At 41.8% G+C, this 72,089-nt stretch overlaps 4 non-coding genes across 4 annotated transcripts; all 4 read right to left on the bottom strand.

The window, feature by feature from the left end:
• Positions 1 to 40,623: 40,623 nt before the first annotated feature.
• On the bottom strand, positions 40,624 to 40,814 carry LOC140286275 (U2 spliceosomal RNA). Its single transcript, XR_011911124.1, has one exon. It is a non-coding gene; the product is annotated as a U2 spliceosomal RNA (small nuclear RNA).
• Positions 40,815 to 41,073: 259 nt separating this feature from the next.
• On the bottom strand, positions 41,074 to 41,187 carry LOC140286279 (U5 spliceosomal RNA). The gene has a single exon (XR_011911127.1). It is a non-coding gene; the product is annotated as a U5 spliceosomal RNA (small nuclear RNA).
• Positions 41,188 to 41,577: 390 nt separating this feature from the next.
• On the bottom strand, positions 41,578 to 41,768 carry LOC140286277 (U2 spliceosomal RNA). The gene has a single exon (XR_011911125.1). It is a non-coding gene; the product is annotated as a U2 spliceosomal RNA (small nuclear RNA).
• Positions 41,769 to 42,076: 308 nt separating this feature from the next.
• On the bottom strand, positions 42,077 to 42,190 carry LOC140286278 (U5 spliceosomal RNA). Its single transcript, XR_011911126.1, has one exon. It is a non-coding gene; the product is annotated as a U5 spliceosomal RNA (small nuclear RNA).
• Between the last annotated feature and the right edge of the window lie 29,899 nt (positions 42,191 to 72,089).

Genomic DNA, 72,089 nt, shown 5'->3' with positions numbered 1-72,089 from the left:
CACAGAGATTGGGTTTAGGCCACATGCACACAGAATGACCTCAACAAATATAAGAAATATTAAACATTTACACATGGATTTTTGAATACATGTAGAGGAAAGATACTTTGAAATGTGCTCATTGCGGAGTTATGCTCAGTTGAGTAATGAAGGTTGAACTATTCTGGGAAAGAGGTTCTATTCCCAGCATCATGATGGACACTCCTGATATAGAAGGTTTCGCTAACGCATTGGAATTGTTTTACTATTTTCATATGCATGTGCAATGAAGAATTGCTTGTTGCTAATAAATGCAAAGAAGAACAGCTTACACATAGATGCTCACATATAGGCTGCTGAATGCAATGAAGACCTGCTTATCCAGTAAAGTTCAATGTCAATGTGTAATATTCAATTAGGATTTGCAAAACAGTGAAGTTAAACAATGAATGGGTCCATAGTCGGTATGAGAAGACTACAGGAACATTTACCTGGGTGTACGTTCAAACAGAGATGAAAAAATTGCGATAAATAATTGTTTGTTTGTTAGTATGTATATGAATGTTATGTATATAAACTGTGTTGGGTTATAGTTACTCAGTGGTGTCTCAGTGAAACAACCGACGGGGGAAGCCTTGCGGTGACAACAAAAGCAGTGTTTTACTGATCAGTCAAGTTTTCCAGTGTACTCCATACAAACTGGTTGGCTACTGAAGGGATAGAAAATGGGGAATACTTGTTTTAAAGCAAACAAGGAATTAGATGGGAAAAATACATGTTTTAACGGGACCCAGACAATATTAAATACTTAGACAGATGGGAGAAGAAGTGTAGTTTTGTAGGAAATCACAAAATTATTACATAAAATTAGTGAAATCAATTGAAGAATGCCTTTCTGAAGAGCTGTTTACCACAGATGAGCAGCTTTGCGACCAAGCACATTGTAGATCGCTTTACTGCCAAAATGATCTAATTTAATGGATTTTTTTAGACATGCATAACAGCATTTTAAGAACAAAGAGAGAAACAAAAAGGGACAACGCTTCATGGTGGAAGGTGATGTATAAATAACTGTGTATATGATGAAGGAGAGACCATTTGAGCAGCACAGCCATTTCGCAGCACAGGGACAGCAGTCCAAGTTAAAGGATCTCCCACGTGGTATCACCTGTCACACTGTCTCAAGGCATCAAAAGAAGAAAAAATCACCAAACTCAAGGACAAAGAGACGAAGACTCCGGTGAACGAAGAGAGAGGACTGACAAACCAGAAATACAAAAGGATGCTCGATATCAAGATCCAGAAGAAGAGGCTAACAATGCCACGAACACTTACGATGCTGGGAATGATGCCAGCAATGAACAGAGAAGAAGATTCAGTGTCATCAATCTGCAACACGTGCCTCTAATGAGGGGGTGAATATAGAATCCTCAACAATTACAACGTCTCTGGGAACTGTGACAACAACAAGGTTTAAACCATTTTGATATATATTGTAACCTATTGGCTAAGGAATAGTGCTGAAAATGAGGTAAATCTAATCCACCACTGTCCTTGGTCTTCTATAGGGTTTTTAAACTAATACGTGGTGGTTTGTTTTTCCACAGAAATTTGGAGATGCATGAATCTAGTGACTTAAACCAAGTAGCAGATGGTTTTATGGGGATCATTGAGAACAAATAGTTAACTTTTGGTAGTATCATCATTTTAATGGTTGTAACTCTCCCCATAAGTGATATAGGTGAGGACTTCCAACGAGAGAGATCGTCCTCTACTCTCTTTAATAATTGCACATAATTTAGCTTTGTTAGCTCTGAGAGCCTGGAGGAAATGTTTATGCCTAAATATCTAATATTTCCTGACTGTAAAGTGATCACAGGTATATTCTGGACCCTGCAGTTAATGGGCAGAACTTTGGTCTTAGACCAGTTGATAGAGTAGTCAGAAAGTGCTGAGAATTTATTTATGAGTGTGATCGTGTGAGTGAGAGACGTCTGTGAGTTCTGAAGGAAAAGGCTCCCGGAGGGCCTCTGCCCTATGCTTATGGGGGCTCTTTCCGGGGGATTCCTCTGCAGTCTTCTGGGTGAATGCATGGTTGCCCCTGCGGTGGGCTTCCTGGGTTCTGTGCTCTGTGGGGGCTGCTGGTGGCCTGGGTCTTGTGGCCCTCTCTGCCTGCTTCTGATTGTTTGGGGGGGCTGTGGATTGTGGCCCTGTACGCTTATACACTCATAACTAAGCACGGTTATCATGTAGGTCCTGTGCCATGGGTGTTGCATGTTCTCGCACACACACACACACATTCATTAGTCCAGTAGCATGGTCGCTAAGCAGTTGATGTATTATCATGTCGTCTCAGGTCATCTATATCCACAGCTGTGTTGTATGCGATTGCCGCTTCTTGTGCTTGTTTTTGTTTGTTTGTGTGTTTGTTTTTTCTCTGCTTGTCTGCTTTCAGGTGCTCCTGGTGGCGCTAAGGCTGGAATCCCCTCAGAGGCCATGGATTGTTGTCTGTTTTGTTTTTTACAGGTGTAGCAGCTGGTTGTCTGGTTTTTGTTTCTATTTTTGTTCTCTTTCCTCTTCTTCTTTCCTTGTCCCCCGGTCCGGTTCAGTTCTATTACATGTCATATATTGTAAACAGAAATAAATAAATGGGCATCAAGGGGAGCTTTACATTTATAAAACTTCCCTTGGCAAAGCAAATCTGTTTGGCATCAAAGGTATTCAGACTACAATTCTGCTGCCATAATGCTGAACAGGACAAGGGGAAAAAAAAAAAAAGTAAAGAAGACAGTTCTGCCGAAAGCCAGGGACTAGACCTGTTCTAAGTTCTATACTTTTTAAAAGGGGCGTGTTTATCAACTATAGAATTAGAAGATTTACAAAAATGGTCAAGTGCTAGATCTTCATCTGGGATTTTAACAGTGTCATGAACTATTCAACAGATCAGTTAAAAAAAAGCCTGCTCATGGAGATGTTTCAGGATCTGGATACCAACCGTGGACCTAATGTTTTCATTTTTGCAATTCTGATACAAGCTATTGAGCAGTGATAACTAACACCAAGTTCAGATACTGCGGATTTTCTACCTTTGATTTGTTAAGATTGAGCCAATCAGGGACAACCTTGAAGGATCTCTTAAGTTTGGTTTAGTAGGATCAGTAATTACCTGAGAAAGGTTGATATTGGTACACACCTTTTTTAAATGATCAGAGGCAGAGTTCAACTTGTTTAAATTAAAATTGCCACACAGAGATTGGGTTTAGGCCACATGCACACAGAATGACCTCAACAAATATAAGAAATATTAAACATTTACACATGGATTTTTGAATACATGTAGAGGAAAGATACTTTGAAATGTGCTCATTGCGGAGTTATGCTCAGTTGAGTAATGAAGGTTGAACTATTCTGGGAAAGAGGTTCTATTCCCAGCATCATGATGGACACTCCTGATATAGAAGGTTTCGCTAACGCATTGGAATTGTTTTACTATTTTCATATGCATGTGCAATGAAGAATTGCTTGTTGCTAATAAATGCAAAGAAGAACAGCTTACACATAGATGCTCACATATAGGCTGCTGAATGCAATGAAGACCTGCTTATCCAGTAAAGTTCAATGTCAATGTGTAATATTCAATTAGGATTTGCAAAACAGTGAAGTTAAACAATGAATGGGTCCATAGTCGGTATGAGAAGACTACAGGAACATTTACCTGGGTGTACGTTCAAACAGAGATGAAAAAATTGCGATAAATAATTGTTTGTTTGTTAGTATGTATATGAATGTTATGTGTATAAACTGTGTTGGGTTATAGTTACTCAGTGGTGTCTCAGTGAAACAACCGACGGGGGAAGCCTTGCGGTGACAACAAAAGCAGTGTTTTACTGATCAGTCAAGTTTTCCAGTGTACTCCATACAAACTGGTTGGCTACTGAAGGGATAGAAAATGGGGAATACTTGTTTTAAAGCAAACAAGGAATTAGATGGGAAAAATACATGTTTTAACGGGACCCAGACAATATTAAATACTCAGACAGATGGGAGAAGAAGTGTAGTTTTGTAGGAAATCACAAAATTAGTACATAAAATTAGTGAAATCAATTGAAGAATGCCTTTCTGAAGAGCTGTTTACCACAGATGAGCAGCTTTGCGACCAAGCACATTGTAGATCGCTTTACTGCCAAAATTATCTAATTTAATGGATTTTTTTAGACATGCATAACAGCATTTTAAGAACAAAGAGAGAAACAAAAAGGGACAACGCTTCATGGTGGAAGGTGATGTATAAATAACTGTGTATATGATGAAGGAGAGACCATTTGAGCAGCACAGCCATTTCGCAGCACAGGGACAGCAGTCCAAGTTAAAGGATCTCCCACGTGGTATCACCTGTCACACTGTCTCAAGGCATCAAAAGAAGAAAAAATCACCAAACTCAAGGACAAAGAGACGAAGACTCCGGTGAACAAAGAGAGAGGACTGACAAACCAGAAATACAAAAGGATGCTCGATATCAAGATCCAGAAGAAGAGGCTAACAATGCCACGAACACTTACGATGCTGGGAATGATGCCAGCAATGAACAGAGAAGAAGATTCAGTGTCATCAATCTGCAACACGTGCCTCTAATGAGGGGGTGAATATAGAATCCTCAACAATTACAACGTCTCTGGGAACTGTGACAACAACAAGGTTTAAACCATTTTGATATATATTGTAACCTATTGGCTAAGGAATAGTGCTGAAAATGAGGTAAATCTAATCCACTACTGTCCTTGGTCTTCTATAGGGTTTTTAAACTAATACGTGGTGGTTTGTTTTTCCACAGAAATTTGGAGATGCATGAATCTAGTGACTTAAACCAAGTAGCAGATGGTTTTATGGGGATCATTGAGAACAAATAGTTAACTTTTGGTAGTATCATCATTTTAATGGTTGTAACTCTCCCCATAAGTGATATAGGTGAGGACTTCCAACGAGAGAGATCGTCCTCTACTCTCTTTAATAATTGCACATAATTTAGCTTTGTTAGCTCTGAGAGCCTGGAGGAAATGTTTATGCCTAAATATCTAATATTTCCTGACTGTAAAGTGATCACAGGTATATTCTGGACCCTGCAGTTAATGGGCAGAACTTTGGTCTTAGACCAGTTGATAGAGTAGTCAGAAAGTGCTGAGAATTTATTTATGAGTGTGATCGTGTGAGTGAGAGACGTCTGTGAGTTCTGAAGGAAAAGGCTCCCGGAGGGCCTCTGCCCTATGCTTATGGGGGCTCTTTCCGGGGGATTCCTCTGCAGTCTTCTGGGTGAATGCATGGTTGCCCCTGCGGTGGGCTTCCTGGGTTCTGTGCTCTGTGGGGGCTGCTGGTGGCCTGGGTCTTGTGGCCCTCTCTGCCTGCTTCTGATTGCTTGGGGGGGCTGTGGATTGTGGCCCTGTACGCTTATACACTCATAACTAAGCACGGTTATCATGTAGGTCCTGCGCCATGGGTGTTGCATGTTCTCGCACACACACACACACATTCATTAGTCCAGTAGCATGGTCGCTAAGCAGTTGATGTATTATCATGTCGTCTCAGGTCATCTATATCCACAGCTGTGTTGTATGCGATTGCCGCTTCTTGTGCTTGTTTTTGTTTGTTTGTGTGTTTGTTTTTTCTCTGCTTGTCTGCTTTCAGGTGCTCCTGGTGGCGCTAAGGCTGGAATCCCCACAGAGGCCATGGATTGTTGTCTGTTTTGTTTTTTACAGGTGTAGCAGCTGGTTGTCTGGTTTTTGTTTCTATTTTTGTTCTCTTTCCTCTTCTTTCCTCTTCTTCTTTTCTTGTCCCCCGGTCAGGTTCAGTTCTATTACATGTCATATATTGTAAACAGAAATAAATAAATGGGCATCAAGGGGAGCTTTACATTTATAAAACTTCCCTTGGCAAAGCAAATCTGTTTGGCATCAAAGGTATTCAGACTACAATTCTGCTGCCATAATGCTGAACAGGACAAGGGAAAAAAAAAAAAAAGTAAAGAAGACAGTTCTGCCGAAAGCCAGGGACTAGACCTGTTCTAAGTTCTATACTTTTTAAAAGGGGCGTGTTTATCAACTATAGAATTAGAAGATTTACAAAAATGGTCAAGTGCTAGATCTTCATCTGGGATTTTAACAGTGTCATGAACTATTCAACAGATCAGTTAAAAAAAAGCCTGCTCATGGAGATGTTTCAGGATCTGGATACCAACCGTGGACCTAATGTTTTCATTTTTGCAATTCTGATACAAGCTATTGAGCAGTGATAACTAACACCAAGTTCAGATAATGCGGATTTTCTACCTTTGATTTGTTAAGATTGAGCCAATCAGGGACAACCTTGAAGGATCTCTTAAGTTTGGTTTAGTAGGATCAGTAATTACCTGAGAAAGGTTGATATTGCTACACACCTTTTTTAAATGATCAGAGGCAGAGTTCAACTTGTTTAAATTAAAATTGCCACACAGAGATTGGGTTTAGGCCACATGCACACAGAATGACCTCAACAAATATAAGAAATATTAAACATTTACACATGGATTTTTGAATACATGTAGAGGAATGATACTTTGAAATGTGCTTATTGCGGAGTTATGCTCAGTTGAGTAATGAAGGTTGAACTATTCTGGGAAAGAGGTTCTATTCCCAGCGTCATAATGGACACTCCTGATATAGAAGGTTTCGCTAACGCATTGGAATTGTTTTACTATTTTCATATGCATGTGCAATGAAGAATTGCTTGTTGCTGATAAATGCAAAGAAGAACAGCTTACACATAGATGCTCACATATAGGCTGCTGAATGCAATGAAGACCCGCTTATCCAGTAAAGTTCAATGTCAATGTGTAATATTCAATTAGGATTTGCAAAACAGTGAAGTTAAACAATGAATGGGTCCATAGTCGGTATGAGAAGACTACAGGAATATTTACCTGGGTGTACGTTCAAACAGAGATGAAAAAATTGCGATAAATAATTGTTTGTTTGTTAGTATGCATATGAATGTTATGTGTATAAACTGTGTTGGGTTATAGTTACTCAGTGGTGTCTCAGTGAAACAACCGACGGGGGAAGCCTTGCGGTGACAACAAAAGCAGTGTTTTTCTGATCAGTCAAGTTTTCCAGTGTACTCCATACAAACTGGTTGGCTACTGAAGGGATAGAAAATGGGGAATACTTGTTTTAAAGCAAACAAGGAATTAGATGGGAAAAATACATGTTTTAACGGGACCCAGACAATATTAAATACTCAGACAGATGGGAGAAGAAGTGTAGTTTTGTAGGAAATCACAAAATTATTACATAAAATTAGTGAAATCAATTGAAGAATGCCTTTCTGAAGAGCTGTTTACCACAGATGAGCAGCTTTGCGACCAAGCACATTGTAGATCGCTTTACTGCCAAAATGATCTAATTTAATGGATTGGTTTAGACATGCATAACAGCATTTTAAGAACAAAGAGAGAAACAAAAAGGGACAACGCTTCATGGTGGAAGGTGATGTATAAATAACTGTGTATATGATGAAGGAGAGACCATTTGAGCAGCACAGCCATTTCGCAGCACAGGGACAGCAGTCCAAGTTAAAGGATCTCCCACGTGGTATCACCTGTCACACTGTCTCAAGGCATCAAAAGAAGAAAAAATCACCAAACTCAAGGACAAAGAGACGAAGACTCCGGTGAACGAAGAGAGAGGACTGACAAACCAGAAATACAAAAGGATGCTCGATATCAAGATCCAGAAGAAGAGGCTAACAATGCCACGAACACTTACGATGCTGGGAATGATGCCAGCAATGAACAGAGAAGAAGATTCAGTGTCATCAATCTGCAACACGTGCCTCTAATGAGGGGGTGAATATAGAATCCTCAACAATTACAACGTCTCTGGGAACTGTGACAACAACAAGGTTTAAACCGTTTTGATATATATTGTAACCTATTGGCTAAGGAATAGTGCTGAAAATGAGGTAAATCTAATCCACCACTGTCCTTGGTCTTCTATAGGGTTTTTAAACTAATACGTGGTGGTTTGTTTTTCCACAGAAATTTGGAGATGCATGAATCTAGTGACTTAAACCAAGTAGCAGATGGTTTTATGGGGATCATTGAGAACAAATAGTTAACTTTTGGTAGTATCATCATTTTAATGGTTGTAACTCTCCCCATAAGTGATATAGGTGAGGACTTCCAACGAGAGAGATCGTCCTCTACTCTCTTTAATAATTGCACATAATTTAGCTTTGTTAGCTCTGAGAGCCTGGAGGAAATGTTTATGCCTAAATATCTAATATTTCCTGACTGTAAAGTGATCACAGGTATATTCTGGACCCTGCAGTTAATGGGCAGAACTTTGGTCTTAGACCAGTTGATAGAGTAGTCAGAAAGTGCTGAGAATTTATTTATGAGTGTGATCGTGTGAGTGAGAGACGTCTGTGAGTTCTGAAGGAAAAGGCTCCCGGAGGGCCTCTGCCCTATGCTTATGGGGGCTCTTTCCGGGGGATTCCTCTGCAGTCTTCTGGGTGAATGCATGGTTGCCCCTGCGGTGGGCTTCCTGGGTTCTGTGCTCTGTGGGGGCTGCTGGTGGCCTGGGTCTTGTGGCCCTCTCTGCCTGCTTCTGATTGTTTGGGGGGGCTGTGGATTGTGGCCCTGTACGCTTATACACTCATAACTAAGCACGGTTATCATGTAGGTCCTGTGCCATGGGTGTTGCATGTTCTCGCACACACACACACACATTCATTAGTCCAGTAGCATGGTCGCTAAGCAGTTGATGTATTATCATGTCGTCTCAGGTCATCTATATCCACAGCTGTGTTGTATGCGATTGCCGCTTCTTGTGCTTGTTTTTGTTTGTTTGTGTGTTTGTTTTTTCTCTGCTTGTCTGCTTTCAGGTGCTCCTGGTGGCGCTAAGGCTGGAATCCCCTCAGAGGCCATGGATTGTTGTCTGTTTTGTTTTTTACAGGTGTAGCAGCTGGTTGTCTGGTTTTTGTTTCTATTTTTGTTCTCTTTCCTTTTCTTTCCTCTTCTTCTTTCCTTGTCCCCCGGTCCGGTTCAGTTCTATTACATGTCATATATTGTAAACAGAAATAAATAAATGGGCATCAAGGGGAGCTTTACATTTATAAAACTTCCCTTGGCAAAGCTAATCTGTTTGGCATCAAAGGTATTCAGACTACAATTCTGCTGCCATAATGCTGAACAGGACAAGGGGAAAAAAAAAAAAAGTAAAGAAGACAGTTCTGCCGAAAGCCAGGGACTAGACCTGTTCTAAGTTCTATACTTTTTAAAAGGGGCGTGTTTATCAACTATAGAATTAGAAGATTTACAAAAAGGGTCAAGTGCTAGATCTTCATCTGGGATTTTAACAGTGTCATGAACTATTCAACAGATCAGTTAAAAAAAAGCCTGCTCATGGAGATGTTTCAGGATCTGGATACCAACCGTGGACCTAATGTTTTCATTTTTGCAATTCTGATACAAGCTATTGAGCAGTGATAACTAACACCAAGTTCAGATACTGCGGATTTTCTACCTTTGATTTGTTAAGATTGAGCCAATCAGGGACAACCTTGAAGGATCTCTTAAGTTTGGTTTAGTAGGATCAGTAATTACCTGAGAAAGGTTGATATTGGTACACACCTTTTTTAAATGATCAGAGGCAGAGTTCAACTTGTTTAAATTAAAATTGCCACACAGAGATTGGGTTTAGGCCACATGCACACAGAATGACCTCAACAAATATAAGAAATATTAAACATTTACACATGGATTTTTGAATACATGTAGAGGAATGATACTTTGAAATGTGCTTATTGCGGAGTTATGCTCAGTTGAGTAATGAAGGTTGAACTATTCTGGGAAAGAGGTTCTATTCCCAGCGTCATAATGGACACTCCTGATATAGAAGGTTTCGCTAACGCATTGGAATTGTTTTACTATTTTCATATGCATGTGCAATGAAGAATTGCTTGTTGCTGATAAATGCAAAGAAGAACAGCTTACACATAGATGCTCACATATAGGCTGCTGAATGCAATGAAGACCCGCTTATCCAGTAAAGTTCAATGTCAATGTGTAATATTCAATTAGGATTTGCAAAACAGTGAAGTTAAACAATGAATGGGTCCATAGTCGGTATGAGAAGACTACAGGAATATTTACCTGGGTGTACGTTCAAACAGAGATGAAAAAATTGCGATAAATAATTGTTTGTTTGTTAGTATGTATATGAATGTTATGTGTATAAACTGTGTTGGGTTATAGTTACTCAGTGGTGTCTCAGTGAAACAACCGACGGGGGAAGCCTTGCGGTGACAACAAAAGCAGTGTTTTTCTGATCAGTCAAGTTTTCCAGTGTACTCCATACAAACTGGTTGGCTACTGAAGGGATAGAAAATGGGGAATACTTGTTTTAAAGCAAACAAGGAATTAGATGGGAAAAATACATGTTTTAACGGGACCCAGACAATATTAAATACTCAGACAGATGGGAGAAGAAGTGTAGTTTTGTAGGAAATCACAAAATTATTACATAAAATTAGTGAAATCAATTGAAGAATGCCTTTCTGAAGAGCTGTTTACCACAGATGAGCAGCTTTGCGACCAAGCACATTGTAGATCGCTTTACTGCCAAAATGATCTAATTTAATGGATTGGTTTAGACATGCATAACAGCATTTTAAGAACAAAGAGAGAAACAAAAAGGGACAACGCTTCATGGTGGAAGGTGATGTATAAATAACTGTGTATATGATGAAGGAGAGACCATTTGAGCAGCACAGCCATTTCGCAGCACAGGGACAGCAGTCCAAGTTAAAGGATCTCCCACGTGGTATCACCTGTCACACTGTCTCAAGGCATCAAAAGAAGAAAAAATCACCAAACTCAAGGACAAAGAGACGAAGACTCCGGTGAACGAAGAGAGAGGACTGACAAACCAGAAATACAAAAGGATGCTCGATATCAAGATCCAGAAGAAGAGGCTAACAATGCCACGAACACTTACGATGCTGGGAATGATGCCAGCAATGAACAGAGAAGAAGATTCAGTGTCATCAATCTGCAACACGTGCCTCTAATGAGGGGGTGAATATAGAATCCTCAACAATTACAACGTCTCTGGGAACTGTGACAACAACAAGGTTTAAACCGTTTTGATATATATTGTAACCTATTGGCTAAGGAATAGTGCTGAAAATGAGGTAAATCTAATCCACCACTGTCCTTGGTCTTCTATAGGGTTTTTAAACTAATACGTGGTGGTTTGTTTTTCCACAGAAATTTGGAGATGCATGAATCTAGTGACTTAAACCAAGTAGCAGATGGTTTTATGGGGATCATTGAGAACAAATAGTTAACTTTTGGTAGTATCATCATTTTAATGGTTGTAACTCTCCCCATAAGTGATATAGGTGAGGACTTCCAACGAGAGAGATCGTCCTCTACTCTCTTTAATAATTGCACATAATTTAGCTTTGTTAGCTCTGAGAGCCTGGAGGAAATGTTTATGCCTAAATATCTAATATTTCCTGACTGTAAAGTGATCACAGGTATATTCTGGACCCTGCAGTTAATGGGCAGAACTTTGGTCTTAGACCAGTTGATAGAGTAGTCAGAAAGTGCTGAGAATTTATTTATGAGTGTGATCGTGTGAGTGAGAGACGTCTGTGAGTTCTGAAGGAAAAGGCTCCCGGAGGGCCTCTGCCCTATGCTTATGGGGGCTCTTTCCGGGGGATTCCTCTGCAGTCTTCTGGGTGAATGCATGGTTGCCCCTGCGGTGGGCTTCCTGGGTTCTGTGCTCTGTGGGGGCTGCTGGTGGCCTGGGTCTTGTGGCCCTCTCTGCCTGCTTCTGATTGTTTGGGGGGGCAGTGGATTGTGGCCCTGTACGCTTATACACTCATAACTAAGCACGGTTATCATGTAGGTCCTGTGCCATGGGTGTTGCATGTTCTCGCACACACACACACACATTCATTAGTCCAGTAGCATGGTCGCTAAGCAGTTGATGTATTATCATGTCGTCTCAGGTCATCTATATCCACAGCTGTGTTGTATGCGATTGCCGCTTCTTGTGCTTGTTTTTGTTTGTTTGTGTGTTTGTTTTTTCTCTGCTTGTCTGCTTTCAGGTGCTCCTGGTGGCGCTAAGGCTGGAATCCCCTCAGAGGCCATGGATTGTTGTCTGTTTTGTTTTTTACAGGTGTAGCAGCTGGTTGTCTGGTTTTTGTTTCTATTTTTGTTCTCTTTCCTTTTCTTTCCTCTTCTTCTTTCCTTGTCCCCCGGTCCGGTTCAGTTCTATTACATGTCATATTTTGTAAACAGAAATAAATAAATGGGCATCAAGGGGAGCTTTACATTTATAAAACTTCCCTTGGCAAAGCTAATCTGTTTGGCATCAAAGGTATTCAGACTACAATTCTGCTGCCATAATGCTGAACAGGACAAGGGGAAAAAAAAAAAAAGTAAAGAAGACAGTTCTGCCGAAAGCCAGGGACTAGACCTGTTCTAAGTTCTATACTTTTTAAAAGGGGCGTGTTTATCAACTATAGAATTAGAAGATTTACAAAAAGGGTCAAGTGCTAGATCTTCATCTGGGATTTTAACAGTGTCATGAACTATTCAACAGATCAGTTAAAAAAAAGCCTGCTCATGGAGATGTTTCAGGATCTGGATACCAACCGTGGACCTAATGTTTTCATTTTTGCAATTCTGATACAAGCTATTGAGCAGTGATAACTAACACCAAGTTCAGATACTGCGGATTTTCTACCTTTGATTTGTTAAGATTGAGCCAATCAGGGACAACCTTGAAGGATCTCTTAAGTTTGGTTTAGTAGGATCAGTAATTACCTGAGAAAGGTTGATATTGGTACACACCTTTTTTAAATGATCAGAGGCAGAGTTCAACTTGTTTAAATTAAAATTGCCACACAGAGATTGGGTTTAGGCCACATGCACACAGAATGACCTCAACAAATATAAGAAATATTAAACATTTACACATGGATTTTTGAATACATGTAGAGGAATGATACTTTGAAATGTGCTTATTGCGGAGTTATGCTCAGTTGAGTAATGAAGGTTGAACTATTCTGGGAAAGAGGTTCTATTCCCAGCGTCATAATGGACACTCCTGATATAGAAGGTTTCGCTAACGCATTGGAATTGTTTTACTATTTTCATATGCATGTGCAATGAAGAATTGCTTGTTGCTGATAAATGCAAAGAAGAACAGCTTACACATAGATGCTCACATATAGGCTGCTGAATGCAATGAAGACCCGCTTATCCAGTAAAGTTCAATGTCAATGTGTAATATTCAATTAGGATTTGCAAAACAGTGAAGTTAAACAATGAATGGGTCCATAGTCGGTATGAGAAGACTACAGGAATATTTACCTGGGTGTACGTTCAAACAGAGATGAAAAAATTGCGATAAATAATTGTTTGTTTGTTAGTATGTATATGAATGTTATGTGTATAAACTGTGTTGGGTTATAGTTACTCAGTGGTGTCTCAGTGAAACAACCGACGGGGGAAGCCTTGCGGTGACAACAAAAGCAGTGTTTTTCTGATCAGTCAAGTTTTCCAGTGTACTCCATACAAACTGGTTGGCTACTGAAGGGATAGAAAATGGGGAATACTTGTTTTAAAGCAAACAAGGAATTAGATGGGAAAAATACATGTTTTAACGGGACCCAGACAATATTAAATACTCAGACAGATGGGAGAAGAAGTGTAGTTTTGTAGGAAATCACAAAATTATTACATAAAATTAGTGAAATCAATTGAAGAATGCCTTTCTGAAGAGCTGTTTACCACAGATGAGCAGCTTTGCGACCAAGCACATTGTAGATCGCTTTACTGCCAAAATGATCTAATTTAATGGATTGGTTTAGACATGCATAACAGCATTTTAAGAACAAAGAGAGAAACAAAAAGGGACAACGCTTCATGGTGGAAGGTGATGTATAAATAACTGTGTATATGATGAAGGAGAGACCATTTGAGCAGCACAGCCATTTCGCAGCACAGGGACAGCAGTCCAAGTTAAAGGATCTCCCACGTGGTATCACCTGTCACACTGTCTCAAGGCATCAAAAGAAGAAAAAATCACCAAACTCAAGGACAAAGAGACGAAGACTCCGGTGAACGAAGAGAGAGGACTGACAAACCAGAAATACAAAAGGATGCTCGATATCAAGATCCAGAAGAAGAGGCTAACAATGCCACGAACACTTACGATGCTGGGAATGATGCCAGCAATGAACAGAGAAGAAGATTCAGTGTCATCAATCTGCAACACGTGCCTCTAATGAGGGGGTGAATATAGAATCCTCAACAATTACAACGTCTCTGGGAACTGTGACAACAACAAGGTTTAAACCATTTTGATATATATTGTAACCTATTGGCTAAGGAATAGTGCTGAAAATTAGGTAAATCTAATCCACCACTGTCCTTGGTCTTCTATAGGGTTTTTAAACTAATACGTGGTGGTTTGTTTTTCCACAGAAATTTGGAGATGCATGAATCTAGTGACTTAAACCAAGTAGCAGATGGTTTTATGGGGATCATTGAGAACAAATAGTTAACTTTTGGTAGTATCATCATTTTAATGGTTGTAACTCTCCCCATAAGTGATATAGGTGAGGACTTCCAACGAGAGAGATCGTCCTCTACTCTCTTTAATAATTGCACATAATTTAGCTTTGTTAGCTCTGAGAGCCTGGAGGAAATGTTTATGCCTAAATATCTAATATTTCCTGACTGTAAAGTGATCACAGGTATATTCTGGACCCTGCAGTTAATGGGCAGAACTTTGGTCTTAGACCAGTTGATAGAGTAGTCAGAAAGTGCTGAGAATTTATTTATGAGTGTGATCGTGTGAGTGAGAGACGTCTGTGAGTTCTGAAGGAAAAGGCTCCCGGAGGGCCTCTGCCCTATGCTTATGGGGGCTCTTTCCGGGGGATTCCTCTGCAGTCTTCTGGGTGAATGCATGGTTGCCCCTGCGGTGGGCTTCCTGGGTTCTGTGCTCTGTGGGGGCTGCTGGTGGCCTGGGTCTTGTGGCCCTCTCTGCCTGCTTCTGATTGTTTGGGGGGGCTGTGGATTGTGGCCCTGTACGCTTATACACTCATAACTAAGCACGGTTATCATGTAGGTCCTGTGCCATGGGTGTTGCATGTTCTCGCACACACACACACACATTCATTAGTCCAGTAGCATGGTCGCTAAGCAGTTGATGTATTATCATGTCGTCTCAGGTCATCTATATCCACAGCTGTGTTGTATGCGATTGCCGCTTCTTGTGCTTGTTTTTGTTTGTTTGTGTGTTTGTTTTTTCTCTGCTTGTCTGCTTTCAGGTGCTCCTGGTGGCGCTAAGGCTGGAATCCCCTCAGAGGCCATGGATTGTTGTCTGTTTTGTTTTTTACAGGTGTAGCAGCTGGTTGTCTGGTTTTTGTTTCTATTTTTGTTCTCTTTCCTTTTCTTTCCTCTTCTTCTTTCCTTGTCCCCCGGTCCGGTTCAGTTCTATTACATGTCATATATTGTAAACAGAAATAAATAAATGGGCATCAAGGGGAGCTTTACATTTATAAAACTTCCCTTGGCAAAGCTAATCTGTTTGGCATCAAAGGTATTCAGACTACAATTCTGCTGCCATAATGCTGAACAGGACAAGGGGAAAAAAAAAAAAAGTAAAGAAGACAGTTCTGCCGAAAGCCAGGGACTAGACCTGTTCTAAGTTCTATACTTTTTAAAAGGGGCGTGTTTATCAACTATAGAATTAGAAGATTTACAAAAAGGGTCAAGTGCTAGATCTTCATCTGGGATTTTAACAGTGTCATGAACTATTCAACAGATCAGTTAAAAAAAAGCCTGCTCATGGAGATGTTTCAGGATCTGGATACCAACCGTGGACCTAATGTTTTCATTTTTGCAATTCTGATACAAGCTATTGAGCAGTGATAACTAACACCAAGTTCAGATACTGCGGATTTTCTACCTTTGATTTGTTAAGATTGAGCCAATCAGGGACAACCTTGAAGGATCTCTTAAGTTTGGTTTAGTAGGATCAGTAATTACCTGAGAAAGGTTGATATTGGTACACACCTTTTTTAAATGATCAGAGGCAGAGTTCAACTTGTTTAAATTAAAATTGCCACACAGAGATTGGGTTTAGGCCACATGCACACAGAATGACCTCAACAAATATAAGAAATATTAAACATTTACACATGGATTTTTGAATACATGTAGAGGAATGATACTTTGAAATGTGCTCATTGCGGAGTTATGCTCAGTTGAGTAATGAAGGTTGAACTATTCTGGGAAAGAGGTTCTATTCCCAGCATCATGATGGACACTCCTGATATAGAAGGTTTCGCTAACGCATTGGAATTGTTTTACTATTTTCATATGCATGTGCAATGAAGAATTGCTTGTTGCTGATAAATGCAAAGAAGAACAGCTTACACATAGATGCTCACATATAGGCTGCTGAATGCAATGAAGACCTGCTTATCCAGTAAAGTTCAATGTCAATGTGTAATATTCAATTAGGATTTGCAAAACAGTGAAGTTAAACAATGAATGGGTCCATAGTCGGTATGAGAAGACTACAGGAATATTTACCTGGGTGTACGTTCAAACAGAGATGAAAAAATAGCTATAAATAATTGTTTGTTTGTTAGTATGTATATGAATGTTATGTGTATAAACTGTGTTGGGTTATAGTTACTCAGTGGTGTCTCAGTGAAACAACCAATGGGGGAAGCCTTGCGGTGACAACAAAAGCAGTGTTTTACTGATCAGTCAAGTTTTCCAGTGTACTCCATACAAACTGGTTGGCTACTGAAGGGATAGAAAATGGGGAATACTTGTTTTAAAGCAAACAAGGAATTAGATGGGAAAAATACATGTTTTAACGGGACCCAGACAATATTAAATACTCAGACAGATGGGAGAAGAAGTGTAGTTTTGTAGGAAATCACAAAATTATTACATAAAATTAGTGAAATCAATTGAAGAATGCCTTTCTGAAGAGCTGTTTACCACAGATGAGCAGCTTTGCGACCAAGCACATTGTAGATCGCTTTACTGCCAAAATGATCTAATTTAATGGATTGGTTTAGACATGCATAACAGCATTTTAAGAACAAAGAGAGAAACAAAAAGGGACAACGCTTCATGGTGGAAGGTGATGTATAAATAACTGTGTATATGATGAAGGAGAGACCATTTGAGCAGCACAGCCATTTCGCAGCACAGGGACAGCAGTCCAAGTTAAAGGATCTCCCACGTGGTATCACCTGTCACACTGTCTCAAGGCATCAAAAGAAGAAAAAAATCACCAAACTCAAGGACAAAGAGACGAAGACTCCGGTGAACGAAGAGAGAGGACTGACAAACCAGAAATACAAAAGGATGCTCGATATCAAGATCCAGAAGAAGAGGCTAACAATGCCACGAACACTTACGATGCTGGGAATGATGCCAGCAATGAACAGAGAAGAAGATTCAGTGTCATCAATCTGCAACACGTGCCTCTAATGAGGGGGTGAATATAGAATCCTCAACAATTACAACGTCTCTGGGAACTGTGACAACAACAAGGTTTAAACCATTTTGATATATATTGTAACCTATTGGCTAACGAATAGTGCTGAAAATGAGGTAAATCTAATCCACCACTGTCCTTGGTCTTCTATAGAGTTTTTAAACTAATACGTGTTGGTTTGTTTTTCCACAGAAATTTGGAGATGCATGAATCTAGTGACTTAAACCAAGTAGCAGATGGTTTTATGGGGATCATTGAGAACAAATAGTTAACTTTTGGTAGTATCATCATTTTAATGGTTGTAACTCTCCCCATAAGTGATATAGGTGAGGACTTCCAACGAGAGAGATCGTCCTCTACTCTCTTTAATAATTGCACATAATTTAGCTTTGTTAGCTCTGAGAGCCTGGAGGAAATGTTTATGCCTAAATATCTAATATTTCCTGACTGTAAAGTGATCACAGGTATATTCTGGACCCTGCAGTTAATGGGCAGAACTTTGGTCTTAGACCAGTTGATAGAGTAGTCAGAAAGTGCTGAGAATTTATTTATGAGTGTGATCGTGTGAGTGAGAGACGTCTGTGAGTTCTGAAGGAAAAGGCTCCCGGAGGGCCTCTGCCCTATGCTTATGGGGGCTCTTTCCGGGGGATTCCTCTGCAGTCTTCTGGGTGAATGCATGGTTGCCCCTGCGGTGGGCTTCCTGGGTTCTGTGCTCTGTGGGGGCTGCTGGTGGCCTGGGTCTTGTGGCCCTCTCTGTCTGCTTCTGATTGCTTGGGGGGGCAGTGGATTGTGGCCCTGTACGCTTATACACTCATAACTAAGCACGGTTATCATGTAGGTCCTGTGCCATGGGTGTTGCATGTTCTCGCACACACACACACACATTCATTAGTCCAGTAGCATGGTCGCTAAGCAGTTGATGTATTATCATGTCGTCTCAGGTCATCTATATCCACAGCTGTGTTGTATGCGATTGCCGCTTCTTGTGCTTGTTTTTGTTTGTTTGTGTGTTTGTTTTTTCTCTGCTTGTCTGCTTTCAGGTGCTCCTGGTGGCGCTAAGCCTGGAATCCCCTCAGAGGCCATGGATTGTTGTCTGTTTTGTTTTTTACAGGTGTAGCAGCTGGTTGTCTGGTTTTTGTTTCTATTTTTGTTCTCTTTCCTCTTCTTTCCTCTTCTTCTTTCCTTGTCCCCCGGTCCGGTTCAGTTCTATTACATGTCATATATTGTAAACAGAAATAAATAAATGGGCATCAAGGGGAGCTTTACATTTATAAAACTTCCCTTGGTAAAGCAAATCTGTTTGGCATCAAAGGTATTCAGACTACAATTCTGCTGCCATAATGCTGAACAGGACAAGGGGAAAAAAAAAAAAAGTAAAGAAGACAGTTCTGCCGAAAGCCAGGGACTAGACCTGTTCTAAGTTCTATACTTTTTAAAAGGGGCGTGTTTATCAACTATAGAATTAGAAGATTTACAAAAATGGTCAAGTGCTAGATCTTCATCTGGGATTTTAACAGTGTCATGAACTATTCAACAGATCAGTTAAAAAAAAGCCTGCTCATGGAGATGTTTCAGGATCTGGATACCAACCGTGGACCTAATGTTTTCATTTTTGCAATTCTGATACAAGCTATTGAGCAGTGATAACTAACACCAAGTTCAGATACTGCGGATTTTCTACCTTTGATTTGTTAAGATTGAGCCAATCAGGGACAACCTTGAAGGATCTCTTAAGTTTGGTTTAGTAGGATCAGTAATTACCTGAGAAAGGTTGATATTGGTACACACCTTTTTTAAATGATCAGAGGCAGAGTTCAACTTGTTTAAATTAAAATTGCGACACAGAGATTGGGTTTAGGCCACATGCGCACAGAATGACCTCAACAAATATAAGAAATATTAAACATTTACACATGGATTTTTGAATACATGTAGAGGAATGATACTTTGAAATGTGCTCATTGCGGAGTTATGCTCAGTTGAGTAATGAAGGTTGAACTATTCTGGGAAAGAGGTTCTATTCCCAGCATCATGATGGACACTCCTGATATAGAAGGTTTCGCTAACGCATTGGAATTGTTTTACTATTTTCATATGCATGTGCAATGAAGAATTGCTTGTTGCTGATAAATGCAAAGAAGAACAGCTTACACATAGATGCTCACATATAGGCTGCTGAATGCAATGAAGACCTGCTTATCCAGTAAAGTTCAATGTCAATGTGTAATATTCAATTAGGATTTGCAAAACAGTGAAGTTAAACAATGAATGGGTCCATAGTCGGTATGAGAAGACTACAAGAATATTTACCTGGGTGTACGTTCAAACAGAGATGAAAAAATAGCTATAAATAATTGTTTGTTTGTTAGTATGTATATGAATGTTATGTGTATAAACTGTGTTGGGTTATAGTTACTCAGTGGTGTCTCAGTGAAACAACCGACGGGGGAAGCCTTGCGGTGAAAACAAAAGCAGTGTTTTACTGATCAGTCAAGTTTTCCAGTGTACTCCATACAAACTGGTTGGCTACTGAAGGGATAGAAAATGGGGAATACTTGTTTTAAAGCAAACAAGGAATTAGATGGGAAAAATACATGTTTTAACGGGACCCAGACAATATTAAATACTCAGACAGATGGGAGAAGAAGTGTAGTTTTGTAAGAAATCACAAAATTATTACATAAAATTAGTGAAATCAATTGAAGAATGCCTTTCTGAAGAGCTGTTTACCACAGATGAGCAGCTTTGCGACCAAGCACATTGTAGATCGCTTTACTGCCAAAATTATCTAATTTAATGGATTGGTTTAGACATGCATAACAGCATTTTAAGAACAAAGAGAGAAACAAAAAGGGACAACGCTTCATGGTGGAAGGTGATGTATAAATAACTGTGTATATGATGAAGGAGAGACCATTTGAGCAGCACAGCCATTTCGCAGCACAGGGACAGCAGTCCAAGTTAAAGGATCTCCCACGTGGTATCACCTGTCACACTGTCTCAAGGCATCAAAAGAAGAAAAAAATCACCAAACTCAAGGACAAAGAGACGAAGACTCCGGTGAACGAAGAGAGAGGACTGACAAACCAGAAATACAAAAGGATGCTCGATATCAAGATCCAGAAGAAGAGGCTAACAATGCCACGAACACTTACGATGCTGGGAATGATGCCAGCAATGAACAGAGAAGAAGATTCAGTGTCATCAATCTGCAACACGTGCCTCTAATGAGGGGGTGAATATAGAATCCTCAACAATTACAACGTCTCTGGGAACTGTGACAACAACAAGGTTTAAACCATTTTGATATATATTGTAACCTATTGGCTAACGAATAGTGCTGAAAATGAGGTAAATCTAATCCACCACTGTCCTTGGTCTTCTATAGAGTTTTTAAACTAATACGTGTTGGTTTGTTTTTCCACAGAAATTTGGAGATGCATGAATCTAGTGACTTAAACCAAGTAGCAGATGGTTTTATGGGGATCATTGAGAACAAATAGTTAACTTTTGGTAGTATCATCATTTTAATGGTTGTAACTCTCCCCATAAGTGATATAGGTGAGGACTTCCAACGAGAGAGATCGTCCTCTACTCTCTTTAATAATTGCACATAATTTAGCTTTGTTAGCTCTGAGAGCCTGGAGGAAATGTTTATGCCTAAATATCTAATATTTCCTGACTGTAAAGTGATCACAGGTATATTCTGGACCCTGCAGTTAATGGGCAGAACTTTGGTCTTAGACCAGTTGATAGAGTAGTCAGAAAGTGCTGAGAATTTATTTATGAGTGTGATCGTGTGAGTGAGAGACGTCTGTGAGTTCTGAAGGAAAAGGCTCCCGGAGGGCCTCTGCCCTATGCTTATGGGGGCTCTTTCCGGGGGATTCCTCTGCAGTCTTCTGGGTGAATGCATGGTTGCCCCTGCGGTGGGCTTCCTGGGTTCTGTGCTCTGTGGGGGCTGCTGGTGGCCTGGGTCTTGTGGCCCTCTCTGCCTGCTTCTGATTGCTTGGGGGGGCAGTGGATTGTGGCCCTGTACGCTTATACACTCATAACTAAGCACGGTTATCATGTAGGTCCTGTGCCATGGGTGTTGCATGTTCTCGCACACACACACACACATTCATTAGTCCAGTAGCATGGTCGCTAAGCAGTTGATGTATTATCATGTCGTCTCAGGTCATCTATATCCACAGCTGTGTTGTATGCGATTGCCGCTTCTTGTGCTTGTTTTTGTTTGTTTGTGTGTTTGTTTTTTCTCTGCTTGTCTGCTTTCAGGTGCTCCTGGTGGCGCTAAGCCTGGAATCCCCTCAGAGGCCATGGATTGTTGTCTGTTTTGTTTTTTACAGGTGTAGCAGCTGGTTGTCTGGTTTTTGTTTCTATTTTTGTTCTCTTTCCTCTTCTTTCCTCTTCTTCTTTCCTTGTCCCCCGGTCCGGTTCAGTTCTATTACATGTCATATATTGTAAACAGAAATAAATAAATGGGCATCAAGGGGAGCTTTACATTTATAAAACTTCCCTTGGTAAAGCAAATCTGTTTGGCATCAAAGGTATTCAGACTACAATTCTGCTGCCATAATGCTGAACAGGACAAGGGGAAAAAAAAAAAAAGTAAAGAAGACAGTTCTGCCGAAAGCCAGGGACTAGACCTGTTCTAAGTTCTATACTTTTTAAAAGGGGCGTGTTTATCAACTATAGAATTAGAAGATTTACAAAAATGGTCAAGTGCTAGATCTTCATCTGGGATTTTAACAGTGTCATGAACTATTCAACAGATCAGTTAAAAAAAAGCCTGCTCATGGAGATGTTTCAGGATCTGGATACCAACCGTGGACCTAATGTTTTCATTTTTGCAATTCTGATACAAGCTATTGAGCAGTGATAACTAACACCAAGTTCAGATACTGCGGATTTTCTACCTTTGATTTGTTAAGATTGAGCCAATCAGGGACAACCTTGAAGGATCTCTTAAGTTTGGTTTAGTAGGATCAGTAATTACCTGAGAAAGGTTGATATTGGTACACACCTTTTTTAAATGATCAGAGGCAGAGTTCAACTTGTTTAAATTAAAATTGCCACACAGAGATTGGGTTTAGGCCACATGCGCACAGAATGACCTCAACAAATATAAGAAATATTAAACATTTACACATGGATTTTTGAATACATGTAGAGGAATGATACTTTGAAATGTGCTCATTGCGGAGTTATGCTCAGTTGAGTAATGAAGGTTGAACTATTCTGGGAAAGAGGTTCTATTCCCAGCATCATGATGGACACTCCTGATATAGAAGGTTTCGCTAACGCATTGGAATTGTTTTACTATTTTCATATGCATGTGCAATGAAGAATTGCTTGTTGCTGATAAATGCAAAGAAGAACAGCTTACACATAGATGCTCACATATAGGCTGCTGAATGCAATGAAGACCTGCTTATCCAGTAAAGTTCAATGTCAATGTGTAATATTCAATTAGGATTTGCAAAACAGTGAAGTTAAACAATGAATGGGTCCATAGTCGGTATGAGAAGACTACAAGAATATTTACCTGGGTGTACGTTCAAACAGAGATGAAAAAATAGCTATAAATAATTGTTTGTTTGTTAGTATGTATATGAATGTTATGTGTATAAACTGTGTTGGGTTATAGTTACTCAGTGGTGTCTCAGTGAAACAACCGACGGGGGAAGCCTTGCGGTGACAACAAAAGCAGTGTTTTACTGATCAGTCAAGTTTTCCAGTGTACTCCATACAAACTGGTTGGCTACTGAAGGGATAGAAAATGGGGAATACTTGTTTTAAAGCAAACAAGGAATTAGATGGGAAAAATACATGTTTTAACGGGACCCAGACAATATTAAATACTCAGACAGATGGGAGAAGAAGTGTAGTTTTGTAGGAAATCACAAAATTATTACATAAAATTAGTGAAATCAATTGAAGAATGCCTTTCTGAAGAGCTGTTTACCACAGATGAGCAGCTTTGCGACCAAGCACATTGTAGATCGCTTTACTGCCAAAATGATCTAATTTAATGGATTGGTTTAGACATGCATAACAGCCTTTTAAGAACAAAGAGAGAAACAAAAAGGGACAACGCTTCATGGTGGAAGGTGATGTATAAATAACTGTGTATATGATGAAGGAGAGACCATTTGAGCAGCACAGCCATTTCGCAGCACAGGGACAGCAGTCCAAGTTAAAGGATCTCCCACGTGGTATCACCTGTCACACTGTCTCAAGGCATCAAAAGAAGAAAAAAATCACCAAACTCAAGGACAAAGAGACGAAGACTCCGGTGAACGAAGAGAGAGGACTGACAAACCAGAAATACAAAAGGATGCTCGATATCAAGATCCAGAAGAAGAGGCTAACAATGCCACGAACACTTACGATGCTGGGAATGATGCCAGCAATGAACAGAGAAGAAGATTCAGTGTCATCAATCTGCAACACGTGCCTCTAATGAGGGGGTGAATATAGAATCCTCAACAATTACAACGTCTCTGGGAACTGTGACAACAACAAGGTTTAAACCATTTTGATATATATTGTAACCTATTGGCTAATGAATAGTGCTGAAAATGAGGTAAATCTAATCCACCACTGTCCTTGGTCTTCTATAGAGTTTTTAAACTAATACATGGTGGTTTGTTTTTCCACAGAAATTTGGAGATGCATGAATCTAGTGACTTAAACCAAGTAGCAGATGGTTTTATGGGGATCATTGAGAACAAATAGTTAACTTTTGGTAGTATCATCATTTTAATGGTTGTAACTCTCCCCATAAGTGATATAGGTGAGGACTTCCAACGAGAGAGATCGTCCTCTACTCTCTTTAATAATTGCACATAATTTAGCTTTGTTAGCTCTGAGAGCCTGGAGGAAATGTTTATGCCTAAATATCTAATATTTCCTGACTGTAAAGTGATCACAGGTATATTCTGGACCCTGCAGTTAATGGGCAGAACTTTGGTCTTAGACCAGTTGATAGAGTAGTCAGAAAGTGCTGAGAATTTATTTATGAGTGTGATCGTGTGAGTGAGAGACGTCTGTGAGTTCTGAAGGAAAAGGCTCCTGGAGGGCCTCTGCCCTATGCTTATGGGGGCTCTTTCCGGGGGATTCCTCTGCAGTCTTCTGGGTGAATGCATGGTTGCCCCTGCGGTGGGCTTCCTGGGTTCTGTGCTCTGTGGGGGCTGCTGGTGGCCTGGGTCTTGTGGCCCTCTCTGCCTGCTTCTGATTGCTTGGGGGGGCAGTGGATTGTGGCCCTGTACGCTTATACACTCATAACTAAGCACGGTTATCATGTAGGTCCTGTGCCATGGGTGTTGCATGTTCTCGCACACACACACACACATTCATTAGTCCAGTAGCATGGTCGCTAAGCAGTTGATGTATTATCATGTCGTCTCAGGTCATCTATATCCACAGCTGTGTTGTATGCGATTGCCGCTTCTTGTGCTTGTTTTTGTTTGTTTGTGTGTTTGTTTTTTCTCTGCTTGTCTGCTTTCAGGTGCTCCTGGTGGCGCTAAGCCTGGAATCCCCTCAGAGGCCATGGATTGTTGTCTGTTTTGTTTTTTACAGGTGTAGCAGCTGGTTGTCTGGTTTTTGTTTCTATTTTTGTTCTCTTTCCTCTTCTTCTTTCCTTGTCCCCCGGTCCGGTTCAGTTCTATTACATGTCATATATTGTAAACAGAAATAAATAAATGGGCATCAAGGGGAGCTTTACATTTATAAAACTTCCCTTGGCAAAGCAAATCTGTTTGGCATCAAAGGTATTCAGACTACAATTCTGCTGCCATAATGCTGAACAGGAAAAGGGGAAAAAAAAAAAAAGTAAAGAAGACAGTTCTGCCGAAAGCCAGGGACTAGACCTGTTCTAAGTTCTATACTTTTTAAAAGGGGCGTGTTTATCAACTATAGAATTAGAAGATTTACAAAAATGGTCAAGTGCTAGATCTTCATCTGGGATTTTAACAGTGTCATGAACTATTCAACAGATCAGTTAAAAAAAAGCCTGCTCATGGAGATGTTTCAGGATCTGGATACCAACCGTGGACCTAATGTTTTCATTTTTGCAATTCTGATACAAGCTATTGAGCAGTGATAACTAACACCAAGTTCAGATACTGCGGATTTTCTACCTTTGATTTGTTAAGATTGAGCCAATCAGGGACAACCTTGAAGGATCTCTTAAGTTTGGTTTAGTAGGATCAGTAATTACCTGAGAAAGGTTGATATTGGTACACACCTTTTTTAAATGATCAGAGGCAGAGTTCAACTTGTTTAAATTAAAATTGCCACACAGAAATTGGGTTTAGGCCACATGCACACAGAATGACCTCAACAAATATAAGAAATATTAAACATTTACACATGGATTTTTGAATACATGTAGAGGAATGATACTTTGAAATGTGCTCATTGCGGAGTTATGCTCAGTTGAGTAATGAAGGTTGAACTATTCTGGGAAAGAGGTTCTATTCCCAGCGTCATAATGGACACTCCTGATATAGAAGGTTTCGCTAACGCATTGGAATTGTTTTACTATTTTCATATGCATGTGCAATGAAGAATTGCTTGTTGCTGATAAATGCAAAGAAGAACAGCTTACACATAGATGCTCACATATAGGCTGCTGAATGCAATGAAGACCTGCTTATCCAGTAAAGTTCAATGTCAATGTGTAATATTCAATTAGGATTTGCAAAACAGTGAAGTTAAACAATGAATGGGTCCATAGTCGGTATGAGAAGACTACAGGAATATTTACCTGGGTGTACGTTCAAACAGAGATGAAAAAATTGCGATAAATAATTGTTTGTTTGTTAGTATGTATATGAATGTTATGTGTATAAACTGTGTTGGGTTATAGTTACTCAGTGGTGTCTCAGTGAAACAACCGACGGGGGAAGCCTTGCGGTGACAACAAAAGCAGTGTTTTACTGATCAGTCAAGTTTTCCAGTGTACTCCATACAAACTGGTTGGCTACTGAAGGGATAGAAAATGGGGAATACTTGTTTTAAAGCAAACAAGGAATTAGATGGGAAAAATACATGTTTTAACGGGACCCAGACAATATTAAATACTCAGACAGATGGGAGAAGAAGTGTAGTTTTGTAGCAAATCACAAAATTATTACATAAAATTAGTGAAATCAATTGAAGAATGCCTTTCTGAAGAGCTGTTTACCACAGATGAGCAGGTTTGCGACCAAGCACATTGTAGATCGCTTTACTGCCAAAATGATCTAATTTAATGGATTGGTTTAGACATGCATAACAGCATTTTAAGAACAAAGAGAGAAACAAAAAGGGACAACGCTTCATGGTGGAAGGTGATGTATAAATAACTGTGTATATGATGAAGGAGAGACCATTTGAGCAGCACAGCCATTTCGCAGCACAGGGACAGCAGTCCAAGTTAAAGGATCTCCCACGTGGTATCACCTGTCACACTGTCTCAAGGCATCAAAAGAAGAAAAAATCACCAAACTCAAGGACAAAGAGATGAAGACTCCGGTGAACGAAGAGAGAGGACTGACAAACCAGAAATACAAAAGGATGCTCGATATCAAGATCCAGAAGAAGAGGCTAACAATGCCCCGAACACTTACGATGCTGGGAATGATGCCAGCAATGAACAGAGAAGAAGATTCAGTGTCATCAATCTGCAACACGTGCCTCTAATGAGGGGGTGAATATAGAATCCTCAACAATTACAACGTCTCTGGGAACTGTGACAACAACAAGGTTTAAACCATTTTGATATATATTGTAACCTATTGGCTAAGGAATAGTGCTGAAAATGAGGTAAATCTAATCCACCACTGTCCTTGGTCTTCTATAGGGTTTTTAAACTAATACGTGGTGGTTTGTTTTTCCACAGAAATTTGGAGATGCATGAATCTAGTGACTTAAACCAAGTAGCAGATGGTTTTATGGGGATCATTGAGAACAAATAGTTAACTTTTGGTAGTATCATCATTTTAATGGTTGTAACTCTCCCCATAAGTGATATAGGTGAGGACTTCCAACGAGAGAGATCGTCCTCTACTCTCTTTAATAATTGCACATAATTTAGCTTTGTTAGCTCTGAGAGCCTGGAGGAAATGTTTATGCCTAAATATCTAATATTTCCTGACTGTAAAGTGATCACAGGTATATTCTGGACCCTGCAGTTAATGGGCAGAACTTTGGTCTTAGACCAGTTGATAGAGTAGTCAGAAAGTGCTGAGAATTTATTTATGAGTGTGATCGTGTGAGTGAGAGACGTCTGTGAGTTCTGAAGGAAAAGGCTCCCGGAGGGCCTCTGCCCTATGCTTATGGGGGCTCTTTCCGGGGGATTCCTCTGCAGTCTTCTGGGTGAATGCATGGTTGCCCCTGCGGTGGGCTTCCTGGGTTCTGTGCTCTGTGGGGGCTGCTGGTGGCCTGGGTCTTGTGGCCCTCTCTGCCTGCTTCTGATTGCTTGGGGGGGCAGTGGATTGTGGCCCTGTACGCTTATACACTCATAACTAAGCACGGTTATCATGTAGGTCCTGTGCCATGGGTGTTGCATGTTCTCGCACACACACACACACATTCATTAGTCCAGTAGCATGGTCGCTAAGCAGTTGATGTATTATCATGTCGTCTCAGGTCATCTATATCCACAGCTGTGTTGTATGCGATTGCCGCTTCTTGTGCTTGTTTTTGTTTGTTTGTGTGTTTGTTTTTTCTCTGCTTGTCTGCTTTCAGGTGCTCCTGGTGGCGCTAAGCCTGGAATCCCCTCAGAGGCCATGGATTGTTGTCTGTTTTGTTTTTTACAGGTGTAGCAGCTGGTTGTCTGGTTTTTGTTTCTATTTTTGTTCTCTTTCCTCTTCTTCTTTCCTTGTCCCCCGGTCCGGTTCAGTTCTATTACATGTCATATATTGTAAACAGAAATAAATAAATGGGCATCAAGGGGAGCTTTACATTTATAAAACTTCCCTTGGCAAAGCAAATCTGTTTGGCATCAAAGGTATTCAGACTACAATTCTGCTGCCATAATGCTGAACAGGACAAGGGGAAAAAAAAAAAAAAGTAAAGAAGACAGTTCTGCCGAAAGCCAGGGACTAGACCTGTTCTAAGTTCTATACTTTTTAAAAGGGGCGTGTTTATCAACTATAGAATTAGAAGATTTACAAAAATGGTCAAGTGCTAGATCTTCATCTGGGATTTTAACAGTGTCATGAACTATTCAACAGATCAGTTAAAAAAAAGCCTGCTCATGGAGATGTTTCAGGATCTGGATACCAACCGTGGACCTAATGTTTTCATTTTTGCAATTCTGATACAAGCTATTGAGCAGTGATAACTAACACCAAGTTCAGATACTGCGGATTTTCTACCTTTGATTTGTTAAGATTGAGCCAATCAGGGACAACCTTGAAGGATCTCTTAAGTTTGGTTTAGTAGGATCAGTAATTACCTGAGAAAGGTTGATATTGGTACACACCTTTTTTAAATGATCAGAGGCAGAGTTCAACTTGTTTAAATTAAAATTGCCACACAGAGATTGGGTTTAGGCCACATGCACACAGAATGACCTCAACAAATATAAGAAATATTAAACATTTACACATGGATTTTTGAATACATGTAGAGGAATGATACTTTGAAATGTGCTCATTGCGGAGTTATGCTCAGTTGAGTAATGAAGGTTGAACTATTCTGGGAAAGAGGTTCTATTCCCAGCGTCATAATGGACACTCCTGATATAGAAGGTTTCGCTAACGCATTGGAATTGTTTTACTATTTTCATATGCATGTGCAATGAAGAATTGCTTGTTGCTGATAAATGCAAAGAAGAACAGCTTACACATAGATGCTCACATATAGGCTGCTGAATGCAATGAAGACCTGCTTATCCAGTAAAGTTCAATGTCAATGTGTAATATTCAATTAGGATTTGCAAAACAGTGAAGTTAAACAATGAATGGGTCCATAGTCGGTATGAGAAGACTACAGGAATATTTACCTGGGTGTACGTTCAAACAGAGATGAAAAAATTGCGATAAATAATTGTTTGTTTGTTAGTATGTATATGAATGTTATGTGTATAAACTGTGTTGGGTTATAGTTACTCAGTAGTGTCTCAGTGAAACAACCGACGGGGGAAGCCTTGCGGTGACAACAAAAGCAGTGTTTTACTGATCAGTCAAGTTTTCCAGTGTACTCCATACAAACTGGTTGGCTACTGAAGGGATAGAAAATGGGGAATACTTGTTTTAAAGCAAACAAGGAATTAGATGGGAAAAATACATGTTTTAACGGGACCCAGACAATATTAAATACTCAGACAGATGGGAGAAGAAGTGTAGTTTTGTAGGAAATCACAAAATTATTACATAAAATTAGTGAAATCAATTGAAGAATGCCTTTCTGAAGAGCTGTTTACCACAGATGAGCAGCTTTGCGACCAAGCACATTGTAGATCGCTTTACTGCCAAAATGATCTAATTTAATGGATTTTTTTAGACATGCATAACAGCATTTTAAGAACAAAGAGAGAAACAAAAAGGGACAACGTTTCATGGTGGAAGGTGATGTATAAATAACTGTGTATATGATGAAGGAGAGACCATTTGAGCAGCACAGCCATTTCGCAGCACAGGGACAGCAGTCCAAGTTAAAGGATCTCCCACGTGGTATCACCTGTCACACTGTCTCAAGGCATCAAAAGAAGAAAAAATCACCAAACTCAAGGACAAAGAGACGAAGACTCCGGTGAACGAAGAGAGAGGACTGACAAACCAGAAATACAAAAGGATGCTCGATATCAAGATCCAGAAGAAGAGGCTAACAATGCCACGAACACTTACGATGCTGGGAATGATGCCAGCAATGAACAGAGAAGAAGATTCAGTGTCATCAATCTGCAACACGTGCCTCTAATGAGGGGGTGAATATAGAATCCTCAACAATTACAACGTCTCTGGGAACTGTGACAACAACAAGGTTTAAACCATTTTGATATATATTGTAACCTATTGGCTAAGGAATAGTGCTGAAAATGAGGTAAATCTAATCCACTACTGTCCTTGGTCTTCTATAGGGTTTTTAAACTAATACGTGGTGGTTTGTTTTTCCACAGAAATTTGGAGATGCATGAATCTAGTGACTTAAACCAAGTAGCAGATGGTTTTATGGGGATCATTGAGAACAAATAGTTAACTTTTGGTAGTATCATCATTTTAATGGTTGTAACTCTCCCCATAAGTGATATAGGTGAGGACTTCCAACGAGAGAGATCGTCCTCTACTCTCTTTAATAATTGCACATAATTTAGCTTTGTTAGCTCTGAGAGCCTGGAGGAAATGTTTATGCCTAAATATCTAATATTTCCTGACTATAAAGTGATCACAGGTATATTCTGGACCCTGCAGTTAATGGGCAGAACTTTGGTCTTAGACCAGTTGATAGAGTAGTCAGAAAGTGCTGAGAATTTATTTATGAGTGTGATCGTGTGAGTGAGAGACGTCTGTGAGTTCTGAAGGAAAAGGCTCCCGGAGGGCCTCTGCCCTATGCTTATGGGGGCTCTTTCCGGGGGATTCCTCTGCAGTCTTCTGGGTGAATGCATGGTTGCCCCTGCGGTGGGCTTCCTGGGTTCTGTGCTCTGTGGGGGCTGCTGGTGGCCTGGGTCTTGTGGCCCTCTCTGCCTGCTTCTGATTGCTTGGGGGGGCTGTGGATTGTGGCCCTGTACGCTTATACACTCATAACTAAGCACGGTTATCATGTAGGTCCTGTGCCATGGGTGTTGCATGTTCTCGCACACACACACACACATTCATTAGTCCAGTAGCATGGTCGCTAAGCAGTTGATGTATTATCATGTCGTCTCAGGTCATCTATATCCACAGCTGTGTTGTATGCGATTGCCGCTTCTTGTGCTTGTTTTTGTTTGTTTGTGTGTTTGTTTTTTCTCTGCTTGTCTGCTTTCAGGTGCTCCTGGTGGCGCTAAGGCTGGAATCCCCTCAGAGGCCATGGATTGTTGTCTGTTTTGTTTTTTACAGGTGTAGCAGCTGGTTGTCTGGTTTTTGTTTCTATTTTTGTTCTCTTTCCTCTTCTTTCCTCTTCTTCTTTCCTTGTCCCCCGGTCAGGTTCAGTTCTATTACATGTCATATATTGTAAACAGAAATAAATAAATGGGCATCAAGGGGAGCTTTACATTTATAAAACTTCCCTTGGCAAAGCAAATCTGTTTGGCATCAAAGGTATTCAGACTACAATTCTGCTGCCATAATGCTGAACAGGACAAGGGAAAAAAAAAAAAAAGTAAAGAAGACAGTTCTGCCGAAAGCCAGGGACTAGACCTGTTCTAAGTTCTATACTTTTTAAAAGGGGCGTGTTTATCAACTATAGAATTAGAAGATTTACAAAAATGGTCAAGTGCTAGATCTTCATCTGGGATTTTAACAGTGTCATGAACTATTCAACAGATCAGTTAAAAAAAAGCCTGCTCATGGAGATGTTTCAGGATCTGGATACCAACCGTGGACCTAATGTTTTCATTTTTGCAATTCTGATACAAGCTATTGAGCAGTGATAACTAACACCAAGTTCAGATAATGCGGATTTTCTACATTTGATTTGTTAAGATTGAGCCAATCAGGGACAACCTTGAAGGATCTCTTAAGTTTGGTTTAGTAGGATCAGTAATTACCTGAGAAAGGTTGATATTGGTACACACCTTTTTTAAATGATCAGAGGCAGAGTTCAACTTGTTTAAATTAAAATTGCCACACAGAGATTGGGTTTAGGCCACATGCACACAGAATGACCTCAACAAATATAAGAAATATTAAACATTTACACATGGATTTTTGAATACATGTAGAGGAATGATACTTTGAAATGTGCTTATTGCGGAGTTATGCTCAGTTGAGTAATGAAGGTTGAACTATTCTGGGAAAAAGGTTCTATTCCCAGCGTCATAATGGACACTCCTGATATAGAAGGTTTCGCTAACGCATTGGAATTGTTTTACTATTTTCATATGCATGTGCAATGAAGAATTGCTTGTTGCTGATAAATGCAAAGAAGAACAGCTTACACATAGATGCTCACATATAGGCTGCTGAATGCAATGAAGACCTGCTTATCCAGTAAAGTTCAATGTCAATGTGTAATATTCAATTAGGATTTGCAAAACAGTGAAGTTAAACAATGAATGGGTCCATAGTCGGTATGAGAAGACTACAGGAACATTTACCTGGGTGTACGTTCAAACAGAGATGAAAAAATTGCGATAAATAATTGTTTGTTTGTTAGTATGTATATGAATGTTATGTGTATAAACTGTGTTGGGTTATAGTTACTCAGTGGTGTCTCAGTGAAACAACCGACGGGGGAAGCCTTGCGGTGACAACAAAAGCAGTGTTTTACTGATCAGTCAAGTTTTCCAGTGTACTCCATACAAACTGGTTGGCTACTGAAGGGATAGAAAATGGGGAATACTTGTTTTAAAGCAAACAAGGAATTAGATGGGAAAAATACATGTTTTAACGGGACCCAGACAATATTAAATACTCAGACAGATGGGAGAAGAAGTGTAGTTTTGTAGGAAATCACAAAATTATTACATAAAATTAGTGAAATCAATTGAAGAATGCCTTTCTGAAGAGCTGTTTACCACAGATGAGCAGCTTTGCGACCAAGCACATTGTAGATCGCTTTACTGCCAAAATGATCTAATTTAATGGATTGGTTTAGACATGCATAACAGCATTTTAAGAACAAAGAGAGAAACAAAAAGGGACAACGCTTCATGGTTAACTTAAATAGTTAACTTTTGGTAGTATCATCATTTTAATGGTTGTAACTCTCCCCATAAGTGATATAGGTGAGGACTTCCAACGAGAGAGATCTCTATCTTTAATAATTGCACATAATTTAGCTTTGTTAGCTCTGAGAGCCTGGAGGAAATGTTTATGCCTAAATATCTAATATTTCCTGACTGTATAGTGATCACAGGTATATTCTGGACCCTGCAGTTAATGGGTAGAACTTTGGTCTTAGACCAGTTGATAGAGTAGTCAGAAAGTGCTGAGAATTTATTTATGAGTGTGATCGTGTGAGTGAGAGACGTCTGTGAGTTCTGAAGGAAAAGTAATACATCATCAGCATAAAGACTTATTTTATGCTCAATATTTTGGGATTGGATGCCTTTAATATTTCTATCTTGTCTGATAGAAGCTGCTAAAGGTTTGATGAAAATAGCAAAAAGTGAGGGAGAAAGTGGGCAACCTTGTCTTGTACCTCTCTGCAGACTGAAGCTTGGAGAAGTTTGATCATTTGTCCTGACACTTGCATTTGGGGAGCTATATAATATCCTTATCCAGTTGATGAAGTGTGACCCAAACCCGAATTTGTTTAATGCTGCGAATAAAAGTTTCCAGTTCACTCCATCAAATGCTTTTTCTGCATCTATAGAGTCGATTGTGGCTTCCAAGTTGTTGATGGTAGAATAGTCTTTGAGATTAATGATCCGGTTTGTGAATGAACCGTTGTGCCTACTGCTCTTCAGCCTGTCAAATGAAATGTATAATTTGAAACGTGACAAATGAACGAAGACCCAAGGAGTTGAGTCGTAAACAAATCAATACTGTTTCCTGTGCAAGGACCCGTCAGCCGAGGAGTTGAGTCATGAACGAATCAATACTGTTTCCTGTGCGAGGACCCGTCTCCCGAGGAGTTGAGTCGTGAACGAATCAATACTGTTTCCTGTCCTGCTGACTGAGCTTATGAAGCTGCCGCCTGCCATGTGGTGAGGAAGGGTACTGCATGAAAATGAACGAATCACTCACTGAGACAACTCGTTACTCCCGAGTCATATAAAAAATTAGTTTATATCGAACGAATCGCTCACGAACGACACATCACTATCTATTTGACGAGTTATGCATGAATTCGGATTTTGCAATAAAATTAATTCCTTCTCTCAAACCAAGTTCAAACTGCTTTGTCCTTCATATTTATCTACTTCTAATCTAGTTTCAACAATAAACAACACTGTATTTTGTAGTATGAAAAAGAACCAGACCTAATTTTCAGCAATTAGCTTCTCTCGAGGAGATATGAAGGAATACAGATTTTTCTATAAAATGAAATACTTCTATCAAACTGACTTAAAACGGTTTGTTCTTATTTCTTCATTTCTGATGAAGTTTCAACAATAAACAACAAACTTTGTATTATGAGAAAGAACCAGACTTATTCTTCAGGAATCCGAAAATAAGCTCTATTTCACGAGTTATGCACAAATTCGGATTCTCCTATAAAACAAATTCCTTAACTCAAACCAAGTTAAGACTGCTTTGTCCTTCATATTTATTCATGTCTAATCAAGTTTCAACAATAAACAACGTTGTACTTTGTAAAATGAGAAAGAACTTCTTCAGCAATAAGCATCTCTCGACATATGACGAAATACAGATTTTGCTATAAAATTAATTCCTTCTATCAGCCTGACTTAAAACTGTTTGTCCTCCTTATTTATCCACTTCAAATCAAATTTCAAAAATTAAAAAAATTTTGTAGTTTGAGAAAGAACAACTTAATCTTCAGCTATCAGTATAAAAAGAGGGTAAGAAAAGGTGCAAATGCCAACCATACATCACTAAAAGGTGGAGCGGAAGTATTCGGCTGCAAGTAGGTGTGACTGTTCGACCATAATTTGTAAAAAGCGGGTAAGAAAAGGTTCGAATGCCCGACTATATATTAACAAAAGCGGAAGGAGAGATCTTCGGATGAGAGTGGGTGAGAATTTCCAACCATAATCTATAAAATGCGGTGAAAAAAAAGGTGTGAATACCCCATAGAACACTAAAAGGTGGAGCGGAAGTGTTCGGCTGCAAGAAGGTGTGAATGTCCGACTATATTTGGTGAAAAGCAGGTGAAGCAACGTCTGAATGCCCAACCTTACATCATCAAAAGCGAGATCAGAGGTGTTTGGCTGCAAGAAGGCCATAGTTTGCCAAAAGCGGGTAAGGTGCGAATGACCGACTAAATATCAACAAAAGTGGGGGCGGAGGTCTTCGGATGCAAGTGGGTGTGAATATCCCACCATACAAGTATGGTGTAGAGGAAGCTGTGAATGGCCGACCATAGTAGAAAGCGGGTGAGAGAAGGTGCGAATGTCAAACCATACATGATCAAAACAGTGAGCGGAGGTGTTTGGCTGCGATAAGGTGTGAATGTCCACCCATAATTAATGAAAAGCGGGCAACAAGTAGGTTCGAATGCCCAACCATACATCATCAAAAGCAGGAGTGGATGTGTTCGGCTACAAGAAGGTTTGAATATCCGACCATAGTTTGTAAAAAGCGGGTAAGAAAAGGTTTGAATGCCCGAACATACACCATCAAAAGAGGGAGCGGAGGGGTTCCGCTGTAAGAAGGTGTGAATGTCCGACCATAGTTGGTAAAAAGCGGGTAAGAAAAGGTTAAAATACCCGACTGTACACAATCAATAGCGGGAGCGGAGTTGTTCGGCTACTAAAAGGTGTGAAAGTCCGACCAGGGTTTGTAAAAAGCGGGTAAGAAAAGGTGCGAATGCCCGACAATGTATGATCAAAAGAGGGAGCGGAGGTGTTCAGCTGCAAGAAGGTCTGAATGTCCATCAATAATTGCTAGAAAACATGAAAGAAAATTTTCTAATATCAAACCGCACATGATCATAAGCGGGAGAGGAGGTGTTCAGCTGCAAGAAGGTGTGAATGTCCACCCATAATTACTGAAAAATGGTTTGTAAAAAGCGGGTAAGAAAAGGTATGAATGCCTGACTATACACCATCAAATGCGGGAACGGTTTTTCGGCTGTGAGTAGGTGTGAATCTCCGACCATAATTGCTGAAAAATGTGTTAGAAAAGGTAAGAATGCCGGTCCATACATCATCAAAAGCGAGAAAGGTGGTGTTCGGCTGCAAGTAGGTGTGAATGTCCAGCCATAATTACTCACAAACGGGTAAGAAAAGGTAGTATTGCCAGACCATACATGATCAAAACAGGGAGCGGAGGTGGTTCAGCTGCAAGAAGGTGTGAATGTCCGACTAAAGTTTGTAAAAAGCGGATAAGACAAGGTGCGAATGCCTGACAATGTATGATCAAAAGAGTGAGCGGAGGTTTTCGGCTGCAAGAAGTTCTGAATGTCTACCCATAATTCCTGAAAAATGGGTAAAAAAAGGGTCCGAATGCCCAACCATACATCATCAAAAGCAGGAGTGGATGTTTTCGGCTACAAGAAGGTTTGAATGTCCATCAATAATTGCTTTAAAACAGGAATGAAAATTTTCGAATATCAAACCGCACATGATCATAAGCGGGAGAGGAGGTGTTCAGCTGCAAGAAGGTGTGAATGTCCACCCATAATTCCTGAAAAATGGGTAAAAAAAGGTGCGAATGCCCAACCATACATTATCAAAAGCAGGTGTGAATGTCAGATCATAATTTGCAAAAAGCTGATGAGAAAAGGTGAGAATGCCTGACTATACACCATCAAATGCGGGAGCAGAGGTGTTCGGCTCAGAGTAGGCGTGAATGTCCGACCATAATTGCTGAAAAATGTGTTAGAAAAGGTAAGAATGCCGGAACATACATCATCAAAAGCGGGAGAGGTGGTGTTCAGCTGCAAAAAGGTGTGAATGTTCGACTAAAGTTTGTAAAAAGCGGGTAAGACAAGGTCCGAATGCCCGAACATACACCATCAAAAGAGGGAGCGGAGGTGTTCCGCTGTAAGAAGGTGTGAATGTCCAAACCATAGTTGGTAAAAACCGGGTAAGAAAAGGTTGAAATACCCGACTGTACACAATCAAAAGAGGGAGCGGAGTTGTTCAGCTAAGAGATGGTGTGAAAGTCCGACCATGGTTTGTAAAAAGCGGGTAAGAAAAGGTTCGTATGCCCTAATATACACTATCAAAAGCAGAAGCGGAGGTGTTCGGCTGCAAGAAGGTGTGAACGTCCAACCAAAGTTTGTAAAAAGCAGTTAAGAAAAGTTTCGAATATCTAACCAAACATAATCAAAAGCGGGAGCAGAGCTGTTCGACTGCAAGTAGGTGTGAATGTCCGACCATAATTGCTGGAAAATGTGTTAGAAAAGATAAGAATGCCGGTCCATATATCATCAAAAGCGGGAGAGGTGGTGTTCGGCTGCAAGTAGGTGTGAATGTCCAGCCATAATTACTCACAAACGGGTAAGAAAAGATAGTATTGCCAGACCATACATGATCAAAACAGGGAGCGGAGGTGGTTCAGCTTCAAGGTCTGAATGTCCACCAATAATTACTGAAAAATGGTTAAGAAAAGGTGCGAATGCCCAACCATATATCATCAAAAGCAGGAGTGGATGTGTTCGGCTACAAGAAGGTTTGAATGTCCGACCATAGTTTGTAAAAGGCGGGTAAGAAAAGGTTCCAATGTCCAAACATACACCATCAAAAGAGGGAGAGGAGGTGTTCCGCTGTAAGGTGTGAATGTCCGACCATAGTTTGTAAAAAGCGGATAAGAAAAGGTTAAAATACCCGACTGTACACAATCAAAAGAGAGAGCGGAGTTGTTCAGCTAAGAGATGGTGTGAAAGCCCGACCATGGTTTGTAAAAAGCGGGTAAGAAAAGGTTTGTATGCCCAAATATACACTATCAAAAGCAGAAGCGGAGGTGCTCGGCTGCAAGAAGGTGTGAACGTCCAACCAAAGTTTGTAAAAAGCAGTTAAGAAAAGTTTCGAATATCTAACCAAACATAATCAAAAGCGGGAGCAGAGCTGTTCGACTGCAAGTAGGTGTGAATGTCAGATCATAATTTGCAAAAAGCTGATGAGAAAGGGTGAGAATGCCTGACTATACACCATGAAATTGCGGTAGCGGAGTTGTTCGGCTGTGAGTAGGTGTGAATGTCCGACCATAATTGCTGGAAAATGTGTTAGAAAAGGTAAGAATGCCGGTCCATACATCATCAAAAGCGGGAGAGGTGGTGTTCGGCTGCAAGTAGGTGTGAATGTCCAGCCATAATTACTCCCAAACGGGTAACACCGAGAGTCCGAAAAGGAAATATAGATCACCCTACTCACTTTTCACCTAAAGAAATGAAGGAAGAGCTAGTTTCCCAAGAAATAACCTGAGTGTGTAATTTGTTTTGATAACTTAGAAAAACGAAAATGACATACCTACTTTCCTTTATCCTTTTAATGGTTCTCACCTTCTCAACACTAAATGTGAGAAGTGTGAAATCAAAGACCAGAGCCCAGAGTATTTTATCCTTCTTAGACTCCATAAAATCAGATGTGTTTTTAATACAAGAATGTGGACTACCTTTTTTAAAAAACCATAGACAATGGGAGGAAATGTGGCCCCATTTATCGATATGGAGTGGTTCAAATCAAAATAAAAATGATGGTGTGGCCATTCTAATTAAAAATCCGCATGTTCTGGTGAAAGGTAGCACAGTGGTGAGAGACGGACGGGCACTTTTAGCACACTTGAATTTTATGGGGCAAGACTTTAACCTCTTAAATATTTATGGTTTCAATGGAAAAATGACAGGTATGACCTTTTAGAAGATATACAGCTTTACATGCTAGGGCAAGTACCTTTAGTTGTAGCAGGATTTTAACTGTATCTTGAGCAGGAAAGATAGAAAAAGAGCAGGGGGAGATTTTAAAGTGGATAAGACTTCGATTTTACTTCAGGGCATATGCAGGGATTTTAAGCTTACTGACTGTTTTAAAACCATGCATCCCAGAGAGGAGGGCTTCACCTGGTTTAGTCATGATGGCACCAGAGCCTCTCGCATCGATTATTTCTTTACTAGAGATTGCCCACCCACTGATGTTAGATTAACCCCTGTTTTCTTTTTAAACCACCTTATGCTCTCCTGCACCCTTTCACCCCCTTCTGGTGTGACGGTAGGACGTGGTCTGTGGAAACTCAACTGTTCCCTGTTGGAGGATGAAATCATAGTCAGTCAGTACAGGGAATGTTATAAAGAGTGGCAGACCCTTCAAGACCTCTACGAAACACATGCACAATGGTGGGAAATGGTGAAGGAAACGACCCAGACTTTTTTTAAACAGCAAGGTAAACGTAAAAAAAGGAAAGAGAATAGATGTATGATGGGACAACAGAAACGCTTACAGCGCTACTTTAAACTAAATCAGTGTGGCATAAACTTTAATGAAGAAATCAAAGATGTCAAAAAGGAAATGTCAGTTTTAGCAGAAATAAAGAGTAAAGGAATTTTTGTAAGAAGCAGGGAGCAGGAAATTGAGGAAGGTGAAAAATGCACACGGTACTTTTTTAAGAAAGTTATAAATAAAAAGGAGTGTATTCAAAATCTAAAAAGAGAAGATGGGTTTTGAACAAAATCCACACAAGAGATGATTGAAACTGTACATACCTTTTATAGTAACATGTACAAAGAGAAACCAGTGCACTTGGAAACATCGGCAGAAATTTTAAAATTCGTTGACAAAACCGTAAAAGAGAATGCACACTTGACACAGGATTTTACTGCTTTAGAGTTAAAAAAAATGCCTAACAGGTTTTAAGAGAAGTCGAGCTCCGGGTTTAGACGGGCTTCCTGCAGAATTCTATCTGACCTTTTGGGACCTTTTATCATCAGACATTTTAGATGTTTTTAAAGATTTTGAAAAACTCGACCGACTGCCTGACAGTTTTAGAATGGGAATAGTGACTCTACTTTATAAAAAAAATGATAAGACTGACCTAAAGAATTGGAGGCCCATCACACTTTTAAACTTTGACTGTAAACTTTTTAGCAAGGTTTTAGCGACACGGATGTCCTCTGTTTTAGAGGAGGTAATTCACCCAGACCAGGCTTGTGCAATCTCAGGGAGACAACTCACTGACAGCCTCGTACTGATTCGAGACATCATTGATTACGATAGAGAAAGAAACACCCGGCTTGTCATCTTAAATTTAGACTTTGAAAAAGCTTTTCATCAGGTCTCGCATCAATATCTCTTTCAGGTGTTGCAGCCATCGAATAGGACCCTGAAACTTCCATCCTGCACCGCTGTTTGCTTTTTCACAAGAGCAGAGAAGATCGCACCGTTCCCAGCGGCACTGCAGTACCGGGTCGATGCTTGGAGTGAACGGAGCCAGCTCCTTTTTCAACTCCTATTGCTAAAAATCCATTTAATATGTAGTCCTCGTATAGAGGACATATCAAATATTAAACTGATAAGAACAGATACCACACTTGATCTTAGCCAAAAGGCCGAGAAGCGATAACTGTCCACTGGTTCACGTCCGAGGGCCCTTCCTGGCACAATGCGCACTTGTAGCGGTGTTCTTTTTAGTGTCACTTTGCACCTCCGCACTGAGCACTCTTCAGACCTTTTAAATGGTATAACTTTGCACTCCTGCACGCTCCAGCAAGCACCATTCAAGCAACAACGTCAGCACAGTCGCAACAAGTAAGGCGACTCTACTCAGAGAAGTCACTCTGCACAGTAACAAGATTTCTTTTGCACAGACAGAAAGGGCTTCACCCGCAAAGGTAAAGCCTGCCAAAAATAGAAACATCTCACTAGTGCTGCTCTCCACAGAAGTCTTTAGTAAAAGGCGAAAGACTTGTACGTTATGAAGAGAAACCAGAGTACGATTATCCGTCACTGCAGGAGCAGGGCATCAGGCTAGTTGGCATAGCCACCTTCCCCATGGTGAGCTTTGCTTGGTAGAGACGTTTGCTCCCCCCCCTTGCTCCTCGGCTGACCAAGTAGGGACAATCGGGCCCTATTCGATGGCTGCCTTGTCTTTTACTCTGTGCAAAAGACAAGGCAGCAACAAAAACACCATGGGAACACCGTATTGAGGCTTTTTTCTGACCGCTCATTCGGTGTCGCGTTTCTTTCAAGCAATTCTCCCGGTTAGCCCGCACTCGGCTTGCTCCCAGAGCCGTGTTAAAGTCTACTTCGCATTCACACTCTCTTCTCAGCAGACTAAAAGAAACTTCCATCCTGCACCGCTGTTTGCTTTTTCACTAGAGCAGAGAAGAGCGCACCGTTCCCAGCGGCACTGCAGTACTGGGTCGATGTTTGGAGTGAACGGAGCAAGCTCCTTTTTCAACTCCTATTGCTAAAAATCCATTTAATATGTAGTCCTCGTATAGAGGACATATCAGAAATTAAACTGATAAGAACAGATATCACACTTGATCTGAGCTAAAAGACCGAGAAGCGATAAATGTCCACTGGTTCACGTCCGAGGGTCCTTCCTGGCACAATGCGCACTTGTAGCGGTGTTCTTTTTATGGCCATAGGTGGCCAGAGTGTCACTTTGCACCTCCGCCCACCCGCTGCACTGAGCACTCTTCAGCCCTTTCAAATGGTATAAATTTGCACTCCCGCACGCTCCAGCAAGCACCATTCAAGCAACAACTTTGCACTCCAGCTTCGAACATCGGCACAGTCGCAACAAGTAAGGCGACTCTACTCAGAGAAGTCACTCTGCACAGTAACAAGATTTCTTTTGCACAGACAAAAAGGGCTTCACCCGCAAAGGTAAAGCCTGCCAAAAATAGAAACAACTCATTAGTGCTGCTCTCCACGGAAGTCTTTAGTAAAAGGCGAAAGACTTGTACGTTATGAAGAGAAACCAGAGTACGATTATCCGTCACTGCAGGAGCAGGGCATCAGGCTAGTTGGCATAGCCACCTTCCCCATGGTGAGCTTTGCTTGGTGGAGACGCTTGCTCCCCCCCCTTGCTCCTCGGCTGACCAAGTAGGAACAATCGGGCCCTATTCGATGGCTGCCTTGTCTTTTACTCTGTGCAAAAGACAAGGCAGCAACAAAAACACCATGGGAACACCGTATTGAGGCTTTTTTCTGACCGCTCATTCGGTGTCGCGTTTCTTTCAAGCAATTCTCCCGGTTAGCCCGCACTCGGATTGCTCCCAGAGCCGTGTTAAAGTCTACTTCGTATTCACTCTCTTTTCTCAGCAGACTCTTGGGATTTTATCTATAAAATGAATTCCTTCACTCAAACTATGTTAAAACTGCTTTGCGAGACCTGATGAAAAGCTTTTTCAAAGTCTAAATTTAAGATGACAAGCCGGGTGTTTCTTTCTCTATCGTAATCAATGATGTCTCGAATCAGTACGAGGCTGTCAGTGAGTTGTCTCCCTGAGATTGCACAAGCCTGGTCTGGGTGAATTACCTCCTCTAAAACAGAGGACATCCGTGTCGCTAAAACCTTGCTAAAAAGTTTACAGTCAAAGTTTAAAAGTGTGATGGGCCTCCAATTCTTTAGGTCAGTCTTATCATTTTTTTTATAAAGTAGAATCACTATTCCCACTCTAAAACTGTCAGGCAGTCGGTCGAGTTTTTCAAAATCTTTAAAAACATCTAAAATGTCTGATGATAAAAGGTCCCAAAAGGTCAGATAGAATTCTGCAGGAAGCCCGTCTAAACCCGGAGCTCGACTTCTCTTAAAACCTGTTAGGCATTTTTTTTAACTCTAAAGCAGTAAAATCCTGTGTCAAGTGTGCATTCTCTTTTACGGTTTTGTCAACGAATTTTAAAATTTCTGCCGATGTTTCCAAGTGCACTGGTTTCTCTTTGTACATGTTACTATAAAAGGTATGTACAGTTTCAATCATCTCTTGTGTGGATTTTGTTCAAAACCCATCTTCTCTTTTTAGATTTTGAATACACTCCTTTTTATTTATAACTTTCTTAAAAAAGTACCATGTGCATTTTTCACCTTCCTCAATTTCCTGCTCCCTGCTTCTTACAAAAATTCCTTTACTCTTTATTTCTGCTAAAACTGACATTTCCTTTTTGACATCTTTGATTTCTTCATTAAAGTTTATGCCACACTGATTTAGTTTAAAGTAGCGCTGTAAGCGTTTCTGTTGTCCCATCATACATCTATTCTCTTTCCTTTTTTTACGTTTACCTTGCTGTTTAAAAAAAGTCTGGGTCGTTTCCTTCACCATTTCCCACCATTGTGCATGTGTTTCGTAGAGGTCTTGAAGGGTCTGCCACTCTTTATAACATTCCCTGTACTGACTGACTATGATTTCATCCTCCAACAGGGAACAGTTGAGTTTCCACAGACCACGTCCTACCGTCACACCAGAAGGGGGTGAAAGGGTGCAGGAGAGCATAAGGTGGTTTGAAAAGAAAACAGGGGTTAATCTAACATCAGTGGGTGGGCAATCTCTAGTAAAGAAATAATCGATGCGAGAGGCTCTGGTGCCATCATGACTAAACCAGGTGAAGCCCTCCTCTCTGGGATGCATGGTTTTAAAACAGTCAGTAAGCTTAAAATCCCTGCATATGCCCTGAAGTAAAATCGAAGTCTTATCCACTTTAAAATCTCCCCCTGCTCTTTTTCTATCTTTCCTGCTCAAGATACAGTTAAAATCCTGCTACAACTAAAGGTACTTGCCCTAGCATGTAAAGCTGTATATCTTCTAAAAGGTCATACCTGTCATTTTTCCATTGAAACCATAAATATTTAAGAGGTTAAAGTCTTGCCCCATAAAATTCAAGTGTGCTAAAAGTGCCCGTCCGTCTCTCACCACTGTGCTACCTTTCACCAGAACATGCGGATTTTTAATTAGAATGGCCACACCATCATATTTATTTTGATTTGAACCACTCCATATCGATAAATGGGGCCACATTTCCTCCCATTGTCTATGGTTTTTTAAAAAAGGTAGTCCACATTCCTGTATTAAAAACACATCTGATTTTATGGAGTCTAAGAAGGATAAAATACTCTGGGCTCTTGTCTTTGATTTCACACTTCTCACATTTAGTGTTGAGAAGGTGAGAACCATTAAAAGGATAAAGGAAAGTAGGTATGTCATTTTCGTTTTTCTAAGTTATCAAAACAAATTACACACTCAGGTTATTTCTTGGGAAACTAGCTCTTCCTTCATTTCTTTAGGTGAAAAGTGAGTAGGGTGATCTATATTTCCTTTTCGGACTCTCGGTGTTACCCGTTTGGGAGTAATTATGGCTGGACATTCACACCTACTTGCAGCCGAACACCACCTCTCCCGCTTTTGATGATGTATGGACCGGCATTCTTACCTTTTCTAACACATTTTCCAGCAATTATGGTCGGACATTCACACCTACTCACAGCCGAACAACTCCGCTACCGCAATTTCATGGTGTATAGTCAGGCATTCTCACCCTTTCTCATCAGCTTTTTGCAAATTATGATCTGACATTCACACCTACTTGCAGTCGAACAGCTCTGCTCCCGCTTTTGATTATGTTTGGTTAGATATTCGAAACTTTTCTTAACTGCTTTTTACAAACTTTGGTTGGACGTTCACACCTTCTTGCAGCCGAGCACCTCCGCTTCTGCTTTTGATAGTGTATATTTGGGCATACAAACCTTTTCTTACCCGCTTTTTACAAACCATGGTCGGGCTTTCACACCATCTCTTAGCTGAACAACTCCGCTCTCTCTTTTGATTGTGTACAGTCGGGTATTTTAACCTTTTCTTATCCGCTTTTTACAAACTATGGTCGGACATTCACACCTTACAGCGGAACACCTCCTCTCTCTCTTTTGATGGTGTATGTTTGGACATTGGAACCTTTTCTTACCCGCCTTTTACAAACTATGGTCGGACATTCAAACCTTCTTGTAGCCGAACACATCCACTCCTGCTTTTGATGATATATGGTTGGGCATTCGCACCTTTTCTTAACCATTTTTCAGTAATTATTGGTGGACATTCAGACCTTGAAGCTGAACCACCTCCGCTCCCTGTTTTGATCATGTATGGTCTGGCAATACTATCTTTTCTTACCCGTTTGTGAGTAATTATGGCTGGACATTCACACCTACTTGCAGCCGAACACCACCTCTCCCGCTTTTGATGATATATGGACCGGCATTCTTATCTTTTCTAACACATTTTCCAGCAATTATGGTCGGACATTCACACCTACTCACAGCCGAACAACTCCGCTACCGCATTTGATGGTGTATAGTCGGGCATTCTCACCCTTTCTCATCAGCTTTTTGCAAATTATGATCTGACATTCACACCTACTTGCAGTCGAACAGCTCTGCTCCCGCTTTTGATTATGTTTGGTTAGATATTCGAAACTTTTCTTAACTGCTTTTTACAAACTTTGGTTGGACGTTCACACCTTCTTGCAGCCGAACACCTCCGCTTCTGCTTTTGATAGTGTATATTAGGGCATACGAACCTTTTCTTACCCGCTTTTTACAAACCATGGTCGGACTTTCACACCATCTCTTAGCTGAACAACTCCGCTCCCTCTTTTGATTGTGTACAGTCGGGTATTTCAACCTTTTCTTACCCGGTTTTTACCAACTATGGTTTGGACATTCACACCTTCTTACAGCGGAACACCTCCGCTCCCTCTTTTGATGGTGTATGTTCGGGCATTCGGACCTTGTCTTACCCGCTTTTTACAAACTTTAGTCGAACATTCACACCTTTTTGCAGCTGAACACCACCTCTCCCGCTTTTGATGATGTATGTTCCGGCATTCTTACCTTTTCTAACACATTTTTCAGCAATTATGGTCGGACATTCACGCCTACTCAGAGCCGAACACCTCTGCTCCCGCATTTGATGGTGTATAGTCAGGCATTCTCACCTTTTCTCATCAGCTTTTTGCAAATTATGATCTGACATTCACACCTGCTTTTGATAATGTATGGTTGGGCATTCGCACCTTTTTTTACCCATTTTTCAGGAATTATGGGTGGACATTCACACCTTCTTGCAGCTGAACACCTCCTCTCCCGCTTATGATCATGTGCGGTTTGATATTCGAAAATTTTCATTCCTGTTTTAAAGCAATTATTGATGGACATTCAAACCTTCTTGTAGCCGAAAACATCCACTCCTGCTTTTGATGATGTATGGTTGGGCATTCGGACCCTTTTTTTACCCATTTTTCAGGAATTATGGGTAGACATTCAGAACTTCTTGCAGCCGAAAACCTCCGCTCACTCTTTTGATCATACATTGTCAGGCATTCGCACCTTGTCTTATCCGCTTTTTACAAACTTTAGTCGGACATTCACACCTTCTTGCAGCTGAACCACCTCCGCTCCCTGTTTTGATCATGTATGGTCTGGCAATACTACCTTTTCTTACCCGTTTGTGAGTAATTATGGCTGGACATTCACACCTACTTGCAGCCGAACACCACCTTTCTCGCTTTTGATGATGTATGGACCGGCATTCTTACCTTTTCTAACACATTTTTCAGCAATTATGGTCGGAGATTCACACCTACTCACAGCCGAAAAACCGTTCCCGCATTTGATGGTGTATAGTCAGGCATTCATACCTTTTCTTACCCGCTTTTTACAAACCATTTTTCAGTAATTATGGGTGGACATTCACACCTTCTTGCAGCTGAACACCTCCTCTCCCGCTTATGATCATGTGCGGTTTGATATTAGAAAATTTTCTTTCATGTTTTCTAGCAATTATTGATGGACATTCAGACCTTCTTGCAGCTGAACACCTCCGCTCCCTCTTTTGATCATACATTGTCGGGCATTCGCACCTTTTCTTACCCGCTTTTTACAAACCCTGGTCGGACTTTCACACCTTTTAGTAGCCGAACAACTCCGCTCCCGCTATTGATTGTGTACAGTCGGGTATTTTAACCTTTTCTTACCCGCTTTTTACCAACTATGGTCGGACATTCACACCTTCTTACAGCGGAACCCCTCCGCTCCCTCTTTTGATGGTGTATGTTCGGGCATTCAAACCTTTTCTTACCCGCTTTTTACAAACTATGGTCGGATATTCAAACCTTCTTGTAGCCGAACACATCCACTCCTGCTTTTGATGATGTATGGTTGGGCATTCGAACCTACTTGTTGCCCGCTTTTCATTAATTATGGGTGGACATTCACACCTTGTCGCAGCCAAACACCTCCGCTCACTGTTTTGATCATGTATGGTTTGACATTCGCACCTTCTCTCACCCGCTTTCTACTATGGTCGGCCATTCACAGCTTCCTCTACACCATACTTGTATGGTGGGATATTCACACCCACTTGCATCCGAAGACCTCCGCCCCCACTTTTGTTGATATTTAGTCGGTCATTCGCACCTTACCCGCTTTTGGCAAACTATGGCCTTCTTGCAGCCAAACACCTCTGATCTCGCTTTTGATGATGTAAGGTTGGGCATTCAGACGTTGCTTCACCTGCTTTTCACCAAATATAGTCGGACATTCACACCTTCTTGCAGCCGAACACTTCCGCTCCACCTTTTAGTGTTCTATGGGGTATTCACACCTTTTTTTTCACCGCATTTTATAGATTATGGTTGGAAATTCTCACCCACTCTCATCCGAAGATCTCTCCTTCCGCTTTTGTTAATATATAGTCGGGCATTCGAACCTTTTCTTACCCGCTTTTTACAAATTATGGTCGAACAGTCACACCTACTTGCAGCCGAATACTTCCGCTCCACCTTTTAGTGATGTATGGTTGGCATTTGCACCTTTTCTTACCCTCTTTTTATACTGATAGCTGAAGATTAAGTTGTTCTTTCTCAAACTACAAAATTTTTTTAATTTTTGAAATTTGATTTGAAGTGGATAAATAAGGAGGACAAACAGTTTTAAGTCAGGCTGATAGAAGGAATTAATTTTATAGCAAAATCTGTATTTCGTCATATGTCGAGAGATGCTTATTGCTGAAGAAGTTCTTTCTCATTCTACAAAGTACAACGTTGTTTATTGTTGAAACTTGATTAGACATGAATAAATATGAAGGACAAAGCAGTCTTAACTTGGTTTGAGTTAAGGAATTTGTTTTATAGGAGAATCCGAATTTGTGCATAACTCGTGAAATAGAGCTTATTTTCGGATTCCTGAAGAATAAGTCTGGTTCTTTCTCATAATACAAAGTTTGTTGTTTATTGTTGAAACTTCATCAGAAATGAAGAAATAAGAACAAACCGTTTTAAGTCAGTTTGATAGAAGTATTTCATTTTATAGCAAAATCTGTATTCCTTCATATCTCCTCGAGAGAAGCTAATTGCTGAAAATTAGGTCTGGTTCTTTTTCATACTACAAAATACAGTGTTGTTTATTGTTGAAACTAGATTAGAAGTAGATAAATATGAAGGACAAAGCAGTTTGAACTTGGTTTGAGAGAAGGAATTAATTTTATTGCAAAATCCGAATTCATGCATAACTCGTCAAATAGATAGTGATGTGTCGTTCGTGAGTGATTCGTTCGATATAAACTAATTTTTTATATGACTCGGGAGTAACGAGTTGTCTCAGTGAGTGATTCGTTCATTTTCATGCAGTACCCTTCCTCACCACATGGCAAGCGGCAGCTTCATAAGCTCAGTCAGCAGGACAGGAAACAGTATTGATTCGTTCACGACTCAACTCCTCGGGAGACGGGTCCTCGCACAGGAAACAGTATTGATTCGTTCATGACTCAACTCCTCGGCTGACGGGTCCTTGCACAGGAAACAGTATTGATTTGTTTACGACTCAACTCCTTGGGTCTTCGTTCATTTGTCACGTTTCAAATTATACATTTCATTTGACAGGCTGAAGAGCAGTAGGCACAACGGTTCATTCACAAACCGGATCATTAATCTCAAAGACTATTCTACCATCAACAACTTGGAAGCCACAATCGACTCTATAGATGCAGAAAAAGCATTTGATGGAGTGAACTGGAAACTTTTATTCGCAGCATTAAACAAATTCGGGTTTGGGTCACACTTCATCAACTGGATAAGGATATTATATAGCTCCCCAAATGCAAGTGTCAGGACAAATGATCAAACTTCTCCAAGCTTCAGTCTGCAGAGAGGTACAAGACAAGGTTGCCCACTTTCTCCCTCACTTTTTGCTATTTTCATCAAACCTTTAGCAGCTTCTATCAGACAAGATAGAAATATTAAAGGCATCCAATCCCAAAATATTGAGCATAAAATAAGTCTTTATGCTGATGATGTATTACTTTTCCTTCAGAACTCACAGACGTCTCTCACTCACACGATCACACTCATAAATAAATTCTCAGCACTTTCTGACTACTCTATCAACTGGTCTAAGACCAAAGTTCTACCCATTAACTGCAGGGTCCAGAATATACCTGTGATCACTATACAGTCAGGAAATATTAGATATTTAGGCATAAACATTTCCTCCAGGCTCTCAGAGCTAACAAAGCTAAATTATGTGCAATTATTAAAGATAGAGATCTCTCTCGTTGGAAGTCCTCACCTATATCACTTATGGGGAGAGTTACAACCATTAAAATGATGATACTACCAAAAGTTAACTATTTAAGTTAACCATGAAGCGTTGTCCCTTTTTGTTTCTCTCTTTGTTCTTAAAATGCTGTTATGCATGTCTAAACCAATCCATTAAATTAGATCATTTTGGCAGTAAAGCGATCTACAATGTGCTTGGTTGCAAAGCTGCTCATCTGTGGTAAACAGCTCTTCAGAAAGGCATTCTTCAATTGATTTCACTAATTTTATGTAATAATTTTGTGATTTCCTACAAAACTACACTTCTTCTCCCATCTGTCTGAGTATTTAATATTGTCTGGGTCCCGTTAAAACATGTATTTTTCCCATCTAATTCCTTGTTTGCTTTAAAACAACTATTCCCCATTTTCTATCCCTTCAGTAGCCAACCAGTTTGTATGGAGTACACTGGAAAACTTGACTGATCAGTAAAACACTGCTTTTGTTGTCACCGCAAGGCTTCCCCCGTCGGTTGTTTCACTGAGACACTACTGAGTAACTATAACCCAACACAGTTTATACACATAACATTCATATACATACTAACAAACAAACAATTATTTATCGCAATTTTTTCATCTCTGTTTGAACGTACACCCAGGTAAATATTCCTGTAGTCTTCTCATACCGACTATGGACCCATTCATTGTTTAACTTCACTGTTTTGCAAATCCTAATTGAATATTACACATTGACATTGAACTTTACTGGATAAGCAGGTCTTCATTGCATTCAGCAGCCTATATGTGAGCATCTATGTGTAAGCTGTTCTTCTTTGCATTTATCAGCAACAAGCCATTCTTCATTGCACATGCATATGAAAATAGTAAAACAATTCCAATGCGTTAGCGAAACCTTCTATATCAGGAGTGTCCATTGTGAGTGAGGATAGCTGTATAAGGTGATATCCTGTATAACTGACTTGCTCATTTCTGTGCTTGCACAGCAGCCTGATAAGGAAATATCTCTGAGAACAACAGGTTGTAAAACTAGGACTGCACCCACAACGGTCTTCTGAAAGTAACGCCTTATACCAGTACACACACACACACACATAGAGGAAGAGATAAGATATTGACGCACACACATCTCATAAGGCGGAGACTGAACTCAAGTCTATATAACATCACACCCCTAGACAACGACAGAGCTTTTCCGTACTTTGTGCTGTTCGCATGCATTGTACTGAACTGCTCTCCGCACTTTGCAAACTGCGTAAATAAAACTGTGATGATTCTTATATCGTCTCCTCTGTCTTCCTCCTTCACTGCATCAACGGACTCGGAAAGAGGCACAGGTTAACCTCAACAATTTTGGGGGCTCGTTCGGGATGTGGTGAGGAGAGGACGGAGTTCATTCGGATAAAAGATTCCTTCACGGTGACAGAGACGGGACACGAGCCGGCACGTTAACACAGAGGTAAGCAGAACCTGTTTTATCAAACTCTGCACATTGAATATCTTAAAACAACGTGTCCTGTCCTGAAACTGGTGGTTGAATCAGCAAAAGACGATAAGAATTAATGTCGAGAACTGCGTAAAAAAAAAAAAAAAAAAAAAAAAAAAACTATAAAAGAAAAGTGAATATAAAAAGAGGATAAAACAGACTGTCTTTGGTCGTGGCGGACCCCACCGGTTGCCTGACGAGGAACCGGAAGCCTGAGAGGCTGCTGGGTTAGAGTCCCGGGGAGGTGAAGACACCCCGAATTCTACTGGGTTTGAGTCCCTGGGGTTAGAGTCCCCTAAAGTAGTATACTCTACGGAGTTGGGTTAGAGTCCCTTGAGGTTATACTCCTCATAAATTCTTGAAGTCTGTTTGGGGTTACAGTCCCCTAAAGTAGTATACTCTACGGAGTTGGGTTAGAGTCCCTTGAGGTTATACTCCTCATAAATTCTTGAAGTCTGTTTGGGGCTAGAGTCCCCTATACTAGAGTACAGGAACAGGGTTCCTGAGGTATTTTTCTATAAGTGCATTTTGAAAAAGTTTGTGAAGATTTTAACGTGCTTTGTGTGTTTTTGTATTTGTTTGAGAGAAATAAGGAGAAGCGGGCTGTGGGAAAAATAAAATTCTGAGGTGTCTAAAGGTGAATGGGTACATAAAACGGTGTCTTGACAAACTCGACAATCAGACAGAGGAAACCTAACGGTGATAACGTAATCTGTCTGAGCCATCGAAACCTAGCGGTGCTAACATAAGTGGCTTGGTTTGTCAAAAGGGTCAGTTGCTCGGGTGTTATGCCATACAAACTGACTGGCCGTTAATAAATCATCACCTTACAAGGCCTGTTGCTCGGACGTACGTCATACAAACCGGCTGGCCTCAGAATTTAGAATAAGAGAAGTAAAATGGAGGGAGAGTTTGACAGGGAAATAGATGATGGGGGATGGGGCCCAGGTACGGGTGCCTGGAGGCCCCTCGAGCTGCAGTTAGAGAATACGTTAAAAGCAGCAGGGGCAGTGTTACCTAAAAAGGGTAGGGACAGGAAATTAGCCGACATAAAGGGACAAGTGGAACAATTGGTGAGATATAAGGGCAAGAAAATGTCAGACCCCGGTCCGTTAGGGGCCTGGTTGTGGGAAAAGGAGAAAGAATGTAAGGTGAGGAAAGAAGAGCTGGCAGAGCAGGGACAAAAGGCAGGTGTGCTGCAACGTTCGAAATTAAAAAAGGAGGCGAAAGAGCAGGAGGAGCGACGACGGGGCTGGTCTGAGCTGGCGGTCTTCTGGCAAAGTGTGAGACATCTCCATGAGAACGCAGGAAAACCAGGAGGCAAACAAATGGTAACTGCACCTGACACTCCTACATGGCCACCTCCATATGCACCGCCTGCTGCACCGACACCAGGGTTATATCCCACACTATATGTGACTAGTGGTACACTTCAGGTTGGATCCTCAGAAGAGACACTTGTAAGTGACAGGGTGACTGAAGCAGGTGCAGCCACTCCTACAGCATCAAGCCCTGAGACTTCAGTAAGGACAGGGATGACGTCCAAATCCTCTTATAACCCCTTCACAGGTGATAACCTTTCGGTGCCCCCAGACCCATTCTCGCAGAGACAGGCAAGAGAACAGGCTCCACAGCACACGGTAAAACGAAAAGTCACACCACAGCCACGGAGGCAGGTCATGAGGGGAAGTGAGATTTCAGATTGTGAGGAGGAAGCAGAAGCAGCAGGGACAGCTTCTTTTCAAGGAAAGGGACAGTGGGAAGGTGAAAGACAAGAAGTACCAGTAAGTTTTAGCTTGGCAGGATCATGGAGGGAAGAGGAGGAAGATTCAGCCGTCAGGAAAGAGAGAGAGCTAGATGAGTTATGTCGGAGAGAGATAGAAGAGCTCTGTCAAAAAAGGGACGGACTGATGAGAAGTGTAGAGAAAGAAATGAAGGTGGCAGAGGAACTGACAGATACGATAGGCAGAAGAGTTAGCCAGCGCCGACGTGGTGAGACAATCCTTCCGGTCACAATGTACCCACTAACAGCAGTACCAGGACAAGGTGACCGGTACCGACCATTTACTATAGGGGACATACAGGCCATAGTGGAGAAATTACCACCTGTAGCCGAGGGTGGAAATTTGTGGCTCAGCAAATTGGATTCTCTGACGGCAGGACAGAAATTGGCATTGGGGGACTTTAGAGCTATTGCAGGACGATGCATGACGGGTGGGGACATGAGAGAAATTGAGACTATCGCTCATACAGACAGGGTGACAGATGACACCCCTTTCACGCATCATAGCACTGAAATAGGGAAAGCTATGAGAGAAAAATATCCACTACCTAACGCCACCGTAATGCCAAAGATGAGATGGGACCCCAAACAAAATCCCAGGGAGTATGTGGATCAGAGCAAGGATTTATGGTTGAAACACACAGGATGCCACCCAGGGAGAGCTGGAGCTCAGAGAGAGTGGTTTAGACAGGCTATACTGGAAGGAGTGCCGGAGAATGTCAAAACAGCCATGGTTAATAACCCGGACATGCTCGGTGCTGAATCACATGTCTGGGAGAAACACTTAATACACCACCTCACCCGTGCTCAAGATAATACGCAGAAGGAACAGGATGACTTAAAAGAATTGCAGGTTCAGCTGTTAAAATTACAGTTAACGGAAGCTAGACAGAAATGTAATGATAAAAATAAAAAACAAAAAGGGGAAGCTGCGAAGGTCATGTTGGCTGCCGAGCCACCACAGGTTCCTGATTTATTTCCGGTCCCACCATGGGTACCGCAGCCCCCATCAGGCGGGAGAAGACATGGGGGAGGACCAATGTGGGGTGGAGGCTTTGGGGGAAGAGGTCGGGGACTAAGGGGCGGTACAGGAAGAGGACAGTCAGGGGAGACTCGTTGTTGTTATCTCTGTGGAGACCCTAATCATTGGATAAGAAGCTGCCCACATAATCCAAGAGCACAGAAAGGTGTGGATAGTGGTCCTCCTGGGAGAGGCAGGGGTCGCGGCTCCGGACCTCCTGTTACTGCACCTATGTATCCTCAACAGCCTTGGGGAGCAGCTGCTGCTGGTCAGTTCCCATTGTGGGACAATGGGGAGAACCCTGACCAGTCCGGTCAGTATTGACACACCCCACAGAGACTCTCAGACAGCATCACTACGGCAGAACCGATGCTGTCAGTTCAGATTGAGAAAAAAGATCTGCCTTTCTTGGTTGACACTGGAGCCACATGTTCCACATTGAAAGTTGTACCAGCTGGTTCCCTGTCATCGCATACCATCACGCTTATGGGCTTCTCTGGGGAGAAAAAGACACTGCCGTTCACTAAGCCGCTACTCACCCAGGTGGGAAAACAGACTGTGACACATCCATTTGTACATTCACCTTCTGTACCGATGAACTTGCTGGGAAGAGATCTCCTGATAAAACTGGGGGCCACGATACTCTGCAGCGCCGATGGCCTGGTTGTTGTCATGCCTGATGGATCTCATTTGCCGTGCTCTGGACCGATGGAGAACATCACTGGTCAATATCTTGTGCAGCCAGTGAATGAACAATACGCGGACATATACTGGGGTCTATTACAGCCGGAAACATCTGAGCGGCGTGGTATCCTCTCGGCTTACCTCCAGTGGAAACCCTGGATTTCCCAACTCGAACCCTATGTCTCACCTCCAGATTCCCCCCATGTTACTCTATTCTATGATGGGTTACAGACAGATTGGTATCAGGAAAATTTTCAGGACCAACTTGAAGGTCGAGATTGGCAAATTAAGACACATAATATTTATGTGGCGCCTGAAGGCGTGGCGGCAGGTGTTGCCCTGACCTCTGCACAACTTCCCTGGTATATGATGGCAGAAGAAGCGGCCCCACATGTATCATTGGCATTACACCCACAGCATCAGGCAAAAGAGCTAGGGAGTATTGTTAAACGGGCACTCCTACAATCCGATTGGGTAAATACACAACTTCCACAAGTTCAGTATTCTGCGCAAGCTCGCACATATCGCATTCAGGTTTCAGGGGAAGATACAGTCACATTAGAGCATGCACAGATCTCTAGACATCATGGCCGTGAACGTACAGATCACGTGGAGGCGGCAGCTCTACTCGCTAGCCTCCCTGAACACCTATGGGCACAGGGTCCGACAGATGTTGGACAAGTTAAGTACAAGCCCATTACATTCCAGGTGCGTGAGGGTCCCCCTATTTGGATAAGGCAGTATCCTCATAAACCTCAGGCGGAAGAAGGACTTAGGGACACTATTGATGGCCTGTTACAAAAGGGGGTGTTAGAACCCTCGTCCTCAGAGTGGAACACACCCATTTTACCTATTGAAAAGAAAGGGACAGGTAAATATCGCATGGCACATGACCTACGGGCAATCAACGATATTCTCCTCACTCCTACAGTTCCTGTTCCGAATCCATATGTGGCTCTAACCAATTTGGATCCTAAACATGAGTGGTTTACCTGCATTGACTTGGCTAATGCATTCTTTTGTCTTCCCTTGGCGGAAGACTGCAGGCACATTTTCTCGTTTTCGTATCAGCACAAGCAGCTACAGTACACCAGGCTGCCACAAGGGTTCGCTTTGTCCCCAGGGATTTTTAACCAGGTTTTAAAAGATATCCTGAGTGATTGCCCACTACCAGAGCAGGTGACTCTCGTTCAGTATGTAGATGATTTGTTGTTGGCAGCGCCCACTGCGGCTCTGTGTTTGGAAGCAACTAAAAATGTCCTTTTACATCTTGCAAGAACAGGGTTCAAGGTCAGCAAAGCCAAACTTCAGGTTGCACGGCGGCAGGTAGCGTTTTTGGGCAGGCAAATTTCCCAAAAAGGAGCAGGGCTCTCCCCTCAGCACAGGTCTACTATTCTCCATCACTCTAAGCCAGTGAAGGTAAAGGACATGTTGTCTTTCTTAGGGTTGACGGGCTATAGTAGGACTTACATAGCCAATTACACCGGCTTAACTAGACCTCTGCGGGCCCTAGTGAAAGAACAAGGCATGCGCAACCTGTCAGCGACCCTGAATTGGACTCAGGAGGCGGAGGAAGCCTTTATTGCACTAAAACAGGCCCTCTCCACAGCAGCAGACCTAGCTATACCCGATTATAGCTTACCATTCTACTTGGATGTCTCTGGAACAGAACTTTGCACTAATGGCGTCCTGTTCCAGAGAAAAGGGGGTGAGAGAGTAGTACTAATGTATATCAGTGTGATGCTAGACAATATGGAAAAGCGCCATCCTATGTGTACACAACAGGCAGCAGGGATAGCAAAGCTCATTCAAAAAACTGCACACATTGTCATGGGACATCAACTGCACATTCTGACCACACATAGCGTTGTGGCCTATGTGAACTCACAGACTTTTACGCTGACTGCTCTGAGACAAAGACGACTGAGCAAAATTCTCGAGGCACCAAACCTGACTTTCACTCATGAAGGCATAAACATGGCAGATCAGCTAGGAACAGGTGAGCCACATGAGTGTACGGACAGAGTGCAGAAAGAGGAGAAAGTACGACTGGACCTACAAACAGAACCGATACCAGGGGCCAGAGAACTATACACAGACGGCTGTTGCTTCAGGGATGAACGAGAAGGACTGAAAGCAGCATATGCAGTTGTAGAGGACGTGCAAGGGGAACTGATCACACGACAAACAGAGAGACTGGAAGGACAGCAGTCAGCACAAAGAGCAGAAGTACTGGCAGTAATAGCAGCACTGAGGCTAGGGGAAGGGCAGGAAGTAAACATTTACACAGATTCAGCCTATGCAGCAGGAGCAGTACATGTGGAACTGAAACAGTGGTTGAGGGCTGGATTTCTAACCGCAACAAATAAACCCATCAGACATGAGGCAGAAATGAAAGAGCTAGCGGAGGCCCTACTACTCCCGAGCAAAGTAGCTGTTATCAAATGTAAGGGCCATGAGAAAAATGACTCACCTACAAAAAAGGGAAACGACGCAGCAGATATGGCAGCTAAAACCGCGGCAGGATATGTGGTGAAGGCGATCCTCATGTGCGCTGAGACAGAGAAAGACACAGACATGACCGCACTGATAGCTGAGCAAGCTGCGGCCTCTCCACAAGAAAAGACATTATGGAAAGCGAGAGGGGCGACAGAAGTACACGGCCTCTGGAGGGGCCCAGATGGACGACCTATACTACCTCCAGGGATCAGACAGACAGCGTTGGCGGAGGCACATGGAGTGGGACATGTGGGGGTAGCTCAAATGATGAGAAATCTAGAGCACTGGTGGCATCCATACCTAAAGGACATGGCCAAACATTTTGTGGGGTCATGCGAGGAGTGTCTAAAGTACAATGTCAGACCAACAGTGAAACCACACCCTGGATGTTATCCATTGGAGGTAAAGCCAGGGAAAGAAATCATCATTGATTACACAGACATGATCACACCGGTGAAAGGGTATAGGTATATTCTGATGTGTGTGGACGCATATTCAGGATGGCCTGAAGCATGGCCTACCAAGAAAGAGGATGGTAAGTCGGTAATAAAATTTCTGATTAACCATTATATCCCCAGGCATGGATTTCCAGAAAGGATCAGGTCAGACAACGGCACTCACTTCAAAAACCAAGAGTTGCAACAGGTTGAGGCCATGCTAGGGCTAAAACACAAGTTTGGTACTGTCTACCATCCACAATCACAGGGTAAGGTTGAGAGAATGAATCAGACAGTGAAGAGCAAATTGGCTAAAATCTGTGCACAGACCAAAATGAATTGGCTAGATGCGTTGCCCTTAGCATTAATGTCCATCAGGAGCTCTGTTAATCAGTCCACAAGGTTTACACCACATGAGCTCCAGACAGGGAGAGCTTTTCCTGGACCTCAATCTAAGTTGCCAGGAACAGGACATATTGAACAACACCTAACCCACAAAATGTATTTCCATGAACTCCAAAGTCTCGTTGCAGAATTTTCAAAGCAGGTGGCGAGTAGCAGAGGAGAGGGCCAACCAGCGCCGGCTCCAGAGGCTGAGTGGGTATTGCTGAGGGTCATCAAACGAAAGTGGTCGGAGCCAAGGTGGACGGGGCCCTATCAGGTGACCGAGAGGACCTCCCACGCAGTCCGAGTCAAAGGGAAAGGTGATACGTGGTTCCATTGGAGCCAGTGTGCGGCAGCCGAGGAACCTCAACGCTCCCTAGCAGCGACTCACCAGGCGCTGAAAGATTTGCACACTGTACCGGCTGGTACAGAGGAAAAGACCACCAACCAACAAGGGGCAGAATAATCCCCTGGTGGCATTTTGCAGGCAGAAGTAGTACACTTCTGCCTCCTTGCAACGACATCATTTACGAGCAGGAAGGGTGTTAGACCCGGGCTCCAACTCAACCCTCATCTGGAAACGTCAGCCCTCACCTTCTTCATATTACCAGCGACTGACTTTCCTTAAAGAGCACCCGGAGTTGTGCTTCTCAGAAGAACGGCACCAGATGACGTCATCGCAGTTGAATTCTTTTATTTTTGGATTTGTTATACTCATAATCGTGTTTGCTTGGGCTTTGCTTAAACTTGCTCTTACAGGTCATACCAAGTTATAATCATTGCAGTATCACCCTTATGTTATCTTTTAATAATGTGTGCTATTTGCTAAGGAGTTGGGTAATGTTGACAAACTATAAGGTTTAAAGCTCCTCTAGGGGTAACCCCGCCTAGAGCACCCTGATAGATAAGGTCTGAATTACCAAGAAAGTTTGCTTGCTATTTTTATCATACTTGAGACACAGTGAAACATATTAGAATGTTATTGTTTGGGAGTTGGAAAATTCTCACATGTTGTGTAGCCATCACGTGCGTGATTGTCCCCCTGATCTTCTGGTTATGTGAACCCAGTCCTGCACACAAACGACCCAAACGACAAACTCAAAAACAAGATTTTTGTTTGAATCAATATGGCGGCTTGGAGTTGAATTACACAGTAGGCTCCACCACAGCGTTTCAATTCGATTTGTGCGACGTTATTAAATGCGGAGGCAATGCAGCGGGTTGGAGAGGATATGATGTTTATCTCTGTGCTGACTCCTTTGTAAGTGAAGATTGCGCAAGGCGCCGAACGCCAGGTGGCTCCACGTGGTGGAAGCGTCTGTGCCACTCGTGGGGTCAGGCGGTGGGTTATACAGGGCCATGGACGCCCACTTATACGTATGGGAATGCAACCAAAGCTGCGAAAGTCGCCTTAGCCAGAGAAGGATGGGTTAATGATAAGCAAGGTCTGAACCCTCTCATGTTATCAATTGATAAAATGACAGGCGGATTTCACCCGGAAGGGCAAAATCATGACAAAACAGTGTATTTCATTCTCGGGGTGGAGACCTCAGGTAATGACCCTCAGGCTTTTGTAAAAGTCAATTTCATCACACCACCAGTCAATTTAACTAGCACCCCTTCGCCAGACACAACTGTAAACCCACCAGTTGGACAGGATAAGAAACTGGCCGAATCGGTAATCCAAGACAGCAATTCTAAGTTTAAGGTAATTGACTTTGCTCAACTGAAACCCGCAGATATAGTGCGTATGGCCACTGGCGTCTCAGAGGAAAATTTATGGCTATCTTGGGTAGCTCAAACTGCTCAGGAAAATAGTAAAGGAGATTGCGTGGCCTGTGCGTCTGCGCGCCCTAAACTGGTTACCGTCCCAGCTCCTCTAATTACTAATGACACATCAGGGTATCAATGTATGATGAATCTCACTTGGGGCAGAGATACAAACTGCCAGACTCTGGGCAGTCTTTTCCCACCAATTAGCAACAAGACTATAGTTGGCCCATTTACGCCAGAGAAGGGTAATGGTTCGTATGTGTGCTTTAACATTACAACCCCGCGATGCAGAGTTAATCATACCAAGCCATCACCCGATGTTCAGTTAGGCGCTATAGATCCCTCATGGTGTCGGGGGATGAGGCCAGGTAATGAATTAGGAGGGTGGGCGAGAGCAGGATTGTATTTCTATTGTGGTCAACCTAAATTACATGTCAGGGTCCCACCTCACAGCAGGGGGGTTTGCGCGATGGTCAGATTACGTACTCCTCTTATCCTGTTAGGAGATAGGTTAAGACATTTACATGGGGAACGGGACAGCAGTGCGGCTTTGACTCGCCGACGACGTCGCCATATTCTTACACGGCGCAGCACACACAATTTTGATTTATCAGTTGATAACCCCACCTACATGGATGCTATAGGAGTACCACGTGGAGTTCCTAACGAATTTAAATTGGCGGATCAAGTTGCGGCAGGATTCGAGAATATTCCTATTATAGCGGCCTTCTTTCCGGTGACTCCGAATAAAAATGTGGATCGGATTAATTATGTACATTATAACGTGTTGCGACTGACCAATTTGACCAGGGATGCTGTTGCAGGTTTGGCAGAACAGACAGCTCCCACCTCGCTCATGGCGGTGCAAAATAGGATGGCCTTAGACATGTTGTTAGCGGAAAAAGGTGGTGTTTGTGCCATGTTTGGTGATATGTGTTGCACATTTATCCCCAATAATACGGCTCCAGATGGTTCGGTATCGAAAGCCCTACAAGGTTTGCGCACGCTCTCTAAAACAATGCATGAACACTCGGGGATTGACAATCCGCTGGATGAATGGCTGACCAAGGTGTTTGGGAAATGGAAGACTCTGATAATGTCACTTTTTGTATCTCTTGCTATATTCGTCGCTATTTTGGTGACTTGTGGTTGCTGCTGTATCCCATGTATCCGTTCACTTGCCATTAGACTTATAACTACCACTATAGAGGGGAAGGCTCCCTCCCCTTTGGTAATGCCACTGCTGAACCCTCCCGATCCTGATACAGATGAAGATGATATCATCAGAATGTCGGAGATTGTGTGATCATCTTGTTGTTATCAAAAGGGGGCGTGAAGTTTTTCAATTTATTTTTAGTCATGTATTGTTACTCAACTATTTGTGTGATCTCTTAATAGAGATCAAAAGGGGGTATTGTGAGTGAGGATAGCTGTATAAGGTGATATCCTGTATAACTGACTTGCTCATTTCTGTGCTTGCACAGCAGCCTGATAAGGAAATATCTCTGAGAACAACAGGTTGTAAAACTAGGACTGCACCCACAACGGTCTTCTGAAAGTAACGCCTTATACCAGTACACACACACACACACATAGAGGAAGAGATAAGATATTGACGCACACACATCTCATAAGGCGGAGACTGAACTCAAGTCTATATAACATCACACCCCTAGACAACGACAGAGCTTTTCCGTACTTTGTGCTGTTCGCATGCATTGTACTGAACTGCTCTCCGCACTTTGCAAACTGCGTAAATAAAACTGTGATGATTCTTATATCGTCTCCTCTGTCTTCCTCCTTCACTGCATCAACGGACTCGGAAAGAGGCACAGGTTAACCTCAACACCATCATGATGCTGGGAATAGAACCTCTTTCCCAGAATAGTTCAACCTTCATTACTCAACTGAGCATAACTCCGCAATGAGCACATTTCAAAGTATCATTCCTCTACATGTATTCAAAAATCCATGTGTAAATGTTTAATATTTCTTATATTTGTTGAGGTCATTCTGTGTGCATGTGGCCTAAACCCAATCTCTGTGTGGCAATTTTAATTTAAACAAGTTGAACTCTGCCTCTGATCATTTAAAAAAGGTGTGTACCAATATCAACCTTTCTCAGGTAATTACTGATCCTACTAAACCAAACTTAAGAGATCCTTCAAGGTTGTCCCTGATTGGCTCAATCTTAACACATCAAAGGTAGAAAATCCACAGTATCTGAACTTGGTGTTAGTTATCACTGCACAATAGCTTGTATCAGAATTGCAAAAATGAAAACATTAGGTCCACGGTTGGTATCCAGATCCTGAAACATCTCCATGAGCAGGCTTTTTTTTAACTGATCTGTTGAATAGTTCATGACACTGTTAAAATCCCAGATGAAGATCTAGCACTTGACCATTTTTGTAAATCTTCTAATTCTATAGTTGATAAACACGCCCCTTTTAAAAAGTATAGAACTTAGAACAGGTCTAGTCCCTGGCTTTCGGCAGAACTGTCTTCTTTACTTTTTTTTTTTTTTTCCCTTGTCCTGTTCAGCATTATGGCAGCAGAATTGTAGTCTGAATACCTTTGATGCCAAACAGATTTGCTTTGCCAAGGGAAGTTTTATAAATGTAAAGCTCCCCTTGATGCCCATTTATTTATTTCTGTTTACAATATATGACATGTAATAGAACTGAACCGGACCGGGGGACAAGGAAAGAATAAGAGGAAAGAAGAGGAAAGAGAACAAAAATAGAAACAAAAACCAGACAACCAGCTGCTACACCTGTAAAAAACAAAACAGACAACAATCCATGGCCTCTGAGGGGATTCCAGCCTTAGCGCCACCAGGAGCACCTGAAAGCAGACAAGCAGAGAAAAAACAAACACACAAAGAAACAAAAACAAGCACAAGAAGCGGCAATCACATACAACACAGCTGTGGATATAGATGACCTGAGACGACATGATAATACATCAACTGCTTAGCGACCATGCTACTGGACTAATGAATGTGTGTGTGTGTGTGTGCGAGAACATGCAACACCCATGGCACAGGACCTACATGATAACCGTGCTTAGTTATGAGTGTATAAGCGTACAGGGCCACAATCCACAGCCCCCCCAAGCAATCAGAAGCAGGCAGAGAGGGCCACAAGACCCAGGCCACCAGCAGCCCCCACAGAGCACAGAACCCAGGAAGCCCACCGCAGGGGCAACCACGCATTCACCCAGAAGACTGCAGAGGAATCCCCCGGAAAGAGCCCCCATAAGCATAGGGCAGAGGCCCTCCGGGAGCCAGGGGCAACAGCCCACCGACCCCGCCAGGCCCCAGCCGCCCAGACATGGGCTGTGCACTGGACCTAGGCCCCAGGAGCCCGAGCGCCCCCAAACCCCCCGGCAGAGGCCCCACCCAATACCCAGGAGGGCCAAGCACCCCAGACAGCCACACAGTGGGTCAGCGCCTGCCCCAGCGCCCCTGGCCAAGTGCCCTGGGAGTCAAGACGTGCCGACAGATGGGTGAAGTCGCGAGCAGCGGGGAGAGGCAACGCTGCCCCCCCATCGGGATGGCAGTAGAAGCACAGGCAGGCCAGGCGACAGCAAGTCCCAGATCCAGGCCCAATCATTACCACACACACTTTCACGTCCCATACATCCACACATCCACACGTCCTCCCTCCCTCGACTCCGCTGGGGTGTAGTGCAGCGGGCACACCAGGGGGCCAGCAGCCCCCCAGCCACCACAGACCCCGAACCACCAGAACAATTAATTAATCCTCCTGGCCCCTCCCGCCCCGAGCAGCAACCAGGAAGCAGGGGTGTGCGAAGAAGACCCCTCCACTCACCCTTCTGGCTCTTCAATATTTTCTAATAGTGAGCAATTAAAATTGAGGGGCAGCCAAACTGGGAGCGCGGCCCTCTGGGCAGCCTACATACCCAAAGAGACCCGCCCACCAGATGCCACTCAGTGTAACCACCCCCCAAGACCTAATGTGTGTTTGTGAGTGTGTTTGATAAGTAGTAATGTCTAAGGTGTAATTAAAACAGGGGCGGGGAACTGCAGAGTGCAACCAAAGGGGACCACCTACGTGGCCCCATCCACTACACCCCACCGAACACACACGCCCCCAAAACCCTTCATGTGTGAGTGTGTGCTGTGTACAGGAGCCAGAAGGGAGAGGGGTATGGGGATATACACCGGGGGAGCTTCTCTCCCCCAGAGAGGGCAGCCAGGGACTGGCTGCAATAGGCATCCCCGCTACCTGGGAGCCAACACAGGGCAGGAGGGCCTGATGTCCACCAGATTCGGGGCCTGCAGCGACCATATTCCGGGAGCTACTGTACCCCCAGAAGGTACCCATCCCGCCCCACCCCACTCAACCCAACCCCACCCCGGAGGACCTCTACCAAAAACAAACAAACAACAACAAAAAGCAAACAAACAAACCACCCGGTCACACCAGTCGCAGCAGCCCGGGCCTCAGACCCACCATCACCCAGGCCCCCCCCTAACAGGGGAAAAGCCCCCCCCCCCACCGCACGCCCCAACACCCTGAAAAAAAAACAACCATCTGCGGACACCTTGGAGGTCCCAGAGCAACAAGCCCGGCACCAGGACCTGCACCAACCCACCCATACTGTGGCGCGTCCAGGGCAACCCAGCCCCCCCAGGCACAGGCAGGGACCCCCTCCGGGCGCAAGGCAGCGCCCAGCCACCAGGTCCCAGGCCCAGCACCACCACCCACGCCAGAGCGGCCCGGCCAACCGGCATAGAGCCAGCAGCCACCACCCCAAGGCCCCTAAGGGACCCCGCCCCACACCGCAAGACAGCACCACTCGCAAGCCCCCAAAACTGCCCTCCAAGCCCGAAGCCACACAGCCCCCCCCAGCACACACCCAACCGCCCAGAGCGACGGGACAGCAACCCACCACCACCACTATGTGATAAAGCTAATCAGAGGGGACCAGAGAGAATGAAATTCAGCCAATTGATGTTTTGAGGAGGCAGACATTGTTTCCATGCTAATATAATCTAAAAGAAAATTTCTAAACTGGTTAATACACAGATTGTTCTTCGCTTTCCAGTTCATGAGAATAGTTTTCTTTGCGATACATAACACTGTGAGAACCATGTGTGCTGAGTTCATTTCCATGTTGATGTTGTCTAAGTCACCCAGTATGCACAGTGTGGGGCATGCAGGGATGCTACACTTTAGCCATGTTGATAGGTCCTCACAGACTTCAAGACAGAACTTCTGGACAGGAGCACGGAACCACAAAGCGTGTGCATAATCATCAGGTGTGTTATCTGTGCAATGTGAGCAGATGTTTGACTGTGTTAGACCCATCCTGAACATCCTTTGTCCTGTATAGTGTGTTCTATGAAGGATTTTGTATTGAATGAGCTGTAAATTAGGATTTCGAGTCATTCTGAAGGTGTTCAAACATATTTGCGGCCAGAAGCTATGACTAGAACTGATGGATAAATCTGCCTCCCATTTTGAGGATGGAAGAGACATTGTGTCATCTATGTTAGACAATAATTTATATATTTTTGATAGTAGTTTTGGGGTGCAGATGCTTAGAAATTCTGCTACCCTAGTCGGGAGTTGTAAGTCTGGTTGGTGGAGGATATATTTCTTTGTTATTATAGACTTAAGTTGTTGATATTCTAGGAATTTATTGCTGCCTATCTCATGTTGTGATATGAGCTCATCAAATGAAATAAAATTTCCATTTTGGATTATATGTTCCAGATGTTTGATTCCTTTGATCTTCCACAGAGTAAAGTTTAGCATTTTTTTGTTTTGCAGTATGTCAGGATTGTTCCAGATGGGTGTAAGCTTACACGGGACAAGTGAGGACTTTGTTATTTTAAAAAATTCCCACCAGGCTGCCAGATAGGTGTTGATGTTAATGCTTTTGAAACTTTTGTGATTTTTTACGTTTTGACTAATAAGTGGCAGGTCAGAGATTCCAGATTATCACACAATGCTTGTTCTATATTTATCCATGGTTCATCTATTGGGCTAGGTTTAAACCATTTTGATATATATTGTAACCTATTGGCTAAGGAATAGTGCTGAAAATGAGGTAAATCTAATCCACCACTGTCCTTGGTCTTCTGTAGGGTTTTTAAACTAATACGTGATGGTTTGTTTTTCCACAGAAATTTGGAGATGCATGAATCTAGTGACTTAAACCATGAAGCAGATGGTTTTATGGGGATCATTGAGAACAAATAGTTAACTTTTGGTAGTATCATCATTTTAATGGTTGTAACTCTCCCCATAAGTGATATAGGTAAGGACTTCCAACGAGAGAGATCGTCCTCTACTCTCTTTAATAATTGCACATAATATAGCTTTGTTAGCTCTGAGAGCCTGGCGGAAATGTTTATGCCTAAATATCTAATATTTCTTGACTGTAAAGTGATAGCAGGTATATTCTGGACCCTACAGTTAATGGGCAGAACTGTGGTTTTAGACCAGTTGATAGAGTAGTCAGAAAGTGCTGAGAATTTATTTATGAGTGTGATCGTGTGAGTGAGAGACGTCTGTGAGTTCTGAAGGAAAAGTAATACATCATCAGCATAAAGACTTATTTTATGCTCAATATTTTGGGATTGGATGCCTTTAATATTTCTATCTTGTCTGATAGAAGCTGCTAAAGGTTTGATGAAAATAGCAAAAAGTGAGGGAGAAAGTGGGCAACTCTGTCTTGTACCTCTCTGCAGACTGAAGCTTGGAGAAGTTTGATCATTTGTCCTGACACTTGCATTTGGGGAGCTATATAATATCCTTATCCAGTTGATGAAGTGTGACCCAAACCCGAATTTGTTTAATGCTGCGAATAAAAATTTCCAGTTCACTCCAGCAAATGCTTTTCTGCATCTAGAGAGTCGATTGTGGTTTCCAAGTTGTTGATGGTAGAATAGTCTATGAGATTAATGATCCGGTTTGTGAACGGACTGTTGTGCCTACTGCTCTTCAGCCTGTCAAATGAAACGTAGAAATTGAAACGTGACAAATGAACCCAAGGAGTTGAGTCGTAAACGAATCAATACTGTTTCCTGTGCGAGGACCCGTCACCCGAGGAGTTGAGTCATGAACGAATCAATACTGTTTCCTGTCCTGCTGACTGAGCTTATGAAGCTGCCGCCTGCCAACAACACTGTATTTTGTAGTATGAAAAAGAACCTGACCTAATTTTCAACAATAAGCTTCTCTCGAGGAGACATGAAGGAATATAGATTTTTCTATAAAATGAAATCCTTCTATCAAACTGACTTAAAACGGTTTGTCCTTATTTTTTCACTTCTGATGAAGTTTCAACAATAAACAACAAACTTTGTATTATGAGAAAGAACCAGACTTATTCTTCAGGAATCCGAAAATAAACTCTATTTCACGAGTTATGCACGAATTCGGATTCTCCTATAAAACGAATTCCTTAACTCAAACCAAGTTAAGACTGCTTTGTCCTTCATATTTATTCATGTCTAATCAAGTTTCAACAATAAACAACGTTGTACTTTGTAGAATGAGAAAGAACTTCTTCAGCAATAAGCATCTCTCGACATATGACGAAATACAGATTTTGCTATAAAATTAATTCCTTCTATCAGCCTGACTTAAAACTGTTTGTCCTCCTTATTTATCCACTTCAAATCAAGTTTCAAAAATTAAAAAAATTTTGTAGTTTGACAAAGAACAACTTAATCTTCAGCAATCAGTATAAAAAGAGGGTAAGAAAAGGTGCAAATGCCAACCATATATCACTAAAAGTTGGAGCGGAAGTATTCGGCTGCAAGTAGGTGTGACTGTTCGACCATAATTTGTAAAAAGCGGGTAAGAAAAGGTTCGAATGCCCGACTATATATTAACAAAAGCGGAAGGAGAGGTCTTCAGATGAGAGTGGGTGAGAATTTCCAACCATAATCTATAAAATGCGGTGAAAAAAAAGGTGTGAATACCCCATAGAACACTAAAAGGTGGAGCGGAAGTGTTCGGCTGCAAGAAGGTGTGAATGTCCGACTATATTTGGTGAAAAGCAGGTGAAGCAAGGTCTGAATGCCCAACCTTACATCATCAAAAGCGAGATCAGAGGTGTTTGGCTGCAAGAAGGCCATAGTTTGCCAAAAGCGGGTAAGGTGCGAATGACCGACTAAATATCAACAAAAGTGGGGGCGGAGGTCTTCGGATGCAAGTGGGTGTGAATATCCCACTATACAAGTATGGTGGAGAGGAAGCTGTGAATGGCCGACCATAGTAAAAAGCGGGTGAGAAAAGGTGCAAATGTCCAACCATACATGATCAAAACAGGGAGCGGAGGTGTTTGGCTGCGACAAGGTGTGAATGTCCACCCATAATTAATGAAAAGCGGGCAACAAGTAGGTTCGAATGCCCAACCATACATCAAAAGCAGGAGTGGATATGTTCGGCTACAAGAAGGTTTGAATGTCCGACCATAGTTTGTAAAAGGCGGGTAAGAAAAGGTTCGAATATATATATTTATCCATGGTTCATCTATTGGGCTAGGTTTAAACCATTTTGATATATATTGTAACCTATTGGCTAAGGAATAGTGCTGAAAATGAGGTAAATCTAATCCACCACTGTCCTTGGTCTTCTGTAGGGTTTTTAAACTAATACGTGGTGGTTTGTTTTTCCACAGAAATTTGGAGATGCATGAATCTAGTGACTTAAACCAAGTAGCAGATGGTTTTATGGGGATCATTGAGAACAAATAGTTAACTTTTGGTAGTATCATCATTTTAATGGTTGTAACTCTCCCCATAAGTGATATAGGTAAGGACTTCCAACGAGAGAGATCGTCCTCTACTCTCTTTAATAATTGCACATAATTTAGCTTTGTTAGCTCTGAGAGCCTGGAGGAAATGTTTATGCCTAAATATCTAATATTTCCTGACTGTAAAGTGATCGCAGGTATATTCTGGACCCTGCAGTTAATAGGCAGAACTGTGGTCTTAGATCAGTTGATAGAGTAGTCAGAAAGTGCTGAGAATTTATTTATGAGTGTGATCGTGTGAGTGAGAGACGTCTGTGAGTTCTGAAGGAAAAGTAATACATCATCAGCATAAAGACTTATTTTATGCTCAATATTTTGGGATTGGATGCCTTTAATATTTCTATCTTGTCTGATAGAAGCTGCTAAAGGTTTGATGAAAATAGCAAAAAGTGAGGGAGAAAGTGGGCAACCCTGTCTTGTACCTCTCTGCAGACTGAAGCTTGGAGAATTTTGATCATTTGTCCTGACACTTGCATTTGGGGAGCTATATAATATCCTTATCCAGTTGATGAAGTGTGACCCAAACCCGAATTTGTTTAATGCTGCGAATAAAAATTTCCAGTTCACTCCATCAAATGCTTTTTCTGCATCTAGAGAGTCGATTGTGGTTTCCAAGTTGTTGATGGTAGAATAGTCTATGGGATTAATGATCTGGTTTGTGAACGAACTGTTGTGCCTACTGCTCTTCAGCCTGTCAAATGAAACGTAGAATTTGAAACGTGACAAATGAACGAAGACCCAAGGAGTTGAGTCGTAAATGAATCAATACTGTTTCCTGTGCGAGGACCCGTCAGCCGAGGAGTTGAGTCATGAACGAATCAATACTGTTTCCTGTGCGAGGACCCGTCACCCGAGGAGTTGAGTCGTGAACGAATCAATACTGTTTCCTGTCCTGCTGACTGAGCTTATGAAGCTGCCGCCTGCCATGTGGTGAGGAAGGGTACTGCATGAAAATGAACGAATCACTCACTGAAACAACTCGTTACTCCCGAGTCATATAAAAAATTAGTTCATATCGAACGAATCGCTCACGAACGACACATCACTATCTATTTGACGAGTTATGCATGAATTCGGATTTTGCAATAAAATTAATTCCTTCTCTCAAACCAAGTTCACACTGCTTTGTCCTTCATATTTATCTACTTCTAATTTAGTTTCAACAATAAACAACACTGTATTTTGTAGTATGAAAAAGAACCAGAACTAATTTTCAACAATAAGCTTCTCTCGAGGAGATATGAAGCAATACAGATTTTGCTATAAAAGGAAATCCTTCTATCAAACTGACTTAAAACGGTTTGTCCTTATTTCTTCACTTCTGATGAAGTTTCAACAATAAACAACAAACTTTGTATTATGAGAAAGAACCAGACTCATTCTTCAGGAATCCGAAAATAAGCTCTATTTTACGAGTTATGCACGAATTCGGATTCTCCTATAAAACGAATTCCTTAACTCAAACCAAGTTAAGACTGCTTTGTCCTTCATATTTATTCATGTCTAATCAAGTTTCAACAATAAACAACTTTGTACTTTGTAGAATGAGAAAGAACTTCTTCAGCAATAAGCATCTCTCGACATATGACGAAATACAGATTTTGCTATAAAATTAATTCCTTCTATCAGCCTGACTTAAAACTGTTTGTCCTCCTTATTTATCCACTTCAAATCAAGTTTCAACAATTAAAAAAATGTTGTAGTTTGAGAAAGAACAACTTAATCTTCAGCAATCAGTATAAAAAGAGAGTAAGAAAAGGTGCAAATGCCAACCATACATCACTAAAAGGTGGAGCGGAAGTATTCGGCTGCAAGTAGGTGTGAATGTTCGACCATAATTTGTAAAAAGCGGGTAAGAAAAGGTTCCAATACCCGACTATATATTAACAAAAGCAGGAGGAGAGGTCTTCGGATGAGAGTGGGTGAGAATTTACAACCATAATCTATAAAATGCAGTGAAAAAAAGGTGTGAATACCCCATAGAACACTAAAAGGTGGAGCGGAAGTGTTCGGCTGCAAGAAGGTGTGAATGTCCACCCATAATTACTGAAAAATTGGTAAGAAAAGGTGTGAATGTCCAACCATGCATCATCAAAAGCAAGAGTGGATGTGTTCGGCTGCAAGAAGGTCTGAATGTCCATCAATAATTGCTAGAAAACATGAAGGAGAATTTTCGAATATCAAACCGCACATGATCATAACAGGGAGCGGACGTAGTTCAGCTGCAAGAAGGTCTGAATGTCCAATCATAATTCCTGAAAAATGGGTAAAAAAAAGGGTGCGAATGCCCAACCATACATCATCGAAAGCAGGAGTGGATGTGTTCAGCTGCAAGAAGGTGTGAATGTCCAACCATAATTACTGAAAAATTGGTAAGAAAAGGTGCGAATGCCAAACCATACATCATCAAAAGCAGGAGTGGATGTGTTCGGCTACAAGAAGGTTTGAATGTCCGACCATAGTTGGTAAAAAGTGGGTAAGAACAGGTTCAAATGCCCGAACATACACCATCAAAAGAGGCAGTGGAGGTGTTCTGCTGTAAGACGGTGTGAATGTCCGACCATAGTTGGTAAAAATCGGGTAAGAAAAGGTTAAAATACCCGACTGTACACAATCAATAGTGGGAGCGGAGTTGTTCGGCTGCAAGAAGGTGTGAATGTCCGACTATATTTGGTGAAAAGCAGGTGAAGCAAGGTCTGAATGCCCAACCTTACATCATCAAAAGCGAGATCAGAGGTGTTTGGCTGCAAGAAGGCCATAGTTTGCCAAAAGCGAGTAAGGTGCGAATGACCGACTAAATATCAACAAAAGTGGGGGCGGAGGTCTTCGGATGCAAGTGGGTGTGAATATCCCACCATACCAGTATGGTGGAGAGGAAGCTGTGAATGGCCGACCATGATAAAAAGCGGGTGAGAAAAGGTGCAAATGTCAAACCATACATCATCAAAACAGGGAGCGGAGGTGTTCAGCTGCAGGGTCTGAATGTCCATCAATAATTGCTAGAAAACATGAAAGAGAATTTTCGAATATCAAACCGCACATGATCATAAACGGGAGAGGAGGTGTTCAGCTGCAAGAAGGTGTGAATGTCCACCCATAATTACTGACAAATGGGTAAGAAAAGGTTTGAATGCCCGAACATACACCATCAAAAGAGGGAGCGGAGGTGTTCCTCTGCAAGAAGGTGTGAATGTCCGACCATAGTTGGTAAAAAGCGGGTAAGAAAAGGTGAAAATACCTGACTGTACACAATCAATAGCGGGAGCGGAGTTGTTCAGCTACTAAAAGGTGTGAAAGTCCGACCCTGGTTTGTAAAAAGCGGGTAAGAAAAGATGCGAATGCCCGACAATGTATGATGAAAAGAGGGAGCGGAGGTGTTCCGCTTTAAGAAGGTGTGAATGTCCAACCTTAGTTGGTA

This window comes from Leuresthes tenuis, unplaced genomic scaffold (assembly GCF_036924035.1).
Source record: "Leuresthes tenuis unplaced genomic scaffold, fLeuTen1.0.hap1 SCAF_81, whole genome shotgun sequence".
Classification (NCBI taxonomy): Eukaryota; Metazoa; Chordata; class Actinopteri; order Atheriniformes; family Atherinopsidae; genus Leuresthes; species Leuresthes tenuis.
Note: the sequence above shows the minus strand (reverse complement) of the source record. Positions and strands in the feature narration are given on the sequence as shown.